Source organism: Scardinius erythrophthalmus (genome assembly GCF_964197995.2).
Source record: "Scardinius erythrophthalmus genome assembly, chromosome: 16".
In the NCBI taxonomy this organism is placed as follows: domain Eukaryota; kingdom Metazoa; phylum Chordata; class Actinopteri; order Cypriniformes; family Leuciscidae; genus Scardinius; species Scardinius erythrophthalmus.
The window spans coordinates 15,109,462-15,170,409 of record NC_138236.1 but is presented as its reverse complement, the minus strand read 5'-3'; the positions used below and the strand labels follow the sequence as shown (position 1 = coordinate 15,170,409).

Genomic DNA, 60,948 nt, shown 5'->3' with positions numbered 1-60,948 from the left:
TGATTAAAATATTTTGCCTATGGCATTTCATTGTTTGGCAGCAATTCCGTATCATGTATTAAAAAATAACCAGAGCATTTTGGCTAATTTGAAGTATGTCCCACATTTATCAGGCAGTGGTAAACAAACAGACTTTTAAAGGATCGATCAGTGAGCGACACAGTTCTGCAAAACTTAGAATCAGTCTCTTTCAGTGTAACTTGTATTGCTATTCTATACCTGGGTGAAAAAAAAAAGATTATGTTGAAGGCATTTTTGAAACATCTTGAGTTTTTTAAAACTGGTTCATGGCAAAATGAAAATGTTGCTTTCGTTTGTGTTTAATATGCAGCAGAAATATTTTAAAAATGTTATCTGGTTTCATCGAGATTTTGTGCAAATGAGTAAGCAAATGACATTGCCAATTAAAAATGAGCAAATTATTGACATATATGAGTTATGAAGTTCACAACATTTGACAAAGTGCACTAAACAGTTTTCAGAGTTCAAAAGTTCTCTTATTTAACATTCATAATTTGTTTTTTTTTAATGCTCAACACCATCGTCAAGCATAAATATCCACTTTGTCACATAAATAGAGAGATAAAATAGTGTTTATTTATTTTATTTTTTCAACTATTTATAGAAACATATTGCTGACCCTTGAATGCTAATGATCCATGAACACAACTTTAATAACAAGGAGAACAGCAATCACACCTTTTCACAAATGATTAATTTTTATCAGTTTCAGTGAATATATGTTTCAGGTTATGCCCGACATTAAATTATATCATTTGGTAAATGCTGCTTTTTGTGAGTGCAGATTTTATAACATTGTTTTTAAACTCTTTATCAAGTTGGCTAATAGCTAGCATACGTAATGGGAAAATTATCATGGCGAATCATTAGTGAAAATTTGTGGGAAAACTACATAACTATATATTTCATGAATATACTTTCCTGGTGTAATTTGACTAAGCCGTTTGACATCTGGTGTCACAAAGTTTATGAAAATGAACTTGAATAATCATTCCCTAACACGAGGGTACTTTAGTTCAGAGTCAGACGTCCTCACTCGACCTCTGTCTCCACCTGGTGGCCGTGCGATGAATCTCATCAGTTCTATTAGTTTGGTCTGGAAATAGATCTTTACATCGATTACTCTCTTAATGCCACATTAGACTAGTGAGTCTAACGTTTATTCTGTCATGCAGGCATGATCTGATAATAATTCGAAAACCTTCAATTTATTAACCTGATGATACATTAATATTTTGCTTTGCTCTACAGATTTGAGTCCTATCCTGAAATCTGGTCTCAATTTAACCCTGCTCAATTTGAACTTGTCATGTCATTCATTTTATTATAAATACGTATCTTATTGTCTTTACATATCTGATTGATAGTGAAATATATATTTAGGTGTCAGGATGAGTTTAGCTTTCAGCAGGGCTCCTCGAAAGACTGCGGGAAACCGCATGTCCAGACTGCTGGATGCAGAAGAGGAGGATGAGTTCTACAAGACCACCTATGGAGGATTTCACGACGTGAGTGATGAAACATCACCTGGTCGGCTTGTCGTGGGCTTGTGTTGACATTTTTACGCAACTGTAATACGTTTATACTTGTATGACTTGTTTTTGTGAGAATGTGCCCTGTCACCCTGATTTTTATTGTCTTGAGACTTGTCAGGAGATCATTATCCCATGACTCCCTCGAGTCATTGTGCTTTTATTTATTCCGCCTATGCTAAAAATACACAACAAGTTTAACTTATAACATACAGTATATAATACATATATGTATTTTTGTATATAATTTGGGCACATTTCGAATATTTCGCCTTAGTTATTTTTTGTCAATGTATTGTATTGAGATTTTCACAACATACTATAAAGCAGCTTTAAAAAATGTACAATAATTGGGCTGACATAACCCTCATTCGAGGTTGATCAGATGCTTTACATTGACGGTTAATTCATTTAATACAAATGTGTTAGTCTAATAAATTATATTGTATTGGATAAGTTATTCTAATTGAATGTAATCTATGCAGTAATATGTAGTCATTTGCACCTGTCTAGTCTAGAATATCATCTTTTAAAAACTTGATTTGTGCAGGAATCAGGTGATGAAGAGTATAAGGGTGACCTGTCTGAAACGGAAGATGAGGTGGACAGTGACTTTGACATTGATGAAGGGGATGAACCTGACAGCGAGCAGGAGGAGGACGGGCCACGTCGGAAGAGCAGAGTGGTGACCAAAGCCTATAAGGTATATGAGAGTTATTCAGATGACTGGGAATATAATGCACGACTAGTTTTATGCTATTTTGGCATATTTTTTAGAAGCTAGAAATTGTATGGAAAAGAGTGACCAGTACATTCTGTAGTACCTTAAGTAAATAATGACAAAATGTTCATTTTTACGCCCCTTTTAATCCCAGATCCTTGTGTTTGTGTAGGAGCCCGTTAAAGTGGTGCGGCCGAAACCAAAACAACGGAAACTGGCTGAACTGCCCAGGAGGACAGACAAGACAAAGATCGACAAATACAACCCCCCTGAACTACAGGAGGACATCAGCAAGAGTGAGAGTCTTTCACTTTGTTTACGCATGCGCAAGTGACATAACCGAACATACACAGCCAACCTTTTTAATGATCAGTGTAAGTATATTCTATAATGTTTTCATTTGTTCTTCCCTTTAACAGAAAGAACAAGTCACTTCAGTTCATTACTCAAAAAATGTGTGGAACTAAATCAGTTAATCGGATTGATACATTTTGTTGCATTGTGCGACCTGTTAAAGGTGGTTTTGAATGCTTGAAATTTGACAATTACAGTATTTGTTTTTTACACATTCACCCTCTCTCCTTCTTAAGAAGTGACTGCCATAAAAAAAGTTTCTGTAAAGAAAGTAAACATTATCACAACAACATTATTCAACAGGAAGTGAGTAAGATGTTAATGATAACAGATGTTTTCAAAAATAAAAATACATTTTATGATTGCATATTATCTCATAAAACACAAACAAAGTATCAATGTAGTCATTGTTTTGGTTCATGTGGATTAGTTGATTTACAATGCAATGAAATATGTTTGTTGGCTACTAAAGATAAAAAAATCCATCAATAAGTTGTCAATGATTCAATTTTACATCCCTTTCTGGAAAGCCAACAATTTAATCACGTGTCGACCACATCATAAACTGTTGGAGATAATAAACTGAGTGAATGTTAGTAAACATATCCAAATCAATTTCTGATGAATTGTTTTTGTCTTAGACAGGAAGTCTGTACGCCAGTCCACGACCGAACACACACGGCTGACGTACCTGAGGCTGCAGGAGAGGCAGGTTGCTCCACGTCGAAGGAAGGGTACTAGACATGAGCGACCTTTGACCCAGGCTGAACTTTTGGCAGAAGCCAAGGTCACAGCAGAGATTAACCTTCGATCACTGGGTGAGGAATTGATAACTGATACTTTTGCGAATTGTTCCGTCTGTAAAACTTGAATGCTAATAGCTGTTTGTGATTTTTTTTTGTAGAAAACTATGAGCGTTTGGAGGCAGACAAGAAACGACAGGTTCATATGAAGCGTCAGTGTGTGGGTTCTGTTATCCGATATCACTCGGTGCTCATGCCCCTGGTGTCGGACGTCACCCTTAAAGAGGAAAACGTGGATGTAGAGGGGTACTTTTACTGGTTCCTCATCTCTTTCTGAATGTCTTCATGCATACTTCTTTTGCTTTTGACTTTTTTTAAACTTCTCTTGCTTTTTAGACTTAGACTTTCATTATCTTGGGTGGGGCGTACATTTTATCTAAGATCTATCTAATCTTATATTGCCTGGCACTTAAAACTGGGAGTGCTCTTATATGTACAAATACTTTCATTCATTCATTTGACCTAAAAATAGGTCAAAACCTTTCTTTTTTTTTGGTATTTAGAGGTATACTCAGTATATATTTTTTTCTGTATCAACTATAATGTGTACATACATTTTAAATTTTATTTCCAAGGGAGACACTACAATTCATTTTCCTATACACATTCTGTTAAAGTTTTCATGAGAAAGAAAATGAGTGCACCTTTTTATCTTTATATCTCTTATGTCTTTAATTTTTTTATCGTTACCTCTCATTAACAGTTTGGACCAAGATGCCCTGCAGAATCCAGGCCCTCACCCTCCACAAGCTCTTTCCCAGTCAGTATCAACCCTTACTGCCCCACCTAGTGTCCTATCCACTAACACAGCTGTAAACCCTGCCAGATGCTCCCGCACCTACATCACATTCAGTGATGATGAATCTTTCCTGCGTTTCTTTCCCCAGTCCCCAGCTCCTCGAATTCCTGTCCAGGAGGTCTGCCCTGTTACCCATAAGCCTGCGCTTTACAGAGACCCCATCACGGACATTCCATACGCTAATGTACAAGCATTTAGGATAATCCGGGAGGCCTATAAAAAGTATGTGACTGCCCACGGCCTGCCCTGCACGGGCACAGTGACTCCAGCCGACACCACTGCAAAGAATCTGCGGCAGAAGATCATTATTAAACAAGGGATGTAGAAAAATACAGAAGATTGACAAGTAGGAGGAAAGAGAGAAGAGAGGATCCTCCATCCATCCATCCATCCATCCATCCATCCATCCATCTATCTATCTATCTATCTATCCATCTATCCATCCATCCATCCATCCATCCATCCATCCATCCATCCATCCATCCATCCATCCATCCATCCATCCATCCATCCATCCATCCATCCATCCATCCATCCAAGTGTCCTTTTGTGACATACAGCCAGAGTATAAGTGCAATAAGCTTCATTGTTGTATGGAATGTGTAGTTTTTCTTTGCATAAATGCACTTTTTAATGTAATTATGTGGTGATATGTATTTATAATGTATTCATATTAGTAAAAACAGCAGTAATGATTGCTGTCCTGTAGCCAATTGAATGTCATTGTTATTTTTTATAATAAAAAAAATTGGTCCATCTATAAAATTTGCTTATGTTGAAGAGAACCGACTTCTCATTACAGCCAATGTATAAACTTGGAAAAAATTGTCAACAGAGATAGCTGATCTTCAAATTGGGGTCTCTCTTTATTGCAATACCGCGTCTATACCCTAGAGGTCAGTCCTATCTACCAAAATAACACTTTTAATGAGTAAACCTGAGTTAATGAAACAGATGAACTCTCTCTCTCTCTCTCTCTCTCTCTCTCTCTCTCTCTCTCTCTCAGTCTCTAATCTCACAAAGCCAAAATAATGAAATGCTGACCTCATGAAGAGTAACCCGTATCCCTGTCTCGGCTCCACCCAGAGAGCAGGCGAGTTATCGGGGGACAGACAGCGAAGAAGGGAGGGCTTAAGGGGGGGAAATACTGCCGGGGAAGGAGGGGGAGAGCGAGGGGCTATTCTCTGATTTCAAACATACAGTGTCTGTACAGAAGATCTCAGCAGCTCTGAGTCCTAGTGAGGGTAGGTAATCTGTGTCTGTGTGTCTCTTCTAGCAACAGAACCACATATTTATAAGCTTCATAGGCTTTTATTTTTATGTCTGTTTCAGTGTGCAATAAACGCATTGTTGCATTTAGCTTCTAATTGCATGAATTATTATTTGAATTGAGTTGAAGAAATAAGTTAATGGATATACCCAGTGAGTGGTTCGTGGTGTATTATTATTAGAGTACTGTTATCAGAGTAGTTAGAGACTAGATCTAGTTAGATTAGTTGGGTTAATTTTTATTTTTAATGTTAGAGTAAGGCTTTGTGTTTTCCAGGGTCTCCCTGCATGCACCTGTTGATTTGAGGTTTTATCAAAACAATCTTTCTTTTATTGAAAATGTCAGTCTTGTTTAATGCTGCTGATTGTCATCCTTCTATGTAATATCATTTTCTTATATATATTTTTGTTTTTAAAACAGCCATTATTTTCCCAGCTGGCAGTGCTACTGCACACTGTAGCTTTGCAAGCGGAGAGGATTTATGCAGCTGGAAGTAGCTGACTTGTGAAGCTAAAATTAATCTGAGGTTGATTTGGAATTTTACACTTGGGTGGTTAGACTTGGTGAAGTCAACCTACAAATAGTGTGAAGTCTTATGAGCTGTGTGTCAGCTGGAAAACGCTCCCAATAAAAGAGTCTATGAATAAACTGTGAATCTGAATAAGAAGGTTGTTTGCTGCATGTCAGAAGAGTTCTGGACACTTTTTCTGGTGAATGATATGTATCTGATGTGTCAGTGCCCGATATTTGTTCTGCGTCCTTTTGAAGTACCAGAGGGGGAATTGGGTTTCTGAGACCGAACCAAAGTTTTTGCCATATGGACGATAATAACTTTGTGGCCTCTGGAAGGAGAGCAGTCAAAAGAGTCAGGTTGCTTTTGGAGATGCCTTCAGTCAGTTTGAAGGACAGATTTAAAGTTATTTGCCATGTTGTACAAGAAAAAAAATTAGAAACAAGAAAGGACTATAAATAAAGGTTCCGAAAGGCGGGTTTCACTACAGTTCCAGTTTGGAGTTTCCCAAAGATCCTTTCAGTGAACAGTTCTTAAAAGAACAATTTTTTAAATTTATTTCTTGGTGTGAAGATTTTAACCTTTTTTTTTAACCTTTTGTGCAATGGAAAGTTTCCATGGATGTTAAAGGTTCTCCATGAAACCATGGATGCTAATAAAGAATTTTATTTTCAAGACTTTGGAAGTTCTGCCTACATTCCTAAAAACAAAGGTTCCATGAAGAACCTTTAACATCCACAGAACTTTCCATTGCATAAAAGGTTCTTTAGATTTTTTACAATTTCCTTCACACTATAGGAAAAAATGGTCCGTTTAAGAACTGTTCACTGAAATCTTCTATGGCTTCGCTGCAAAAAAAGAAAAAAGAAAAACCTTTGGAACCTTTATTTTAAAGTGTAGTTCTGGCAATATTATTTTTCTGTCTGTCTTTCAGTCTGTCTTTTTGCATGAGTTTAATCACTTAAACAGTTCAGTAAACATGCCCTATCTGATTTTTTTTTTTGATTTGCCGTTTAATCATTATAATAGTTATAATTTGAACACTATATTACAACAATTTTAAAATGATATCTGTAACACACATATCAATTCAACAGAACAGTTACTTTACCAACTAAAATTAAATTGAATTAAAGAGATATTTTCTCCATTTTGAAATGTCATATATTAGCTGCTGCCTTGCAAAAGTGAAATAACAAGGATTCCATGTTGAAGGACTAATTTAAAAGACCCTCTTCACAACCAGCGAGCCTGAACAGGTGAAACTCAGCTAATATTATTTAGGCTTGAGTTGGTGTCACTTAAGAGTTGAGAGAACAGGTGTGCGGAACTGGCAGACAGCCGCTTATTTTTCTTGCACAACACAAAAAAGATGACACCTGGTCGACAGAAGGCATGCTTTTGGCCTGTATTTTTATTGTAAGACTGAAGAGACAATAGTTAATAGCTATTTATAATCCCTGAGCTGTCAATCCTGTAGACTGACAGGTTCCTGAAAGACTGGAGTCAGACGCATTGTCCATTTCTGAGGGCAAGGTCATTTAGAAGATAGTTAATGTCATTAACCTTTGTTTAAAACTGAGATTGTATTAAACTTAAGTTAGTTAGATATATTAATTCAGAGGAATAGGTACAAAATAATATGTTCAGTACTAGCACGGAGTCTTTACCATTAGTCCAGCTAAAGACAAATTAGTTAGTTATAACTAAATCTGAAAAACAATTCTGCTAATGATTACTAATTATTCTTAAAATGGGGTGAGGACTGAGTTTTGTGATGTAATGATTAGTAAACTTATACCACATGATTTAGTAAACTTGTATCACATGCATATGTGGTGGATTGATTGATGTCTACAATATTTTGTGTTTTTTTTTCTGTTTTTAGCTCTCTGATCCTGTGTTTGTGTCACTGGCTTTACAAATTAGAGCCATGCTACTCTGGTCTAACACCTCTGATAGACAGACAACCACAAATACACACCCAAAAAACAAACACAAAAACACATTTGTTTTTTTAGATTCTTCCCATAATGTAACATTAGCCGTCACTAACTAATCTGCTCATTACTTTACTATATTTATTTCATTATGTAGCAAGTATCAGGAGTGTATGTTCATGAAAGTGTGGAACATAACAGATCTGTGTGATTCATTGTGTGAAATTTAGCAGTAATGTTCATTAGCATATATTTAGATCATGACCTCGTTGGTCTCCAAATGGTTTTACTACATGATTGTAAACATTGATCGCCGATCTTAAAAAAAGTAATTTGATTAGAAATATTTACATATCAAAAGCATTTGAAAGATTACAATCAAACATTTTTGGAGAGCCTTAGCTTTTTTTAAGTTAAGACAAATAAATTGTATCTAGATACAGATGGGTGAGTTTAGGTCTGTTACACAGCATGTTAGTCTGTATTGTCTGTAGTTTGAGTTGCAGATCTAGTTTGGGTGTGGTGGTCTGAAACTGTTGACTAACCCATGACTCTATCAGCCTGTTTAACAGGCGGCCACCTTCACATGAGTGTGAGCCAGTGATAACTCCTCACAATTCTAACCTTCTCCTCCTTACTGTAACCCAAAACCCAAGCGTTACTGTTGAGGGACTAAAAATAGATAAGATTCTCTCTGTCTCTGTGCCTTGGAATCAAAAAGCAGTGAGTTCTTTCCTCATGTCCCATATGATCTTAGATGGTGTTGTCAGAAAGGCATATCTCTGTTCCCAAGTACACTGTACCCTCAGACCCCCAAAAGCTCTTCCTGTACACAAATGCTAGCCTTGTCCTTTTAATTCAGCTGGGCTTTGTGGCATTTAACAATGTAAGCGGTTCCCAATCGTGGACTTTCAGTGTCTGGCTCTTTTGGCCAGGCTGAAAGTGACTTGGACTGGAAATCAGGTTTTCCCATTCATTCTCAACTTCTACAGAAAGCTTTGAGGGACTGAATAAAGCAAGCAGCCATTCCTGTGCCTTATTTGCAAGCCAAATATATTAAAAGTAGTTGTTTTTTGTGCAAGTTTCTGGCTTAAACTTTTATTTCTCTCTCAGGGCCCGCTGTCTCTGGGCGAGCTGTGTGAATTGAGAGTACCAACAAGCATCAAGCATGTCTAAGAGCGATCCCCGAGACATTGACGAGGATGCCATCCTCAAGGGCCTCAGCGCAGAGGAGCTGGAGAAGCTGGATTATGAACTACAGGAGATGGACCCTGAGGTACTATGCCGTGCAACTCTTTAAATCATAGCTAGCTAGGTGTCGTTTGAGTATATTACAGACCTTTTGTATAAGCAATTAAAAGGTGTTGCCACATGCAACTGTTTGCAAGGTGACATCAGTTGTAGACGAGATGAGAAAATATATGACCAAAGAGAAAAACCCCACTGTTTTTCAACAACTCTTGCATTGCAAATACAGGTTTTTATTGGCATCGATGGTTCAATGAAGAACCTTAAACATCCATGGAATCTTTCGATTGCACAAAAGGTTCTTTATAGTGGAGAAAGGTTCTTTGGGGAACCAAAAATGGTCCTTATATGGCTTTGCTGCAAAAGAAATTGCATTTTTAAGTGGATTACATATTTGAGTTCAGCCCAAAAACTAATTTAAATCAATAAACAAAGGAATGAATGAATAAATTAACAAACAAAAAAGCAAGCGAGATCATTTTCGCAAAATAAGGTGAACCTCAAGACACAAGATTGCACCAGTTGCTTTGCATAAAACAAGATAAAAAAGAGCCCGCAGTATGATACGACAGACATGAAACTAGCACTGTTTCAGCGGAACAATGGTCTGATATAAAGCAATGCTATGTGCAACAGCGAATATTCATAAATATGTGACCGCTGAATGCAGTGTTTGATCAATCAGAGTCAAGTATTCCAGAGATCTGCAAAATAAAAAAGCATAATTGCTGCTGAATTTGACAATGATTTGTCATGCATTTTTGTTTCAACTAAAAAAGAGCAGCTTTGACATTTTGAAAATAACTTTTGTGTCCCATTGAAAAAAAAAAAGTCCTGCGATTTTGTAATGACATGGGGTGAGTAGATGATGACAGAATTTTCTGTTTAAAACAAATTTTTCTATGTTAATAGGTGATTTCTATGGAAGCTTGTTTCCGCCACAAAATAAAACATTTTAAAAGATAATTGCGACTTTTTATCTCATAATTGCGAGTTTACGACTTTATTTCACTCGATTCTGACTTTATAAAGTCAGAATTGCGAGATATAAAGTCAGAATTGCGTGAAATAAAGTCGCAATTGGGAGATATAAAGTCAGAATTGCATGATATAAAGTCGCAATTGCGTGTTATAAAGTCTGAATTGCGTGAAATAAAGTCGCAATTGCGTCTTATAAAGTCAGAATTCTGACTTTTTTTCTCGCAATTGCGAGTTTACATCTCGCAATTCTGACTTTATTTCTCAGAATTGTGAGAATCTCACAATTCTGACTTTATAACACGCAATTGCGACTTTATATCATGCAATTCTGACTTTATACCTCCCAATTGCGACTTTATTTCTCAGAATTGCGACTTTATTTCTCAGAATTGCGACTTTATATCTCGCAATTACGACTTTATTTCTCAGAATTGCAACTTTATATCTCACAATTCTGACTTCATTTCTCGCAATTCTGAGAAAAAATTTCACAATTCTGACTTGATATATCGCAATTGTGAGAAAAAAAGTCAGAATTGTGAGATAAAAAGTCGCAATTATTATTATTTATTTATTATTCAGTGGCGGAAACAAGCTTCCATAGATTTCTGGTTGCAGAAATCATTTTAAACTTTTTTTATATACACAAAGGGTTTCAGTTTAATTATTAAACATACTTTTTATTGAAGTTAAAATCCACTTTGCTCAAAATTCTACAGGAGCACACTTCATTTGTAAACAGCACACACATGCAGGGAAGTGTAGCAATGGTTTTAAAATTCACACACTTCTCTGGACCTTTCAGAATGCCATGCTCCCAGCCGGTTACCGCCAGCGTGACCAGACCAAGAAAAGTCCCACAGGCCCCTTTGATCGCTTCGCCCTGATGGATTACCTGGAGAAGGAGGCCATTGAACACAAGGACAGAGATGATCTGGTACCCTTTACAGGGGAGAAGAGAGGTACCACCACCATTGGATTGATAGTAACATAACAGTTAACATAACTTAGTAAACACACATGCTTTGAGATACTCAACTGACACATGCATAGAGAATAATGGCAGCTTCTTAATTATTAGAACTTTTATTCATTTTAAATTATTATTTATTATAAGTATGTATCATTTTCTAATGATAATTTCATTATTAGTTTGTTTGTTTACATTCATTCTTATTTTATCTGTAAATTAGTATAGTGAGCATTTCTCTTTCTCTCTGTTGTCTGTAGGTAAAGCCTTTGTCCCTAAACCAGGGTCAGGACAAATCCCTGTGGAGGAACAGATCACTCTGGAACCTGAGCTGGAGGAAGCATTGAGGAATGCAACAGATGCTGAAATGTGTGACATTGCAGGTGGGCATCACATTTCTGCTCTGTTCCTGTTGTTTCTATTCACATGACATAAACCAACTTATGATATCAGGTCCAGAGTGCTCTAAAGATATGCATTACAACTCTTCTAAAACGAATCACTCGCTTTATAACCTGTAATGTCCTGTAACGGCTCTGACTGTAATCCAAATTTGGATCCTTGACTAAGGACTAGTCTTCTATTTGCTGTTGTAAACAACTGATCATATACCCATTACATTTGTCAATCAAACACTTTCTAATTTCATCTGCTCTATTTGTACAATCAGTGTCTCGTATGACAATTTGTTTTTGAATATATATAAAAGAACCAGCCTAGCTGACTTGTATGTGGAACTATGAATGTAGTAGGTCATGCACAGAATTATACCACGCAGTATCTATTTTCCCAAGCTCAGCAGCTCACCAAAATAAAATGACCAATGACCAACTAGTCAACGTGCAGAGATGGAGTGAAAATGTTTAGCTGCAAGTCGTCTGTAGGCTAGAAACACTCTGTGACGGTGTGTTGGCAGTATTTAACCAAACATAAATATCAGATATTTTACCGTTCCTATTAAAAGTGCAACATAACATTTTTCTTGATGTAACATAGGCTACTAAAGTGATGGAAACCGGTCACTAGTCTAATGTCCTGGTGTTGGATGTGAGCACATAATAAAAAGCCTTTGCCCTTAAGGGCATTTAAAGCTGTGGACGTAGCACACATGAGTTTTGGAGCGTGTCACTGGGTGCAGATTATCCAGCAGAGCCCCTCATTCAGAACACCGTTTTAACTCTGGAACACGTCCAGTTCAGGATTAAACTGTCAATAGGGGTTTGCCTTTGGTGATTTTATGGATGAGTCTGCTTTTGCTGAGATGCAGCTAACTAGAGATTGTACAGACACAGATACTGTAGCTGTAATATTCCATTTTTTAAGGGGTCATGAATTGAGAAATACATTTTTCCTTGATCTTTTGACATATAAGAGGTCATTATACTGTAAAAATATCCTTGAAATATCAGAACTCAAAACTTCCTTGTTAGTCCAAAAACAGCTTTTACTAAAACCAAGCTCCCTAAACGACTTGTTTCGGATTTTGTCTCAGCATGGCGTAATAATGCGACGAAAGACCGCCTCTGCAGAAGAAAATCAACACCTACTTCTACATCATTGCCTCTTTAGCCCCGCCCACCGATTTGCACATGTCATGTAGTAGTAAATACGAGAGAGACACAAACATAGGATAACTCCAGCAGCAAAACCATAGAGATGACTTTGAGGATTACAAGACATTTTGCAGTGCTTGCATTTTGTGATCCTAAGCGTGGGTCACTTTTGCTTTGTCTGTTACAGATTGTATAATATGTTCTCTCTTTACTTTCATTTGACTGAAAATGATGAACGATGCATAAAAGAACAACAGTGTGATAAACTATGGCACATTCATTCATAATTAGTTTACACTAAACACCGCAATTTGTGGTAACTCCAAGTACTTAAACTTTATTTGGTAAAACTTTTAAAGCCTATGTAATACCCATAAATGTGTAATGCTATGTAATGAGATAAACACATTTCTGTAGCATATTCGTTGTAGGTTCGAATATGGTAAACATCGAAAGTTGAGGCACGACCCTTCAAAATGGAGTGTTTAAAAAGAGAGGGTAAAAAAAAGGATAGAAAATCGCCTATTACTTCTGAATTAGGATGTTTTCGATGTAAAAATCTTACTAATCTTATAGGCGGACCTCAAAGAACATTATATATATATATATATATATATATATATATATATATATATATATATATATATATAAACACACTTTTTGACCCCTTTAATTGTGCTAGTGGTTTTAATCTGGCTATTGTATCTGAAAATGGCATTCAGAGCTGTAGTACAAAGGTGAGGTCTGGTCTATCACCCTATCTCAATTTTTATCTGCTACTGTTTTTTTTTATTTTTATCCCACTGTTTTTGTTCAGTAGTCCAGCCAGTCTGCTAATTGAAACATGGAAAGGGAGTTTTTAATGGTGGGTTTACTGGTTAGTCAGCGCCACCTGCTGTTCAACACAGTTCTCTGCAGTGCAGTTTAAATGATTTGTGCCAGTTTTTCTCACAAGCTATTCCATGAAAATATGATCTATAATTATATTTAAAAAAAACATTAGTCATTTATTAAACATGTACTTATTATTATTATTATTATTATTATTATTAAATGATATTAATTTAAAGAATTATTTAAAATGAAATGATTAATTATGATATAATTTGAAATAATTAATTATAATTACTATTTATACATTTATCATTAAATCAAATATAAATGATTTATTAATTTTAATCTTCAATCATTATTATTATTATTATATTCTGTATTAAATGTATATTAATTATAAATATTAAATGTTGTATTTATTTTATATTAAATATTAATAATTCTTTTTATTTTATGTAATATTATTCATATAAATGTATATATATATATTGATTAGTATTATTATGTTTTTATTAAAACATATTTATATATTCACTGGCATCCTATTACAGTACTCTGAGAGTATTGTATATTTAAATCATCTACTAATAAGATGCTTATATCTTCACAGCCATCCTGGGGATGTACACGCTCATGAGCAACAAGCAATATTATGATGCCCTGAACACCACTGGCAAGATTGCAAACACAGAAGGAATCAACAGTATGTATACATACAACACATTTAACACTAAACTATTTAATGTCAAATGAAAGTTTTATATAGTGAGTTTTTTTTTTTATTCACTGAATGTCACTGATATATTCACAGTAGGAACTTCTGTATCATAAGCTGGTTGGTCAAATCTCTTTTAGGTGTGGTGAAACCAGATGTGTATAAGATCTATCCTGACGAGCCTCCAAATGACACAGATGTGGAGGACACTCTCCGACGCATCCAGAAAAACGACAGCAGCCTGGAGGAGGTCAACCTCAACAACATCCCGGTAAACATGCTAACAGTACTGACACCTCAATAAGCACAATTATAATCACATTACGGGCTAGACATAACATTAATATTATAAACAGATTGCTCACTTACACTTTAAGTATTTGTTTTCTTGAAAACTTCTGATTAATTACCTAAATGAATCTGCTTGAGCGGAATGCTGATATTAATGAGTGTTTATGTTGATTGTAGGACATTCCCATCCCAACCCTGAAAGAGATTTTTGAGGCGATGAAGCGCAACACGCATGTGCAAATCCTCAGCATCGCTGGGACACGCAGTAATGACCCTGTGGCCTTTGTAAGTCCTGAAGCCTGCAATTCTGATGTTGTTTCATTCACTCATTCCTTTGCTTCAATCTCATATTATTCTTCCACATGCAAGTCTGAAAATATATTTTAACTGTGTCTTGATCAAATAAAGTCTTTAATCCGTTTAAAGTTTTGTAGTTGCTGTAAATAAAAGTAAAAACTTTTTGTAACTAATCAGTTTAGTCATGTACAGTACCGTTCAGAAGGGTCAGATTTTTTTGAAAATGAATACTTTTATCAACAAGGATGCATTAAATTGATCAAAAGTGACAGTAAAGGCATTTATAATGTTACAAAAGATTTCTATTTCAAGTAAATGCTGTTTATTTGAACTTTCAAATCATCAGTTAATCCTCGAAACATGTATCCCTGTTCCACAAAAATATTAAGCAGCACAACTGTTTTTAACATTGATAATACTAAGAAATGTTTCTTGAGCAGCTAATCAGCATATTAGAATGAATTCTAAAGGATCATGTGACACTGAAGACTTGAGTAATGGTGCTGAAAATTCAGTGTTGACATCACAGGAATAACAATAAATGAAAATAGAATTTTTTTTAATAACCTTTCACATTATTAATGATTTTACTGTATTTTTTGATTCAAGCCTTGGTGAGCATAAGAACAAAAACTTTTAAACATCTTATCGACCTCAAACTTTTGTAGTGTATTTTTCTTGACTAGTTTTTTAAATATTCTTCATAAAACCATTGCTCAATTCTGTCTTCATCCGTATGTACTATGGAAATGATGGTCAGTCGACATCAGTTGTTTCTCTTGATCTGTTCTTGCGAGTCAGGCTGTAGCTGAGATGTTACAGTCCAACACCACCCTGCAGAGCCTCAACATCGAGTCCAACTTCATTACTGCACAAGGCATGATGGCCGTCGCCAAGGCACTGAGAGGGAACTCCACCCTGACTGAGATTAAGATTGACAACCAAGTAAGAGGCTAAAATACTCCTGCCAAAAACATCCGATGGCATGTTTGTTTAAATCGTAAAACTAAATTGTTCCTACAGAGACAGAAACTGGGCGACTCAGTTGAGATGGAGATTGCATCCATGTTGGAGAATAACCCCAGCATCATAAAGATTGGCTATCACTTCACTCAGCAGGGCCCGCGTGCAAGAGCCGCCATGGCCATCACCAGAAACAATGACATCCGTGAGTGTGTTCTCATATTATTTTCTGAAATATTGCAGTTTGTACTTGTCTGCAGCTGAAACAGGAACATTGTTTTATTCATTATTGTTTCTACATTGAACTTTTTTTGTATTCACCCCATATCCAGTTCGTCAGCAGAGAGTAAGATGAAAAGAAGATGGAGTTTAGTTCATCTAGGAGGTATCAAAGTTCTCCATGTGCACTCTTGGAGTCCTACAGACACTTCAGCAACAGCCATGACAACAGCGGCCATTGTGGATATCATTATCGCCAGCTTGATAAGACTTCATTGCTTTTTGTGGATTTCATCAAATCAAAATCTCTGATCTAATAAAATTGACCTGCTCTTTAATACCTCAGTTTGTAAACTTGAAAAGACACTAGTTACTAAGTTCATTTTCTGCTAATATGGTGCTCCCGGCAAAGTTTTTTTGTAAATATTTCAAATAAAATATTACAATCTATATTGTCTAATCAGACTTCAAAGTTTTATTAAATTACAAAAGCATAATTTAATTCAGGTTTGTTCTATCAAAGCACTGACATACACTAAGGTTCTAAAGTTTGGGGTCAATATGATTTTTTTTAAAGAAAATATATTCAGCAAGGATGCATTAAACTGTTCACAAGTGACAGTGAAGACATTTTTACGTTACAGACATTTTTTATTGCAAATAAATGCTGTTCTTTTGAACTTTCTAATCAAAGAATTCTAAAAAAAATAAATAAATCAACATGCATTAAATTGATCAAAAGTGACAGCAAAGGCATTTATAATGTTACAAAAGATTTCTATTTAAATGCTGTTTGTTTGAACTTTCTAATCATTAGTTAATCCTCAAAACATGTATCACTGTTTCCACAAAAATATTAAGCAGCACAACTGTTTTCAACGTTGATAATAATAAGAAATTGTTTGAGCACCAAATCAGCATATTAAAATGATTTCTGAAGGATCATGTGACACTGCGACTAAAGCAATCCTGTAAAAATTTAGCTTTGCCATCACAGGAATACATTGCATTTTAAAATATATTAAGATTTTTGAATTTGTAATATTTCTCAATTTTAGAATTTTTGATCAAAAAAAGGCAGCCTTGTTGAGATTTCTTTCAAAAAAAGTGGGAAGTGTAAACACGTGGTACATTCTGAAAGCAGATGCTCTCAACAGACTCACTGTACAAAACAGCTTCATTAACATTTGAAGATCTGGACTCTGTTACAATATAGATTAGATTTAGATTATGCATTATTAAATTAATAGAGGATTGAGATAAAATGATGCACGAGTCATTTCATAACATTTATTTGATTAACCTGTACAAATGATGACCCAAACCCAGAGGCACAAAACAAATGGAACTATTCAATATCCCACGGCCGAGCTTCCTGCCCCCCCTCCGCTAACCTATTTATACACGTAGAGCACCCAGTCATGAAACCCTGGCTGATGGCTTTGAGTTACAAAGCTCCAAATATATACCGCCTTCCTCGAGGAGATTTATGCTCCTTTGGAACAGCTGCTATCCTGCTATGAAGATTCCCAAGCGTCACCAATTGACAAGTACAGTTTTTCAAGAATTTATAAAAAGGTACAGCAGTCACAAAAGTGAATTTTCCCTTTCTGTGGGTGACTAAACTTCTCAGGTCTACTGTAGAATGTGGTCCCACTCTGCCAAGATCCCTCTGATGGCATTTGGCAAAGGAACCACAGTACGAAGCAGCCGTTTACATTCTGTTCTCGATTTGGAACAGATTTGGACTTATTCAATCACGCAACCAACATTCACACATGGAAAGTAAAATGATAATGATATTTGTAAAAAATACACCACATGAGATTGAACAGACTGAGGAGGTCATAACTTTATTTACTAGTGGGTCAGAATCAGAAAATTGTTTAAACCAGATGGCAAGTACACAGTACTAATACAATTTGCAAAATGCTAAATGCAACAGCACAAACTCTTTTCTAGAAAGAATGTCTTAAAGTTTCAACCTTATTGTATATAAAGTGGGTCACACTTAAAGATGTCACATGAGAGCTGACTATCGAGAACATTATCGTCATCTCACACACAGTTGTAGCCTGAAGCCTTTTAAGCAGTTGCTGAACTGTATGGAGCTGTTTCAGTAGAGTCTGCTATGAAGATTCACTGCAAGGAGGCAACAGAGCCGGTTCTTCTTCATCCGAGTCAAACTCCACATTCTCATCTTTCACCCATTTACCACTTCGGTCCTGCAGCCACCCTGAACTGGAATAGTGGAGTGAGAAGGGGGAAAAAAAGGAGAAAAAGAGAGCGGTCACCTAAATATTGATAAATGAGTAGCATACATTTATTGAATAATCTCACTGTGATCTTAAGATTTATTTTGAATACCTACTTGTATGCTAACATCAGTGTCCATCTGCATTAAATGCTTGGACTAGTCTTACAAGTTAGTCATCATTTTATTTTCTTCAAACTTAACGAAGTTACATTTAAGTGAATTGGGACACATATTAACACTTTGGCTGTTTATGCCACTGGCCCCACTTCTATAGTCAGTAGTAATGTGAGCCATTGTGTGGAGTGTTGCCATACCTCTTTAATTTGAGGTAGTGGTCCAGTTCTCTACGCCTCTGCTCTGTTAGAGGTTCACAATCAGTGGAGGTCACAATGCTGGACCCCTTCTTTCTCTTCTTTGTCTCTCCTTTCCCTTCAGTCTGGCCCTGATGCACTACAGATGACAATTAACACAATGCATATGGAAAATGAAAAGGAATTATAAGCACAAAATGTATATTGCCTTAACATAAACAGACTTTTGCTGTACCTGTTGTGCTAGCTATTGACACGGAGTCAATGCTTCCTGTGCTCATGGACGTGTGAGTGTTGATATTGTTGACTTGATCATTTCCATCCTCTTGGCCGCATCCTGACGATTCCGTTCGTTCACTTCATGAATAAAATAAGTGCAAAATGAAGATAAATTTTTTAAGTCACTTTCATTTATATAGTGCTTTATACAATACAGATTGTTTTAAAGCAGCTTCACCGTAATAAACAGGAACATTATGATTTCATTAAAAATTAGACAAATTCTGCTGTAAAGCACCTCTACAGAACACAATAGTGTCTTTATCAGCTCAAGTCAATTCAATGTTGATTCAGTTCAGTTCAATAACTTTGTAAAGTTCATCAATTAGGAAATAAGTTCAATTCAGCTATAAGAAGCTCTACAAAAGACAATAGTATTGTTATTAAGCTCAAGTCAGTTTATTGTTGTCGATGTTGCAAAATTCATCAGATATGAAGTGTGGTTGAGGTCAAAGAGACTAGAAAGACACAAACAGCCTAGAGAAGTCTATAAAAATTCTGACATATGACAGCAGAAGGTTCATAAAGATGGTTCAGCTCACAGACATTACCTGGCCTTTCTGTGGCAGCTACTGTACGGAGCAGTTCTGAGTAAGGCATGATGGGTGATTTTGCGTGTTTGACTCAGTAGAGGAGCTGAACTGGAGGGTTCCTGAGGGCAAGCAATAATGTACTGAGTACATAACCTTATTACATCTTCATATGTACTGTACGGTCTGAAAGTCTGGGACTACACTGAAAATCTGCGAATTTAAAAAATGAAACCTGGAAATAAAAATTAACTAAATTAAATCATTCTGCGCACTATTTTTAGGTCACTAATCACTGACAAAGGTGTATTATATCGGCAAAATAAAAGACAGAGGGATAGAATTTTGGATACCACTGCATAAACTGATTGAAGAAAATGCATTCAGACACCTGTCGATCATCTTCTGCTTTGACATAGTCTTGATGCCGCCTTTTATCAATTTCACGTTGCAGTTTATTCTTTTTGCCGTAGAACCATTTCATTCCTATAAATGAATAGACAAAGAGGACTTAAATCCTGAATGCCAGTTTATAAAGAGGCTGAGTAAATGTGTAGAATTTCACCTTCAAGATGTCGCTTTCCCTTCCTGTGCACCATGAGCATATCAACAGTGTCAAATACAGGACGGTGAGAACACACAAGGCAGCTGTATCTACAATGAGGAAAAACATTACTTAGTGAATGGGATAAATTCAGTCAGACTTCTTGGTGCACTTCAAACAACCAGCAATACAATAATCACCTCCCGTTTTTCATCAGAACAGCTTCATCATCTGAGATGAAGTTTGACAGAAGATCTGCAACGCGTCGTTTCTTGTAAGAGAAAGATAGACAGAGAAAGACAGTGAGAAAAAGAAAAGGGGTTGGTGCAAATTTCACATCTTTGTCTGTTTGCTGTTTTTGTTATACCTTCAGTATATTTAGCTGACTTTGATCATCACCCTCCCGTTTGAAAGACATGTTTGGTTATACTTTATTATACTTCTAGGAATTATAAGTAATTTCTTTTTCTTATTTCTGTACAACCACCGATAGGCAGTCTTACTAAAAACATCCCTTCCTTCCTGTTTTCGTCTGTGGAATTGTGGGTAGTGATGTCCGATGCATGAACGAATCGTTCCTTTGAGTCAGTTCTTAAAGGGATAGTTCACCCAAAAAGGAATAATTCTGTCTGTCATCGTTTATTCACCCCAAAGTTGTTCCAAACATATATGAATTCCTTATGTGGAACATAAAAGAAGATATTCTGTAGAATGTTTGTAACCAAACAGTTGTGGGGCACCATTGACTTCCATAGTATTTTTTCCCCTCCATAATATGGATGTCAATGGTGCTCCACAACTGTTTGGTTACCCATATTATTCTTCAAAATATCTTCCTTTGTGTTCAGCAGAAGAAAGAAATTCATAGGCTACATGTTTGTAACGACTTGAAGAATATACATGAGTCATTTACATGGTTGAGCAAATGATGACAGAATTTTCATTTTTGGGTGAACTAACGTTAACCATTAAGGCTTTAACAGACGGGTAAATTCAGACTGATCCGATCAGACTGGTTCAGTTTTTGTCATGTCCGAAATTAGAACTGATGAATCGGTTCGCCGAAATGAGAGCAACAAGGGCGGATCTTACATTTAGCCGACGCCATGGCAACAGAAGCTAAGCTAATCTGCTAAGGGCTTGTAATAAATACGTTTTACGAGTGTCTGAACCTAGAATGTAAAGGCACCCGTATATGGCTCCTTAGGTTATATGGTTTATGTATTACTTAATGTTTGAATTTATAAATTTGAGGGCACCGCTGTTATTTAATCGAAACACGTCAAAACTGTTCAAACTTATCTGGGACTACGCAGGACTGAATAATTATTTCTCACGGTGTAACGTTAATGTATCAACTGGTTAAATGGCGTTAAATGCTTTATATCGCTTCGTAATGTCGCTCGTTGTCAAGTTTAATCCAAGTGCGTGACAAGTAACTGTTAAGTCAGGGATTGTTTATGTGAACTGCTGCAGACTTTATTTCTCCGCTATAATTTGCCTAAAAACAGAAGCTGTTATGAGTCCTGCCGTCTTGCGTTCAGCAGCCGCCGCAGATGGTCAGCTGAAGTTCATCTTAAGTAATATTAGCTAAACTCTTGATCCCGCTGGAGCTCTGGTCATGTCCGCGGATCATTCAGCGACACAGACCGGGACACACGGCCTCCTCCGCGGCCAGCGCACCCGGTCCTACGGCAGCCTGGTGTCCTCTTCGTTATCACCCGTGAGACAAAGACGAATTGAGCACAAAGTTCAGCCCGGGGAAACTTTGCAAGGACTATCACTGAAGTATGGCGTGTCTGTAAGTAGGCTAATCAGAAAGCAGGTATTTGAGGAATAAGGTCTTTACTTTTTAAACGTTTAGTTTTTTGCTAAACATAATTTTCAATATAACATTTTATTGCTTTACAGATGGAGCAAATAAAAAGGGCAAACAGACTGTACACAAATGATTCAATATTCCTGAAGGAGTCCCTCTTCATCCCTGTGCTGCTGACAGAGTCTGTGTCTTTCACTAATGGAGTGGAATTGACCGAGGAGGAGACAAGTCCTGCACAAACACACACAGAGATTTCTAATGAGACCCCCCAAAGCCAAACAGACTCCAGCAGATGTGAAGCGAATGCTGATCTGTCACCGGTGGAGTACCTGAAAAAAATAGACAGCTTGATCAGTCAGTCAAAACAAGCAGCTGTGAAGACCTGCCAGGAAGGAGAGAAACAGTAAGTTGTCAAATGAAATTATGACTGCTGACATTATTGTTGGGGTATTACAGAGTTCAGTTATTGCAATCGTTTTGTTTGGTATCGTTTTGTTTGCTGTCAAACGAGTCATTCAGCAAGTTTCAATTCAATGGAAAAAACCATGAGTCATCTGACTCAGGAGGGGTTACAATGATCATCAGTTGATTCATTAAACTGGTTACACCTATATAGAAAGCCATTATCCACCATTAAGGAATCAGTTCCGATTTTTTTCATACATAAAGCATAACTTTTCCAGTAATGAAATCACCGAAAAATGTAACTTTTGCATTTTAAAGGATTTCTACTATGGAGCAACTCCGTCACAGCAATCGGCAGTCCAACACTGTATCCTCCCAGCAGGCCACATTGGGAGCTGTTCCCATTACCATCACCAGACGGACCAGGAATTTGAGGGATAGGGAGGATGAATTCTTCCAGCTCTGATGTAGGCTTTTATTCTGGTGTAGGACTTTTTTTTTTTTTTTTTTTTTTATAAATGGAATGTTTTAGAGGGCTCCCTCTTCTGGTTTCATACCTTTAAAATGTGAAGGAGATTGCTGGAGTGATATGCAATAGTCCTGTTTTTAAAAGGCTACCAGCTTTAGACATGCACACATATTAGCACTGTAAAAGCACAAGCCTGATGCTTTAGACATGCACACATATTATCACTGTAAAAGCACAAGCCTGATGCCTAAAAGTAATAATGTAAATTATAATTCTGCTGTAACCAAAGTAATGGTGGACAGTTTTAGGTGTGATGTGGACTACTGCGTTTGAGGAAAAGAAATCAGGAATGTTGCTTAAAAAATAGTTCTAATTTACTTACTGATATTTAATAGGCTACTACCTCACAAATAATTGATAGAAGTACTAGTTTTAGGAATATTGAATAAGTATTTGGGAATGTGCCATTGGACATCTGCATCTTTCAATGCATAGTTTTGCACTGCAGTGCTTCATTTTCTGTGTTTTTTTTTCTTCACCTTTGTTCTTTTCCTGGACCAGTTCATGATTTGCATTAGTGATTTGTGAACGCAACGCCCCACAGGAAATCAATGTAATATGAAACAGATTAAATGCCATAAATGCCATAAACACAAACTGATCTTGGTCTTTTAACCTGTTCTTTGAAATCTTGAGTGGTAATCAGTGTACGTAAAGATGATCTAATGGTACGTTTACATGACAACAATGTACTAAAAATGGAAACGTTTTTTCATTTGCGTATCTTTTTCAAAATCTTACATTTTAAAACTGTTTTTTTTAAAGTTTGCTTTTTCAGACCCCCAAAATGCTGTTGTTGTGTAAATAAATGGCCAAACCGCATAAAAAATTCCAGTTTTTAGTTGAAAACGTGAAACGTGTCGTGAAAACGGCCCATAATTTGTAACTGAACTAAAGCATACATTATGTTTATTCAGTTAATGTAACAACTGAATTGCAGCATTCCATCAATCATGTGCGTTTCTAACCCAAAACACTTTTAGACGTTGATTTCATGTTCATATTAGGGTGGGAATTATGACTTTGAATGTTTTCCAAACAACAAAATGTAGTCATACATTTACAAATACATTCACAATACAAATACATTATAGTAGCTTACAGTTAAAATTGTGTAAATTATTACAATTTAAAATAACATTTTTATTTTTTTTATATATTTTAAAATGTAATGCATTCCTGTGATGGTAAAGCTGTATTTTCAGCAGCCAGTGATCAGACTTCAGTGTCACATGATCATTCTGTAATCATTCTATTGTTCTGACTTGGTGCTCAACTAGTCCAGTGATACATTTTCCAGGATTCTTTGATGAACATAAAGTTAAACAAAGAACTGCATTTATTTAAAATAGAAATATTTTGTAGCATTATAAATGACTTAACTGTCATTTTGAACAATTTGATGCATCCTTGCTGAAAGAATTTTCTTAAAAAAAAAAAAACAAGTACTGACCACAAACTTTTGAATGGTAGTGTATTGCAACACTGAATGCAAATTACATAATAAGCAATGAGTGAGGGCTGTAAGTAAGTATTTATTTAGTGGTTGTTCCATTTTAGAACACAGCAGATCCCCCTCAGAGATGTTCATGTAAAAATATAGTTGATGACTGTGTAGTGCCAAGCTTAGATTTGTATATCATAGCCATAACCACAGTTTAACACTAGGTGGCAGTGTGAAGAGACTAAAACATGTTTGTGAGTTCTGGTTTTTGTTATTTTGTTGACCTAGGAAGAAAATATTCAGCTCATAAAATGTTAACAGTATTGAACATTACAATGTGCTCTAATTTACAGTAGAGTGGCAGAACCCCAGTGGTGTATACATCATTATTAAAAAATAAGTAGTCTAGAAAACCTCCATCCAACGCAGCTGGAATCTCAGAGCTTAAAAAAAAATTGTTCATACATTTTTACATTTGATCTGAGCTCGCTCAGGCAGTGGTTGCGGCTGTGTCAACACTATCAGGCCACTCAATGATCTAATATTCATTAAAGGCACAGCAACACTGTTTCAAAGGTTGAACTGAAGTTCGATGTCATCAGTCAGTTAGTTTTTGGTTGCATTGTATGCAGTTTGAGATCACGGGTGGCCCTCCATGCCAATCCTGTAAAAGTCTGTCAGTGCATCACCGTCCTCATAACGTCCCGTTCTCCAGCAGTTTGTTAAGCCCGTTGCAGATTTTGGTGAGGTGGGGTTTGAGGGGCCCGGCTGGGTTGTAAAGCTGGGTGAGGAGCTCAGGGTCAGCATAATGGTTGAAGACGTGATTGATGCGTCCGTGGGATTTTTGTGTGAGGTGAGTATTAACAAGCTTCAGAAGCATGTCCCTACTTTCTTTCAGGATCCCTGACATAACCGCCTTGTCAAATGTGAAATCTACCTGAAAAGGGAAAGTAGAGACTTTAGTGAGCATAAAGTACAAAACTGGTTACTAGCTTTGTTTAGAACTGCACCACTTGATTTGTTAAAAAAGTTGGAAGCAATTCTTTGCCACTTAATGATCAATTGACAAATAATTAACAAATCAATCAATTGATTCTTTAATTTCTGTAAAAGAAAAAATATTATCTTATGTCATACAGTATCACATCATATCAATCTTATCCTATCCTCAGTACGCTAGAAGGTGGCTCCCAAAACGTAATCATATAATTTCCCAGATCTTAAATGAGTTGTCAATGGTCAAAATGGTAAACATTTTTGTCAATGTTTTAAATACTGTGATTAGAAATGGCTTGTTTGTTCTATTCTATTCTATTCTATTCACTGTTCCAGGTGGCACCCAAAAAGTAATGATATAATTTCCCAGATGTTAGTTGTCAGTGGTCAAAGTATGTTAAATTTCTGGAGAGTCTAAACTTTAGATTGTAAATTTAATTGTTTTACCACCTTATTCAGTGCCAATATACAGGGGTTGGACAATGAAACTTAAACACCTGGTTTTAGACCACATCATTTATTAGTATGGTGTAAGGCCTACTTTTGCGGCCAGTACAGCACCACTTTGTCTTGGGAATGACAGATATAAGTCCTGCACAGTGGCCAGAGGGATTTTGAGCCATTCCTCTTCCAGAACAGAGGCCAGGTCAGTCACTATGTGATGCTGCTGGAGGAAAACGTTTTCTGCCTGGCTCCTCCAAAACACCTCAAAGTGGCTCAAAAATATTTAGATGTGGTGACTGTGCAGGCCATGGGAGATGTTCAACTTCACTTACATGTTCATCAAACCATTCTGTCACAAGTCTTGCTGTGTGTATTGGTGCCTTATCATGCTAATGCACGGCACACCCTTTAGGGTACAATGTCTGAACCATTAGGTGCACATGGTCCTCCAGAATGGTTCGGTTAGGGTTAGCGCATCAAGCACAGTATACTATAGGAAATGCCATGATATTGCGGCTCAAACCATCACTGATCCACCCATGCTTCACTCTGGGCAGCAACTGTCCGGGCATTAAGCCACTTTGGGGCTTCTCCACACTGTAACTACGGATGTGGAAAAGACAGTGAAGGTGGACTCATCAGAGAACATACATATCTCACATTGTCCACAGCCCAAGATTTGCACTGTTGGCACTAATGAAACCGACATTTGACATTGGCTTGAGTGACCAAAGGTTTGGCTATAGCAGCCCGACCATGAATATTGACTCTCGACGAACAGCTTTTGTGGAAACAGGAAAGTCGAGGTGCACATTTAATCCTTCAGTGAGTTGGGCAGCTGTGGTTTTTTGTTTTTTTGGATAGAATCCTGGTTAGTAACTGGACATCCTTTTCAGACATTTTCCTCTTGCGTCGACAGTTACTACCTTGGATACCGTAGCTCTCGATACACCACAAAGACTTGTTGTCCTGGTCACAGATGAGCCAGCGAGACGCACACAAACAATTTGTCCTCTTTTGAACTCTGATATGTCTCCCATTATGTTGTGAAGATTGCAATATTTTATGTACAGCTGTGCTATTGCTCTGCTAATTCAAATTTCACACTCTGCTCTTACTGATGGAATGTAAAATCAGTGAAGATTGGCACATATAGAGGTGTGAAACCTCCAACACTATATCGACCAGTCTTTCAGTATATATACAGGGTTTGTTCAATGAAACTGAAACACTGGCCAGTATAGTGTTGGAGGCTTCATGCCTATTAGCTACCGTTGAATTAATTTCATGGAACATAAATTCAGAAAATACTGCTCAAAGATGTTAGATGTTTTGTACCTCGTGGAAACTGATGGCTGTCATGGCTCCTTGGTGCAATTTCTTTTGGAAATTCTGGGCAAGCTTTAGCTCCTCATCATTGAATCGATTGTGCCTGAAAAGTACCGCTATCTTAACCACCACCTTTATGAGGTCTTTCACCACTTTCTGGGCCTCTGAGCGGTTCCCACTGTACTCTTTTGACACACGGTAAAGCTCATCTAGAATCTCACTGCTGGTGTCGTCGATGAACATCTGTACCACAGACTTGTTGGCCATTTGGCTCAGGATCTTTTTCTGGGCCTTGAGAGCCATGTCCTTTGAGTTGAATGACTCCATATCTTAAAAAGGAAAAGGAGAGATTAATAGTAAAGCAAGAGACTAGCATGATAACAATGTCATGTAAAATGGCATATGCAAATGACTGATATTTCTGAAATATTCTATATGATTAATTGTGAATTTTCCATAGAATTTTATTTCTGTTTGTGTATTGGTAAGAGTGTCAGCCCTGGGAGAACTCCCACCATGGGGAAGTCCCCTTACAGTCTAACTTTAACACTTTCTTTTCTTCAGGGGAAAGTTCATGCCATATAGGACCTCATCATTGCCCACACATCTCATAAACAACACTAATTGTTCTCAAGACTCTCATGTTGTGTCATCATATCCAGCACTAGACTCTCGATGCTGCTCAATGCCATCCAACATCTGTGATCAATGTGACTATAGCATTCAGTGTTTAAATTTACATGATGTTGTTGTGCAGTATAATGAAATGCAATAATAGCTGAACTTTATGCGTTTTGGCTGATGTAGAACACAGCATAGCTTAGGATTGCTTCACAGATCAGGAGAACGTGCAAAGACATGTATGGAAAAAAAACCCTCATTGCTTAGTACTAACAAGTTCCTACACGAGTCTTCAGATTGTATCAAAATACAAGCATGTGCTTAAATATGCATTCATGCAATTTTGAGGTCTTACATATTTGCCACGCTATAGAGCTCTTGTTATTGTTGATTATCTTTTTGTACAGCATTTATTAAAAATTCTTTGCTAAATAGATTACAGATATACAAATGCAATAACTGCAAAGTATATTAACATGCAAAGGACAAGCACCGTGGTCTTTTAAATGAATCAAGACATGCCAAAAGAGATGTCATATTTCAAAGCCGCATTAGCTCTGTTTTGCTTTTTAAATCCAATTCTGTTTATGGCGAACCAACCTGATTAAATTTTAATGCAGTTAGAGTTTCATTTCCTAATGAACTCTATTCAATTAGAGTGCATTAGAGCAGCCATTACGTTCTGTGACATGGAACATCAAAACAACTACATAAATACTGATTTGAACAAATCAACATGTTGTACACTTCAGATGAAATGTGAAAGCAGCATAATTCTAGGGTTAACACTCACTACTTCTCATTTACTCTAATTAGAGCTAAACTGATCTGATGTCTAGCTATGTCTATTTTTTTTTTTTTCATTTTTTTTTTTAAGAAAATAGATATAAAATATAAAGTTGGTTCTGCTCTGGACTTCAAACTGTTCCTAAACATTTGATCAGATCAGGCTTATACTGGGCTTGATTTCCTTATTTGAAGGTTTTATTTCCATTTACAGTACATTACCTCACTACATAGTACATACTGAAATATAGTATGAAATATATACTATTTAAAACATAATTTTAAATAAGAAACCACAGTGTGTGTGTGAATAGTCAATCATGTGCGTCAGGCAAGAGTTAATATAATTTGCTATAAAATAAAAAGTATGAAATAAAATTAATTGTAACAATTCTTCATATTTGTAAAATGTTTTTTAATCTTGCTATTATTTGATAAAATACTTAATTTAATAAAATAACATTTATTCATGAGTAATAATTAGTTAATAATTGAATATTAATATTATTTGATCAAATTTATTATTTAATACAATTTATTAAATAATATTATTCAGTAAATACTGTATATTTATTAAATCATTTTAAGATTTTTTTAGGGCCCACATGAGCTCATTCGTACCTGACAAGATGAGATATAAGCAACTTTACCTTAATTTGATTACGATTGACTTTTAATCCAAGACTCTTAGCTAAAAAACATCTAAGGCAATCTAAGATCAAGCAAATTCATTCATTTTATACCTGTTCAGTTACAATCAGCTGAAATTACCATCTGTGTCCACTCTCCTGATTTAAAGGTTTGTTACAGACAAGGTAAATATTTAACATTCCTCAGATGACTTCAGCACATTGCCTGAAGCTCTCTCTCTCTCTCTCTCTTTGTGTGTGTGTGTTCACATGTGTGTAAAGCCCAGGGGATTTACAGGATGTGAGGAATCATGTTGTTCTTCCAACCTAAAGACCACAGTAGTCACCCTGTCATTACAAAGCAGCGAGTCACAGCACAAGCGCAGTGACAGCACAGAAGAGACAGGTCAAAACCTGCGTCTGAGATCCGCAGCCTACTCTTTGGGTTTTTTTTTTATTCAGAGGGGTCAAATGTGACATTTACAATAAATGTATAAAAATGATAGTGTGGAAAGTCCTGTTTTAAGTGTGTGAGTGGGAGCACTTTGTTTCTGAATGGCTCTAGGCTAATTTAAAATGATTTAAAGACAGCCCTGCTGAAAAAGACTCCTGCTTAACCCAGCCTAAGATGGTGTGCTGATCTTAAATTTAAACAATTTTTAGATAGGATAAGCTGGTCTTCAGATGACCTCCCTTTAAAACCAGCCAACAGATCAGCCTGGGCAATCAGGTATTTCCAGTAAAGGCTGATGGTAATTTTATTAGAGAGAACCCTACCTAAATGATCCTAAACCAACATGGATTTAAACTGGTTTATAATGATGTTCTTCATTAACAAAAAGATAATCTACATGGTCTTTCTGATTCAGCTTGACTGAGGTACCCCAGCTGGTTTAGCTAGTTAAGTGGCCTGGTCAGCATGCCAGAAACCCATGGGCCAGCATCCAAAACACAACATATGTGGGTCTTTTCAATCTGGTATTCTCGAATAACAGGCTTAGACTCATTATTCTGAGGAAATCATTAAAGAATCAGGCCTTAATGTGTATGCCCATGTTTTAAATAGTTTCTATATACCCATCTACACTGACATACATGTAAAACGGGGAGTTTGTTGCTTGTTCTTGTGCCATGTTTTCCCCCCTCAGTATTTCCCCACAGCACACGAACAGTGAGATTTGAGTATGTGATTATGTCACATATTGTGATTTTTTTTCCCTTATTACCCAATACAGCCCACATTTTTTTTTATTAGCATTTTTATTCTAAGCATGGGGTAAAGGTCCAGTGTTGTTTTTCTTTGTAAAGTTAGCACTCATATGCATGTGTGTGACTCTCACTCAGCCTGAGAAGTTGTTTTTTAATATGATCAAACAATGTACAAACCTGATCACAAGGGAAGTGAAACTCTGGGCTGTTTGGCACAACTTTCCCCCCAGATATTTTCAGTTAAACCCACAACAGCTTATTTCTCCTGACACACGCTGCTACAAAAAAAAAAAAAAAAACTCACAATCTATCCATAGCCTGAGTTCACCAAGGTTAGGACACTGCTGACCCTGAATATGAGGCTTCATCACACTCTTTATTTCAGTACGAGGTGTGTTTTCTTTAGATTATAACAGAGACTGGACGTTGTTTTGTTTATAAAAGGTCCAGCGGATGGAACATCAACTATCACTGTGTTTTAGTTGTTTAACATGGGAGTGGTTGAACAGAAAAAAAACAAGTTTCAACTTGACATTATTGCCTACAAACCTCCATATGTTTAAAGCAGACACTTTTAACCAAAGCAACTCTGTAAAATTAAAGACTCTGACATCTTTTTATCTTAACAACTTCTGGAAGAGTGGACCATGCCTTTAATCCATTGAAGTAAACAACATCTCGTGTACATAATCACAGAGCTCTCTAAGATGATGGAGGAGAGGGCAGAGGTCAAGAACAAGACAAACTCACCTTTTCTCTCGTTCACTCTCCCTCTTCTGTTTGAACTCTCTTTCCTCCCTGCGCGCTCAGATCAGGTGTTTGAAATCCAGCATGTGAGTGATGAAATAATCTCCTCAGACAGGTGAAATCAAAGAAAACTCCTCAACAAACTCTTTTGTGCTGTAACAAGCCCACTGTAACAAGATAATTTGACTTGTACTTCCTTGAGGAACTACATGTATAAGACACACCCATGAGTGTGATTCTCTCTCTCTCTCTCTCTCTCTCTCTCTCTCTCTCTCTCTCTCTCTCTCTCTCTCCACCCTGTCAGTGTGTTAGCTGCTGACATGCTGTGTCTGCTTGCCCTAACAAGTGCAACCCTTGTAAAGAATTCAGCAGTAATCCTGGATGCGGCCCAGAGAAAGGAGAGGTTTTAGTCTCTTTGTGATCAGTAGAACTGGTATGCAGCCACAGTCATCACAAACACTGCTATGTTTCTCAATAAAATGTCCATTAACATTATTATTGGATTCAAATTGTGATATTTAATTTATTACGTTCTATATTAAGTTATATTTTCTGTTCTAGAATGTCGCTAGCAAACAATGAGAGTGATACAAACAAGGACAATTGCCAGTAATCTTGGAAATGTGGCCAATCAGATTTGAGGACTGGACATTAAATGAATAAATAAATAATAACTTATTTATATATCATTTTTCAAGAGAACTGGGGTGTGTTTTCCATCAGAGAGTGTTGTTTGCTTATTGATCAGTGTCTCGATCTTTTACGCCTACAAAACCATGACATTATTTTGCTCTGAATGACACTCTCACTTTGCATGACCAGGACAGGTATTTGCTTACACACTAAAAAAGAACAGAAATTTCATTGATTTTATGCAAATTGCATGAGGCTCAGCTCATAGATTTTTTCTTTTTACGTTTATGTGCCAGCAAGGTTCAGCTTTATTTCTTTAGATTATGAAATTACTAACTTTTTTCAGTACCATCATAATTTTTTTTGCTACTTCATGTAAAAAAAAAACAAAAAAACATTATGTATAGTTTTAATTCTTTGACGTTAAATCTTAATCAGAAAATGCATCATAAAAATATTAAAATATTAAAAAACAAAACATTAAATAAAAACATTAAATGTTTTTTTCTCCTAATAAAGTTTTTTTTTTGCATACTTAAAAATCTAAGAATTATCCAGTGACGCATGTATATACTCACATAATATTAGTAGGCAAATAAAAAGTAAAAAAAAAAAAATATATATATATATATATATAAAAAAGGAAGAACACAATATATATATACATACTATATATATATATATATATATATATATATATATATATATATATATATATATATCCACAAGGTTAAAAATACTCACAACACAGGATACATCCTCATACACAAACATCCCTTCATAACTGAACATATTATGTTCTAAAGCAGCTGATTATTTTATATACTCCATTTCATTTTAGAGGCCGAACAACCACTTATTACAGACACAGAGACTGGTGGGAGAGCTGGGTGATGACATGACTTTATTTGCCCTTTTCTTATGCAAACTTCATTGTTTATTCACAAACATTAGAAATTGCTGTACAATTAATTGATCCTGTGTCATAGAAAGACACCCTCAGGGCTAATGTCTGTGCATTGGTAATGTCCTTACTAAAAATGGCTGCTTATCTGCCTGCTATCTGAATGGAAACCCATCTGGACTTAAGCCCTAATGCATATATAATAATGGACTAAAAAAGGAATCGATGCATCTGACTCGACTCTTAAAATAAAAGTGTTGTTTACAATCTGTAGTATAGGTTAGGTCTATCAGCTGAATTCTCAAGTTACAACAGCTTTCTCTTTCAGTTGTGAGATTGAGGCTGAAAACATGACATCTGTGTTTTTCTGCAAAGCTAAGAGCGTTCGGGCAAAGTAAGAATTAAGTTCGTCTCCAAGGCAACAGACAGGAAGTGTCGCTTAAGTGGTTTCCTGATGGCTTCCTCTTTATCGCTGAATGATATCTGACATGTTGTGTGTGTGCGAATGTGTAATGTGTTTCAGAGATAAAGCAAAGAGTATCTAGAACAGTTTGATGAATTTAACTTACTTTGTGATATTTGCGATAATGTAAATGTCATGACGGCCTTAATCTGATAAAAAAAAAACAAAAAAAAAACACTCGTTTGATCAGGATCAACACATTTTCAGATTTCTGTTACATTTTCTTATATCATTTGTGTTCTTCCTCTTTTGAGTCTAAGCAGACTTACTTGACAGTAACAATGAACTTATAGCAATGGAAATACGTCACGGTCTAAGTATGATGCTAGTGTTTGTTTCCTGGTTTATCTGGTATCTCTTTTTGTTTACATGTGTGAGTGTGTGTGTGTGTAGGCCTGTCTGAACGTACAGTAGGTGTATGTCTTCGGGTGAATGTGTTCACATGCTTTTTTTAGGTCACTTGAGATTATCTGATATGTTTGCTCTCTAAGCAAAGTATGTGTTTCATGGCAATTTTACAGTGCTCATCAAACAATGAATTCAAACGTAATCTGTAAACAATTACATTAAACATTTTAGATATAAAACAAACTCACTGTTGTTACAGTAACCGAATGAATACAGAGATTCGGCACATCTACTGTATCATAGTGAACCTCTCTAAAGATAAACATAAATGTTCTAACTGTACATGCAAATGCTGTAATACACTCAATAGATCAATTTTAATATATCACATCTGTTACTTTAAATAAAACATTCAAATACAGTTATTCAAACTTTTTAAAGAGGAAGTAGCAGCCGAACTGCACATTGGACATCCTCTCTTATTTTCGATTTACTGTCAAATTGTGATCCAAATGCATCATGGAATTTAGTTACCAGTATTTTTTTTTTTTTATCTTATCTTGACATTAAGAAGAAGTCTGCATGAAAAATAAGTCAGCATTATTCACCAGATTTATTCCCAAAATTTGCTTTTAAAATTCAAGCTGGAAAGATTCACTAATATAATAAGTACTATTTTATAAATCTCCCCCTGGATATTTACAGCAAATTGCAGGCTGTGCTTCGCATGCGCAGGTTCGCTGGTAATCGTGAGTACTGGCTTCTGAAACTGTGCTTTTTGTTGTTAAGCTCTGTAGCTGCATTCTCCTGGCCGCCAGCAGGCGGAGTGCTTTCCTGAACATTACCCGCATTTTCTACCTTCCCTTCTTTGTTATTCTTTGTCTTTTTAACCTTTTCTTTGTCCTGCTGGGACTCATTGGTGAATGTGTTTGGGTCTGGAGCGCCCTCTAGTGCTGGTAGGGCGTCAGGGGGCAGGTCAGTGGGAGTGGGCTTGCCCTCAGCCTGCTCCTCATTGGGGGTGTTCCGGTTTGATGGGGAATGTTTGCTGTTGGTGCAAGTGGACCTGAACGAAATTACATTTAAGATGGAAGACAGAAACACAACTGTTAAGCATTCTGTCGGGATATTTTTCTGGAAGATTGAAAAACATGATGAATTGAAAGGTATGGCCTATGGCAGGTAAGTCATATCATCATCTTTAAGGCATCAAAATGATTTATTATAAACGACAGAGAATATGATGCGAAAGATATTCGCTATTTCGCTTACCAGCTAAACCAGCTACCTGCATTATGTTTTGTTTTTGCTGGTATGCTAGTGTCTCCTCTAGTGCTTTTTGACTAGCAAAACATCCTTGGTCAGCCATGCTGCTTTTCAACCAGTTTCATATAAGTTTTGTAAACCTACTAGAATTCTGGTCTTTTTTTCATCAGGGTAGATCAAATAGTTGTTGTGCTTTGACTTGTGTTTTTCCAAACTCACCCATTTGAGCTTCTCTCCTCTGAGTCCTTCTGCTCATTGCAGTATCTGAGCTCTGCTGGAGTCTTAAATGACAGATCTTGCTTTCCCTTCAGCCAGTATGTCTTCATATAACCTTTACCCTGAATCAAGAGGGATTACAGTTGATTTCACACCACATTATTTGCTGCAGTACGAGTAATATAAAGTCATACTAGAAAAAAAAAAAACTTTATTTGAAAAGTTTTACACAAAGTTGTGAATGGTACTTTTAGACAACACTTCAGTAACCTCTCCGGTTCTACTCACACCGCTCTAAGGGGGATTTAAACTGGCATTCCCGGCATGGGAGCCTCTAGTGCACCTCTTGAGGCCAGGGAAGTGAGGTTTACTCGCACAGCTCTTTACTAACTAGCCTACTCTTACTACTCTTTCCGTTCCGAGAGAGATTTGAACCGGCATCTCCAGCAAGGAAGGCGGGTACTCTAACAAGGATGCTAAAGAACACAGCCTCTAGTGTCATGGGGTTTTTCCGGCATAGCGCTCACTAGCTGGCCTCAGTTAGACTCACCCCCCTAAATCCCATTCCCATCCGGGTCACGGCAGCAATGTAACCCTTCCAATTCTACTCATAACACGCCAAGCCGGATTCGAACCAGTGTCTCCAGCATGGTAGGGGGGTGTGCTAACAAGGACGCTTAAGACCGCAGCCTCTAGCGTCCATCGCTAGTGCGCCTCTTGAGGCCAGGGAAGTGAGGTTTACTCGCACAGCTCTTTACTCGCACAGGCCTCCCTTACACTTACTGTCATGTACACTTACATGATATGAAGCCATTTAAATTGGCTAATAAATGTTTTACTACACATGGATCGGGTTGAGCATTTATATTGCTGAATGCAACTGTTTTTGGGCAAGACTTTGGTCCATGGATGTCTTGGATTAAACTGTGGCTCTGAAAGAAATTTTTAGTAATTTTTAAAGTAATTTTTGTTTAAAAGTATTGAATTCTTTTATTCGGAAAGGAATGCTTTAAACTGATCAAAAGTGACAGCAAAAATTTTATTAAAAATTTTTTGCTTTTGAAGGTTCTTTTAATCAAAGAATCTTGGGAAAAAAATCACGATTTCTAAAAAACGTTAAGCAGCCTGTTTTCAACATTCATAATAATTAGTAATGTTACTTGAGCACCAAATTAGCATATTAGAATGATTTCTGAAGGATCATGTGACACCGAAGACAGAAAGCTGAAAATTCAGCTTTGCCATCAAATGAATAAATTACATTTTAAAAATATATTAAAATAGAAAACAGTTAGTTAAAATTATTATAATATTTCACAATAATTCTATTTTACTGTATTTCTGCTGAAATAAATGCAGTCTTGGTGGCAATAAAAGACTTCTTAAAAAAACAATGTTTCATTGGTGTACATAGTTTTGGAAGTTTTAATGTGCATAACATTGTTGATAATGACAATGAAGATGTTGGGGATGATAATTATGTACTGTAGTACCTTAACAAAAATCTTTCCACGTTCCTCAATGATGTACGGCTCATGCTCCAGATGGTCTTTGGTGGTTTGACTGATGTGGATTTGCATGCCCTAGCCGCACAGAAAGAGAGAGAGTAAAATTAGCTGTTTAATTAACTGTATTCCCTGTAAAATATAATTCAAAATCACTCATTATTTATTTCATGATAAGACAGTTTTGTATAGTTATTTGAGGCTGTTCATTTCTAGTCTCAGTACAGCATAAGAAAGTGGCCCACCACGCCATTTGACTCCATCCGAGAAGCCGTGTTCACAGTGTCTCCAAACATACAATACCTGGGCATTTTCAGACCCACCACCCCTGCCACCACCATTCCAGAGTGAATGCCTGTGTGAAGACCAAAACAAAAGCCTTAAGCTGGAGCATGAAGAGTTTAAAATGTGTAAATCATGTTCTTACATTGTGTGGCACGCATACAAATTATGAATACATCACATGAAAGAGTTGTTGTTTTGTTAAGCATACAAGGATACTGTGTGAGTCCGGGTGCACCTACCAACACGGATCTGGATGTTGTCCCCGGTGGAGGGGTCTTTTAGGTGATCAATGGAGCTCAACATATCTAGAGCCATGTCACAGATGTGGTGGGCATGAAATGTGGTTTTATTGGGCACACCTGCCACCACCATGTAGGCATCCCTAATGGTCTCCACCTGAGTGAGCAAGAGCATTAGTTGGAAGTTTCATTACGCACTCAATTTGAAGGGCTTTAAAAATGACAATAAAGATGAAAGGTACTGTACTTAAGTAGAAATTAGAACGTTTTATTAAAAAATAAGGATGCATAGATATAAAAATTCTGGCAGATACCACCAAGCTGATATTTTCTGGTATTTATCAATATTTACATCTAAAATTATTTTTAGGCAATAGTCGATATTAAAGAGATATATAATGTACAGTATAATAAATGGTTATTCATTTTGAGATTTGCCAAATATTACAAATACTTCTGTTTAAAAGTTTGGGATCAGTACAATAAAAAAAAAAAAAGGAAATCAATTTTTTTATTCAGCAAGGATGTATTAAATTGATACATATAATGATGCAAAAGATTTCTTTTTAAAAGAAATGCTGTTCTTTTGGAATTTTGAAAAATTGTATCATGGTTTCCACATGAAGCAGCACAACTGTTTTCAACATTGATTTTAGAAGGAATGTTTCTTGAGCAAATCAGTAGAATGATTTCTAATGCATCGTGTGACACTGAAGACTTCCATTTTTACATTTCCATTTTAAAATATATTAAAATAGAAATAGCTATTGCCAATATTAGATTATTGCCGATATGGTAGTGATATACATCGTGCCTACCTTGCGAAAAAAATGAAAGAACATGTTGTGTCAGTGGAAAGTTCCTTATGTTACCTTATAAACATTGTGCTTCTCGCTGAGTGTGTCAAAAACGATGTAGATCTCGTTTAGCATGTCCACCACCTGCATGGGGCTGATGTGGATACAGATCTCATTAAACTTCACCACATCGCTGAACAGGATGGTCACGTCTGGGAACACCTGGAGGGAGATAACAGATCAAGAACAGTGCTTAATAACAGCAGGACAGCACTAGAGGAAAAAATAAAGTGCTTTTCATTGTATGTCATTAACCCTCTTGAGATTTTGATCTCATTGGTCAGTCTATACTAAGTGAATTTCATTTAAATAATGTGTGTTTTATTGTGTTTAGAAGTGTGTTTAATGGGTGGGTTTGTGTGTACCTGACATGTCTCCAGGGCTGTGATTCCCTTGCGCAGTCTGTCCGCCACTGCTTTGGGTATCATGGCATACAGCAGGGAGTCTCCTCTCTTCTTCTCCTCATCCAGTTTTTTAATGATCTCCTGCAGCTGTGCATATTTCTGCTGCTCCTGTAGGAGGCAAAGTCAGAGATCGGCCTGTCATTTCTAGATGCAATAACAACAGACTCAGCTTAACAGACTTGAGTCGGTCCATACTGGAAATTCTGCTGCATAACTCCTGCATTTTAAATAAAATGTGTCTCTTTAAGGATGGGATTTTGGGCTCGGTGGCATCAGTGTGACATGTGTACCTGGTCAAGTGCCAGTTGCAGCTCTGCTGATTGCTGTGTTCCAGCCAGGATGAGCTCTCTGCTCGAGTCGTGCAGGTTTAAATCATTGACGTAAACACCCATTTTTATCATATCCTCCACTGTCTCAATACTGTACAAAGGAGAATATGTTTTAATAAAAACTGTAATCTTTTTATAAAAACAGTTTTTTTTCTGCAGTTAAGTTTCTACAGACAGATCTGACAATTGTAGACTTATTACTACACATTTTAAAGGGCTCATATGGAAAACAGGATTTAAGTTATATAGATTAGTACTACTCAACTGGCAGGTCTGTTCTGATCGGGACATGGACAGTAGGGGGAAAGAACCTATATACTTGTGCATAGTCAAGATAGTAAAATAAATGGGCTTAGTAACTTAGTAACTTTTTATTAACAACATGCTTGTTTTTAAGGAAATATTTGTTGCTTTTGTATGCTTAACATTTTTGCTGCAGTGTTGGATGATGTCCAGTTCTGTCAGAGAGAGAATGGAAAATGGTCATTTCAAACTGAATAATGACTAAAAAGGCTGCGAGAATATAAGATATGGTCCCTTTGAAATGACTTGGCAGAGAAATATTGATTGTCAGTTTTATGTGGCAATAACTAAATTAATGTTTTCCATTAGCTCAGACTACAATGTTGTAAATGTGTGAGATTATGAAAGCTTACATGGGAGTTCCTAGAAAGATGAGGGAGTCCCACTGAGGGACGTACTTCATCTGGCCCTTGAGGTGGAGAGGCTTTTTAGGAGGCTCCCGCATGTCTTCAAATATGGTTTCACTGCACTTTCCTGAACAAGAGAGAAGTTTAATTTTTCATTGCATAGACAGAAGATTTGGATTCCTTTGGATGATCAAGACTAGAGGCACTTTCTGAGGTCCCCAAAACACTTTAAATAATGATTTTAATCTCATTGACTATAGAATTTCTCAATGTTGTCTTGAATCAGAGTTATGCCACAGAAGTGTTCTTTTCTTGAATGTTTTCCAAAAGCTTAAAACAATGTCTAGAAAGATGCCAGTGGAACTCATTCAGAGCATCACTTTTCTGTAATGTGTCTAACCGGTGACAGTCTGAAAAGCCAGCAGCTCGATGTCCTCTCCTCCAGAATTAGGCGAGCTGTTGTACTGAGTCAGAGTGCCGCTGTATTCCTGATCTGTCCCCTTCATTTCCTCCATCACTTTAATATCTGAGAGAACAGCAGAGGCACAGTCACAGAATCAGAATGAGATGTTTTAGGACATTATCTGCTTTAATCTGTGTAGATCTGTGTAGGCTAGATGGTTAGATGTAGGGCTGTCACTTTTGTGAAAAAATCCTGTTCGATTTTTGAGACGTGTGTTCATTGAATCGATAGTAAAATCGATTTTCCATGTCTAAAGACGTTTCCATTTTAAACGGCAAATATGGGCAAATCCACGGACAATTAACAGGCATTAGGACGAACGTAAAGAGGGCGCTTGAGTCAGCAATATAAGTCAGCAATATTCCTGTTGATTTATTGGCGTGAAGTTTCGTGCACAATGACAAACAGGAGTGCAATATTCTCGAAAAGCAATAAGCAGAGTGGACTGCCATAACATCAATGAAAAACATTACTGCAGTCTTCAACATGCCTGTGTTTACGGTTAGAAAAGTCAAACAAATGTTGCCTACGTAGGCGATTGTTGACCGTAGCCTGAATCTGTATCTGTATGCATGAGACTGTCTGAATACCGGCAGAATTCACATTTTTGTAGTAAAAATAGAAACATTATGCAGAAGTATAATGTGTGTTTGTCATGGTGCGTTCACACCGGACGCGAATAGCGCGTCAGGAGCGAGTGATTTCAATGTTAAGTCAATGCAAAGACGCGTACGCTCGTAAAAAAATTCCTGCACCGCGAATGAGGCGTCAGAGTTGCTGTGTGATGCGCGTTCGCTGCGGGCGTATTGTGACGAGCTGGACGCGTTCCGAGAAAAGACCGTTAAAATCGATTCCCTATTTTTGTTTTCGAAACTTGTGTTGGTTGGTCCGATCGATTGTGCAATCAATTTTCGAACGTAAAGTGACAGCCCTAGTTAGATGCATTACATCCACCAGCTGGAGTGCCCTTGATTTCCACTCCTCCCGTCTTCTTGGCTTTCCCATCATGAACAACACTTCCCATAACCCATTGCCTGGACACATTTTTGTTTGATCACTTCTACCTGTGTGTCATTACCCTTGTTTACTTTGTCTATATAAGCCCTGTTTATTCAGTCATTCATTGCAAAGTCTTGTATCTTGTCACACTGCATTCTGTGTGTTATTTTCTGGTTTTCTGTTTCATGGTTTTGATCTTCAGCTTGTCTCCCTGGATTTGCCTGTGTCTTGGACTCTGTTATTATCTGGATTGTTTACCCTGTGGTTTTGACCCTCGCCTGTTATATAGATTTTGATTCTGGATTGCCCAAATAAAGCTGCATTTAGATCCTCAACCCCTTGTGTCTCAGAGCAGTTTGTGAAAGGATGTAAATGCTTACATGCTATTAATGTATCTGACTTCTGATGTCAACACCGCTGCGGTTCTTGTTCTGACTGGTCAGTGTGGCTTTGGCTATTATTAGGCATGGAATATGTGAGCGAATAATTCTCTGTGTATGTGTATACAGTATATGAGTGTGTGTGTGTGTGTGTGTGTGTGTGTGTGTGTGTGTGTGTGTGTGTGTGTGTGTGTTGAAGGACAAATCTAAATAAAGTTTAATCTAGTTTAAAACGCCAAGTGTCCTCTTTGTGCTCATGTTGGTTTCATATGATTTAGAAAATCCTTTATACCATTTTCAAGAAAAGTTTAAATTTAATGGTTCTAAAAAAGTGAGTGATAATTATCTTCATTTCTTATTATTTGAAATGTTGAAAATAGTTGAACTGATTAAAAATTTGGCAAGAGCCATAATACATTTCTTCAGATTTAAAATAGAATAGAAAAAAATAAAATAAATGTTTTCGTAACAATGTAAATCTTTACTGTGACTTTTGATCAATTTAATCGAATGAAGAATAAAGCATTAATTTCTTTAAAATATCTATTTCTTGCTGACCTTTGCTTGAGTGAATCATGTCACTGACTCCTATTATTTTTATTTAACGTGATCATTTTTGTTACACATTTGACCCTAATATAATCTATTCTGCAGAACTCCACAGATTTTACTTCACAATGAGTGTACAAATGGTTTAACCAATACAGAATAAGCACTGTACCTCGCTCTTCTTTTTTAGGTTTTTCACTCTCCTCTTTCTCCTCTGGTTCTTCTTTGTTGAGTTTAGGGATGTTGACCTTCTGTTTGCTCTCCACCACAGCCTTAGACAGCAGTTCAAACACATTGTTGAGGTGGGTGTAGATCTGAAAGAGCACACACCAACAAAGCACCTTTTCAGGACACAAATGCCAAGAGCATGAAAAGAAAGCATGAACATTTTTTTTTTTTAAATGCCTCATCTTTAAGTTGTTGGTTGTTACTTTTATGCTGCTTTGGATCTATTCTCCAACCCTCCAGTTCACTCACATTATCCCAGCTGAATTCCAACATAGGTCGCACCAGGGTAAACTCCTCATTGACCTTTTTACCCTGCAGATCAGAAAACACCTCTTTCAAGCCATCTCCTATCCAATACATGGTCATGTCCCTACGGAATATTACGCTGAAGGGGAACATGTCAAAAAAGATTCCTCTCTTCATGGGCAGTTTCTCATAGCCTGGAGCTGTTTTCTGCTGGGGCATACGGTGCTTAAACGCAGCATTGTCAAAATTCATCTTGTACACCTTCAGAGAGAGAGTGAGAAGATCAGAAATGTGAGAAATAAAGAATAACAGAGCTGGGTTTATGTATACAGAGGAAGGTAAATGTCTCGTCTGTTTGGACTCTTACCACATATGTCATTTTCTCTGTTTCCTCTTTGGACAGAATCTCCACCTCAATATCTGTGTTGTAAAACTGTCGACCCACCTGAGAGAGCTGCCCTACAGAGGATCCACAACAGACTTTAAAAAAAAAAAGTTAAACAGCCTAAGGCTACAAACACTTGGGCTGACCAGCTTTTATTGTGTAAGATCTAGTCAAACGTTATTTTACCACATCTCAATTATCTAAACTTCACTTTGAGATCATTATTTAATAATGTTGCACATCTCTCAAGAATTTTAATATGCAGTTTCAGAAAGCACACATGCAGAGGTCACCGTTATGCTCATCCAGTTAATATGGTAACTGTTCATTCAGTAAATGATGTATAAAGCAGATTTATTAAGCAAATGTAAGGAGGCTCGGTAGGAAAGAATCTGTCTCAGATGTACAGTTTTTGGATGTAAATTATATTAGTTGTAACTTGGTGTAATCAGGTGGAAATCTTAATACTTGGCCTGTACTTTTTATTATTGTTAAAAGTTCATTCTGGGCCTTGACTTTGCATTACTGGTGACTCTTTCTTCAGGTTACATTGTTACGCCAGTAGGTGGCAACAGGCTACTGTTTGAATGACTCAAGTGACTCATTGAATCATTCATTAAACCAATTTGTTCTGATTAATTTAGGAATGAAACAAGCAACTTAGGCTGCGTTTACACTTGGCATTAACATGCGATCACCGTGATCCGATCTAGCAGATCAGGACATGACGCGTTTACATTAAGTAGCCTCTGTATCTGGATAAGGTTTAAATAAGTTTAGTTTCTTGTCTAAACTGCGTCTGGCCATTATTTTCTGACAGCCTCGTGGGGAGACTGGGCGGGGATTTATATGACGTCGCCCTCTGAATGTAGATACGATGGCTGGATTGCGTTTACATTACATTGAGATCTGATCACAATGCATTCTCGACTACCAGGACACGCTGATCGGATAACATTCCGATCAGAAACTTTTCAATGTGTATGTGGACAACATCCGGATACAGGTCGCATGTTAATGCCAAGTGTAAACGCAGCCTTAAATGTGAATCATATGATATAATCATTCATCCACTCGATTCGTTCAGGAGCGAAACATCACTTTCTGTTGCTCTGAGATGCCCAATATTTAATTCTACTTTGCCTTTTTTTAATGAAGTAACTGTCAATACTGTCTGAATGTATGTTATTGATTTGTTGTTTATTGAACTGTTGTCTAAAATCAATGTCACACTTGCAGTCGTGCTGCTGGTCTGAATACAATATACTCTCTACACTTACAGTAGCACTATTACCTTTGACAAACTGTGTGAATCCTTTCCTTGTTGAACGGTAGTGCAGGGTAAGACTTGTCTCACATTCTTCCTCAACACAGAAACTGGGAGGCTGGACTTTTGGGAAAGAGAAACGGAAGTACTCATGCAGGTTATCCAGCTCATTGATGAAATCTCGTACATTGCGCCCCAGTACCTGAGACAAAGACATTAAAAGAGACTAAAAAGCTATGTAAAATGTGTACAATTATACAATTGTCCATTGAGAGAAGCCCAATAAAGAAAAATAGAAGAAAAATGTCATACACTACCTGTAAGTTTGAGGTTGGTAAGATGTTTTCATTTTTTTAATGATATAGCAATAAATCATAATTCTTTTTAAATATAGGCTAAGACAGTTTATTAAAAAAACAAAACAATTAAAGAGTAGCCTATATTTAAAATAGTTTTATTATACTATTAAAACCTCTTATGCTCATCAAAGCTGCATTTATTTAATAAAAAAATACAGTAAAAACTGTAATATTGTGAAATATTATTAAAATTTGAAACGACTATTTTCTATTTTAATATATTGTAAAATGTAATTTATTCTTGTGATGTTAAAGCCGAATTTTCAACATTACTCAATATTGAAACAGTTGTGCTGCTTAATATTTTTGTGGAAACTATGATACATTTTTTTTCCAGGATTCTTTGAAGAATAGAAAGTTCAAAAGAACAACATTTGATTTAAAAAAAATATATATATATAAATGTAAAAGTCTTTACTTTCACAATTGACCAATAAAAAAAAAAAAAAAAAAATGGTAAGACTTTATTTTGATGGTCCCTTTAGAACATTCTGTTGACTATAAGTAACTTTGCAACTACATGTCAACTAACTCTCATTCAGTATTAGTTGACTGTCTGCTTAATATCGGCTAACTCTTTATTGTGATGGTCCTTCAACAGACGTTCCACTGACTATAAGTAACTTTGCAACTACATGTCAACTTATTTTAACCCTAACCCTACCACGTGTTAAAGGGACCATCAAAATAAAATGAAACCAAAAAATCTTACCGACCCAAAACCTTTGAATGATTATCTAAATGAGTACCTGTCACATACAGAGTCTACCTTGCTTGAAAATCACCTTTAAGATCCTCTCATATCCATAGTTTCCTATCCGCTTGACCATGTAGACCCCGAAAGCGTACATCAGCTCGTCGTGAGTTTTTCCTAAAACCTCACCAGCTGCCTTTGCCAATCTCAGGATCAGATTATCGCTGGAATAATAAACACAAGTATTGTTAAATTAGCTAGATGCAATCTATGACACTTAATTAATCAGATATGTGACTCTGCACTTTCAGGACTTACTTGTACATCTGGTGGCGAACAAATTTGAGGTGCGGGATCTCCGCTCTGGCCTCGATTAGCCTCCATACGTCCTCTCCATATGATTCATTAATGTAGTCATTCACCGCTTCCAAATACAGGCCATACATCTTCAGGGGGTTTGGAACCTCCAGTATGCTGCCCCAGAAATATGATCAGTCTGAAGAGAGCTCAACCTGGATCAGAGATGCTTCATGGACATCAAGAGGCTTTTAGTCCAGCTTTTAGTTAGGCTTTTATATGGCAAAAATCAATGAGATGCATAAACAAGTAAGAGTAAATGTATGTGGCTTACCTGCAGACCTCAGTCCTGTGTAATGTGTAGATGAGTCTGAATTTGGCTAAAGCAACCCCCCCCCCTCTCTCTCTCTTTGCAACTACATGTCAACTAACTCTCTCTCTCTCACACACTATCTTTATCTTTAAACACCTGTTTTTGGCACCTGAAGCACTTCTTACTCATTTCTGTCAGTACAATGGACACATGGACTAAAACAAGAGAGCAGGGGTATGTTCGTGGCAGGTGCTAAACAACATGCCATAAATGAACCCTAACCCTAAAGTTTTGCCATTTTTATGTGTGAAATTAGATTTTTTAGTCTCTTAATAAACCGGCTTTCAGAACAAATCACACACACACACACACACACACACACACACACACACACACACACACACACACACACACACACACACACACACACACACTTGTTTTTATATTATGAATGACTTGCTATTGACTTCTATTGTTTGTACTAAGCTAATCATCAGCTAACCATTTTAAAAACCTATAGAGTTTCCTTAAGACACGATTTATCTGGCTTATTTAGTTGCTATTTAGCAGTTTGTTTGTTTAATAGTGCTTTAAAATAAAAACTGTTATTATCCTTGTATAACTAGCCTATATTATAGTTATGGTGGATAAATTAAGTGAATATATTGTTTCATTGTACATTCGCGGATTTTAAATAACTTTAAAGTAAATAAAAGATTTCATTAAAAACTTGCAAATAATTAACCCTTCTCGTCAAAATACGACTGTCTCTTTGTGCATTACTCTCAGTATCCGCTAGGGGCCACTGTTGACACAGCGTCGTTAAGCTATTGACTCAACGCTGAAAGCAGCAAAATGACTGACTAGGCTGTTGCCCTTTACTAACGACTTATTGTCAATGTTTTCCAACAAAAATAAATGGCTTACATCATATGTATCCTATATATGTCACACGCACATGTATACACACACACACACACACACACACATACACACACACACACACACACACACACACACACACACACACAATTTTCCTGGTTAAATAAACATTAAATAAAAAAGACCAAATACAATTCTATTTTGTATTTTTACACTAGCTAGCTAGCCTATATGTATATTTATTCAAGTTAGTAGTTTTACATTTATTCCAAAATAACTAAAGGCAGTAACAATTTAAACAATTTAGATAATTGTTAAATTATTACTGTAGTGTTACCTTTAATTTCCCCAAGCTGATTGATCACTAAAACCCCCCACAGTCATTATGTTTTCAGGCCATTTCAAATTTGACTTTGACGTTGACATACAGCGGTGATATCTAAATGGATTAGTTGTTTACTTACTTTTTAATTAATGCTCTCATTAACGCCTTCATTGTCTTCATTCAGGCCAACTCATGTGCACGAAAACAAGAGGCGCGATTTATCGTAGCCACGAACCAATCATATTTAGTCATAACTGATCATATCCAATCATAGCGCGTATATCATATAGATAGATAGATAGATAGATAGATAGATAGATAGATAGATAGATAGATAGATAGATAGATAGATAGATAGATAGATAGAGAAACTGAGCGCTTGACAGTGCAATTAGTGGTGTGTGGGGAATGGACCTGTCACCTGAGAAGCGTGAATTGTGTTCCTGTAGTTTCATCACAAGCCAATAATTAGCATGTCTTTGTTTCCAGTCACCCAAGAAAAAACTCTCAGCTCACATCAGCCTCTATCTCTCACTTATTCTATCTGTAGTCTATTTAAAAAGGGGTCATATCCATAAAGTCCACAAGTAAGGTTTCTCATTCTTGTTTATTTACTGTAGCCTACTTCTTTCTCTCTATGCATGAGTGTACAGTTACGGTAGGACACAATGTCTGTGATAAACATGACTGAGATCAGGGGTATCAAGGGCTAGCTATCACGGTGACTACTAGATGTAGTTTTTAAACACCTTGTTCAAAACTCTTATTTAAGAATATTTTCATTGTATCAAGCTATTTTTTGCTGTGGCCCTAGCTGTTGAGTGCACAAGAGAACACAATAAAACTTCAATGACAAACATTTGTATCCATTGTGACAGCTTGCCCCGATGTAAATATTCAATTATTTGATGAATTCTATCTTTTTCTGTGTAATATTTTTTTTTTTTTTTTTTTTTTACCAAGCAAATTGTGCAAACAAGAGTACTTGTTATATAGAGAAAGTTCCATTTGAAATTTTGAGTATAATAACCAGCAATTATTATAATAGAAGTGGTTAGTTACGACTAGCCACAACTTTTAGGGATGTCTATACTGAAATTAAAATTCAAACATAAACCTACCCTGCAAAATTTTAAGTAAAATCTGTGATAACCAGCCCTGACCTCCCATATGCACAGTTATATTAAAATGAATACTTTAGAGAGATCGTCTGCAGAACCTTCCCTCTTTTTCATCTGAGTTACTTTTATTCTTGCCTCTGAGGATTGTGCATACAAATACCTCGATCATTTGTTTGCATTAGCATTTCAGCTTCATGCTGAAATCTTTCGAAAATCCCATGTCAGTCTATCTGTGAGGCAAATCAGGAGCTCTCAGAGGAGCTATGATGCTGTGTGTGTGTGTGTGCTGAATGCAGCATATGTGAATGCGTGTGCATGGATGTGTGGGAGGACGACATGCTTATGTGGTTCCAAAGCCAATGCTCTGAAAACCTCTGCAGAATGGCTGTTTTATTCTTATGGCAGGTTAAAGAATTACATAAGATGTTTTATTGATTTGTTGTTTCGTAAGTAATAAAATAAGAAAGATGGAATAATTTAAAGATGCACAACTCCTTAAAACATCTCCAGCATACAGCTGGTACTGTGAACTTGTGTGCTTGCAATGACATGCTTTTATGTTTGTCGGCCTGCGATGCGTGCTGCTGCTCCACTGCTGAATGATGGATGAATCGTGTTTACAATACAGTCAAAAATATTACTAATGCATGTACATGGCAGCACATCCTGTGGTCTGACACTGATGGATTTTATGCATAATAAGGCCAGATACTTTCAGGACCGGTCTGTGGAGAAGAATGCAAATACCATCATCATATCTAAAATGTATTCACTCATAAATGTTAATTCAATGAGCGTGCGTATTTACCACCAGATTAGGATGAGTTCACGGAAATATTGCCACATTTTCAAATATGAACTCACTATTTGGCAAATCATTTGTGTGGTCCCTGTAGATAGGATTGAGTCTGCAGCTTATTTAATAGGAACGTGACCATACAAAGGCAATGTGGATAATTCACACGTTGTGGATATGGAAATTTCTTGGCAGACAAGCCCGAAGCCATTATGCCCCATAGCTGAATTCTGAATACCCGTCTGCGTCTGTTTCCTATTTCTCCTTTCTCTTTCCCCCCTCTCAATCCACAATTCTCACAGAGACCTTAATGTTCTTGTCTATCAATAGCATAATTTTATTCGGCCACGAGGGTTCATGTCTAACCACACAAGCAGTTAAAATGTCTATGATCACTTCGCTTTTAGCTCTGAAGCCAAATGCCTGGATTGATCTTCCAGTAATGTTGAGCTGTAGGAGCGCACTATTTTACCATTTAGGGATGCGACTGCAAAGCCCCAGTGAAGCACAGACGATTCATCTTGTGCTTTTAATGAAATTATTGCTATTGATTCAGAGAGGTTGGTGTGACCTTGGCATTTGCTTTGCAGGCTTTTAGAAGGATGTAAAACAGACATGGTTTTGATTTATATCACCATAATATATCAAGTCAGTTGATGGATATCAGATTGATGACATGGACATGTAGCACAGACAGCTTCTACTAAAATCACTTTACTAATATATGCCACATGGTCTGTGCTTTCAATTGCACTTTCAATTATAGGAGAGATAACTTCTATATTAGTTGAAGATTGATATATAAAGATCAACTTTGTTAATTTTTTATTATTGGTTTCAAATTTTAGTAAAAGGTTCATAGGTATTTTAGACCTGTTTACAATTTTAAAGTTCAGATTCTGCAATGACTTATTCGATTAAGTTTTGTTTATACCCGTAAGATCAGAGGATATTAATGTAGATATTTTAGAAGCAAACGATTGAATTACATCTTTCATTACCTCAAAGATTGATAAATAATTTGGAAAACCTATTACAGTTGCACTGGAACACCAAGCTCTATATTTTATTATTGTTAGGCCCCTCAAAACTGAATGAATGTACAAAAAGCTCTAACTTCAGGCTCTCATTTAATTATTTAGGGCTTACTGGTATTTCTCAAACTAAAAATCAAAGCTCATCATTTACTTTAAAAACACGTTGTTTGGGTAACCTAACTCTTTGTGAAATCAAATTTGATGTAATAAGTGTTGACAAATCGAATATTAGATCTAATTAGTTTCAGGAACACTATCACTTTTGCTAAAGGCAGCTCTTGATTTTTGTTGCTACGGAGGTGGGTATGTTGATGCCAGGGTTCATTCCCTGCTCTGGGGCAGGTTATGTTCTAAATCACAGATCTCAAACAAACATGAGCCAAATCAGCAGTGAGCAGAGTGATGAATCTTATGCACTGAAGTTATTCGCCCTGTATCTCTCCCTCCAACCTAAAATGCACTTCACAGGGAAAGGCTTTCGTAAATCCACATAATCAGCTTACCATAATAATTATTTGAGAAATATAGATTTTCAGGGGAGAGAGTCTCATACCTTTGTCAGCATTTTGAGCTGCACATTAAAAATGTACCGGTTTGTATCTCTTTGCAAGTGTCATATGTTAGGTGATGCTGCATGAGAGCCTCAGAAAAAGACTTTTTTTGTAGTTCTGATTGTAAGGTGTGGATTAGGTGGCGATTTTTTTCTTCCGGTGACTCTTGGTTGCACGCCAGTAGGTGGCAACAAGTGACTGAATCATTAAATGATTAATTTAACCGATTCATAAAAAAGTGTTTGAATTAATGACTCATTAAGATCGAGACATTGAATTACCTATGTTTAATCAATTCAAGAAGTAAACTTTACTACTGAGTGTTGCTCGGATAGGCTATAGCCTACCCACAGAAATATATCAACACAATCTCATGAAAGTGAGTAGGCTATCTATAGCACGAATGATAATTCTCGTATAATTTATACGCCAAAACGAGTTTTAGCGTTCAAATGATACGCACTGCAAACCCCTTGGGTAGGATTAGGGGTGAGGAGGGCGTGCATATTACACGCCATAAAGTGCGTATCATATGCACGCGAAAACTGCGTACCATATTTACGCTAAAACTCGTTTTGGCGTATAAATGATACGAGATATTATCATTCGTGCTATAGATACGCACTTTCATGAGTCCTTTGGTGGAGCAAAAATAGTGAGTAACTGGGAATATTAAAAGTTACTAGCATTTTGTTTATTGAATTGTTAGTAATATCACATTCTCAGTCATTCTGATCATTTGAAAATTAGCAAGGATGTGGTTAGGTCTCGTGTGTGCCTGGTCGAATCACAACCACGCTGATATTCGGAAGAACGCCACTCTAGCTCGTGTTTTGTAAATAGGCTATAGTGTAAGTCAGTAAAATACTATGATAGTGCAATATAATACTGTCATTAATGTTTAATAATAAAATAAAATAAGCTTAATCACTCAAACTATATAGGCATAAATATTACAATGCAATAGATTACTGCAGTATAATGATGGATTTTTGTCAGCCGACCTGGAAGTTACGGCAGCATCACCCTGGCTCCCAAAACCTTATTTTCTGCAATAATCCAAAAACCAATGGAAAATTCTTCATTGGTTTTTGGATTATTGCAGAAAATAAGATCTGTGACCAACAAAAGTTCATGAATCTTACACTGTTCATCAAGAATAGTCTTCACAAATGAATACAACTTTTATGAAATTTGAAGCCTAAATACAATTGCCAGAAGTAAAAAAAAAAGAGGCTATTAACAAAATGCACGTCAGCCTTTATTTAAAAACATTTTACCTGAAAGTTTGAGTTAGAATAGTTTGCAAGAGTGCGATTATAAACACAATGTAAAAGCGGACTAAGTAGATGAGTTTACATATTTGGTGTGATGATGTTAGTAACCACCTTTAGTACCAAATATAAACCACCTTTAGATGATGTTAGTAACCACCACGTAAAAGCTTTCAAATATTACAAGTGGTTATTACCGATGTATTTTATATCATGAATGTAAAAATATTTTAAGCTTACATCCCAGATCTTATTTAATTTTTCCTAAAAAAAACATTGACTTCAAAGAAACTGGAACTGCTAAAATGCTTATTAATTTCCGGGTTTTGGCCTACAAAAATACGTCATCCCTGCAGCACTCTATTGATTCATTGACTCAGAAGTGACACATTTCACCTTGAAAGAACTAAAAGTATTTAGAGTAGCAGTTTTACTCTCTGTGAGAGTCAGATGACACATTATCAATACACTGGAAGACATTTCAGGTCGTTGGAAATGAGCAACATTAATATTCGCATTTGAATTTATTTGTTTGGAAGTGATTTGTAAAACCTGGATTTTCCAGCAGGGAGACAGCTGAGAATACATGATGCTTGCAAAGCTAGGCCTTAAACGCCAAGGAGAAACTCATAAGTCCTCAGCCTAACCAAAAGCCATTACTACAGTGTTGGCTAGCACTTCCCTTTGGGCCTGCTATACAGCAGATCTCACAGCTCTGAGCCATAGGCAGGAACACAATAAGATTACAGTGTCTGAATGACAGCTAGCACAATGCAGGAAGGATAAGAAGTGAAAAGAAAGAAATACAGACAAAGACAGACAGAAGGAGAGAGAGAGAGAGAGAGAGAGAGAGAGAGAGAGAGAGAGAGAGAGAGAGAGAGAGAGAGAGAGAGAGAGAGAGAGAGGGGAAGCAATCAGTGCATGAATATTCCATTTACTGCACTGGAGCACCATAGCAGTGCCTTTATACCTTCAGCCACCTGATCTGGAAATGAAATTACTACAGCCGATGCTCTTTTCTTCAATTTCTCACTCTTCCCTTTACTGTCCTTCGTCTTATCAAGGCTGACACTAATCCAATTTCAGCCCTGCTGGGGCCACAGCTTGCTCAGTTATGTATACTGATGCCTCCGCCGGTGTACACACACACACACACACACACACACACATGCACGCACGCACGCACGCACGCGCACGCACGCACGCACGCACACACACACACACACACACACACACTTGCTCATATGCACCTTTGTGTTATCTGGATGCAACAGCTGCTCTGTAATTGCATTAGTGAAGTTCATTTGGCCGCAGCTGTTGTGGACAGGATGAGCAAGGTGGGCTTTATACACATACCGATTCAAGCACATCTGCCTTTAAAATGCATGTGGACACACAATCGCATACTCAACCCCCAAACACATGCAATCAGCCTCTCATTTTTAATGGACATTTTTAATTACTTTAAATCTGAAGCAAACTGCCATGTGAAAACACAACCCCCCCCCCCCCCCCATAATCACCTGTGGCAGTGCTGGCAGGAGGGATTAATCAATCATAAGAGCCTGTTTTTTCTGTTGTGCAAGCATTATGGTCTCATTTTTCTGCAGTTTCACTGCACTAGTATTCACTGCATACTCGCTGAGCAAAGGATGAAGTACACTTCATTTGACAGATTTAGGTTATTTAGAATGTCCTGAAATGTCATCACACACCATTTGAGTAAATGTAATTGTAATATTACTTTCATATGTATTCATTTCATAATATCTAATATATATATATATATATATATATATATATATATATATATATATATATATATATATATATACAGTGTTGTGTGTAACTCATTACAAGTAACCTGAGTTATGTAATCAGATTACTTTTTCAAATAAGTACTTTGTTTTCACATTTATTGACTGACAGCTCTCTTGTCCCCATGCTGAGACAAATCATAAGTGCAGAGGCGTTGTGTGTGTGTAAACATGATGGTTATTGTTGTTCTAGACTAAATGTGAGCGTGCTCATCTCACTTGCGCAAAAAAAAAGATTCAATATTCCTCAAAATGAATAAAATCAGTGAAATGCAGAATCAGACTATGCAAACCTCCAATATGAATATGTTAAATAAAACATCTCACTTTATTGACCAATGTAGCCTACTTGCTTCTGACCTTCGATGATTCAGTTAAACCATAAGCAAAAAAAAAAAAAAAAAAATTATATATATATTTTTTTACTGGTAAAGTTAGTGTTAAACTTTTTTCTCCTGCATGTCCGTTATCCAGAACAGCAGCAGCTGAAAGGTTTGTTTGAGCCTCTACAGGACATGCGTGAATCTGTATTTCCTTCAGACTGAGGCTTATTTCACTTTTGGTGTTAAAGGGTCTTTACATTTGCCCAAAAATATAACTTTTTTGTTATAAAAAAAACAAGGCCAGCCCAGGTGGAAAAAAAGTAACGCAATTAGTTACTTTTTAAGGTAGTAACGCAATATTGTAATGCATACTTTTCAAAGTAACTTTCTCCAACACTGTATATATTTGTGTGTGTGTATGTATCAGTTTCTACAAACATATTAAGCAGCACAACTGTTTTAAACATTGCTATTAATAAGAAATGTTTATTGAGCACCAAATCAGCATATTAGAATGATGATGGATCATGTGACACTGAAGACTGGAGTAATGATGCTGGAAATTCAGCTTTGAGAAATACACAAAATTTATAAAAATAAATTTAATAAATTATTTAATAGTTATTTTGTTAAAAGAACTTATTTACTTTTTATAATCTATATTAAAATATAAAACAATTATTTGTAATTGTAATAATATTTATAGTATCTGTCAACTGATGAAGAAGGCAGATTCAAAATATACAAAAAAGACGTAACAGTGTGTCCAACAGAAACACATATAGCTTGATTCGAAAAATATAACAAAGCTTTAATGTACACAGGCAGGTGAACAGGATGCAACAGCGTGTATCACATAGACAAGAACAATAACCGACAAGGGACTGAACTGAATGGGGAGAATATATACACAGGGTAAACGAAGGAACTAACTATGACACAGGTGGATGAAGGTTAAGACTAACAAGAACAGGTGCAGACAAGACAGAACATAATTGTGACAATGATATATACAGACATATATTTGATCATAACTGTATGTAACAGGCTTAGGATTACATTGTAAATAGTTGAAAGATTGGTGGAAATAAAATTTTAAGGTAAGGCACAAAGGTACAACTCATATCTACTTGAATGGGTAATGTACAAGTGGCCCGTCTCCTCCTATCGTCTCTGAAATGACTGACTGCACTGTCAGAATTCCTCTGTCAGTTCATCAGGTAAAGCTGTTGAATATGTTTGCAATGTATAAACTGTAACATCGGAAATGCCCTTGACCAGACTTGGTAAATGGAAGGAGGTGAAATCCCCCCCCCCCCCCCCAAAAAAAACAGCTCTTTAAATCCATTGCTCTGTGGAGCAATCATTGCACCCCTATTATTCCTCCTGCTGTCACCAACAACAGATAGTGTGTCTGAGTGTGTATGTGTGTGTGAGTGCTGAGTAATGGTAGGTGTAGGAAGGTCAGCCAGTCCTTGCAGAGCGACTCCAGGGAGTATGAACAGGGATTTTAGATTATCCACACATGCAAATCACAGGCTAAAACAAAGATCAACCCGCAGATTCCAATCACAGCAGCAACAGGCTCACAGTAGAGCTGTTGTGAATGTGTTTGGGTGTTTCTCTATTAAAACGCACCCTATAAGGAATAGTCTGGGTTGAGTACAAGTTAAAGGTAGAGTAGGCAAAAATTGTTTCGCAATTTCTGAGCGGCTAGCAATAGCAAGCTAGCTTTGAAAGCAATAGATGCCATACTCCTTCAAAACACATGAACACGCAGCCGGAGCAGGTTCAACAAAGCGGCATAAGTGATGTGATGTCTGTGTGAGCAGGGTTCACGGAGGTATGGGGCGAATGGCTCTTTTTAAATCAAATTTTAAATCTAGATAGGGTGGGAGAGTTGGAGTTAACACATAAAGAGAATAATTTATGCTTCGTTTTTAATGCCTAACTCAAGAGCAGATAGGGAACACACAATTTACTTTATTATAAATGTACATTTATGTGTATCATATTAACATCAATAAAAAGATATTCCTGTTGGTGCTGCCTAGCTTTGTCTTGGTAACATTCCATGGTCTTTCATTGCTCCCTTCGCCAAGTGCGTTCCAAACGGCTTCATTTTGGCACACATGTGCCGCCCTCCTTCCTCTGCCCTTCCGAGTGAGTAGGGCATAAGGATGCTCACTTCCAATTGGAATTTGCCCATGGAAATACATACGCTAACAGGCAGGTAGGACATTGCATCATTGCATTCGGTTTGAATGCATTCAGTTTTGGACAAACATTTTTTTTGGTCCTGAGACTTCCACAGAAGATATACAGTAGTCAACATTTGAAGTGGATCAAAAAGGTTCATCAAAGTTGTCCTAAGACAAGAACGGGTATTGTTCAAATTTCATTCATAACTTATGTATAAGGTTTTGATCCACTTCAAATGTTGACTACTGTATGTAAATGTTTTAAACATTTAGACCACTTCCATCATTGATTGCTATCAGGATGTGAAGAGTTTCAACCAGAATAACAAAAAATGGCCCTACCTTTAAGCTCAGTCAACAGCATTTGTGGCATAATGTTGTTTACCACACAAATTCATTTCCACTTGTCCCTCCTAACATAAATCTGGGAGATACTTTTGAAAGGAATGGGGCCTATTCATTAATGTTGAAATACAAGCCTGATCTGTCACAGTGTCTGGTCTGTTTCCCCGGGTGTCCACTAGAGGTCTCCTTCCCTTCCTGTCACTATACACTCTGGAACCGCATTCCCCATAATCCTTTGTCTGTTCTCATCACTCGTGATTCCACTCAGCTGTTCCCTATCACATTGTTAGTGTCTGTGTATAAATACCCTGTCTGTTTCAGTTCATGTCACGGAGTCATTGTTAACCGTCACTACACTTCTGGTCTGCGTTCTTGCCTGTTTCTTGTTTTGTTTATTTGTATTTGTATTTTGGATTGCTAACATGGACTTTGAACCTTGCCTGGATGACTATGAGATGGATTACACTTTAATAAACACCTACTGCCATACTGCATTTGGATCTACCTATTTTCCTGTGTGTCCCCGTGACAGAATGACTCCGTCACCATATAGATCCAGCGGTATGAGTTTTCGTGATTTTTCCTCAATCACGAAGAAGGAGAGGAAACAGCGGAATGGGAATCATCAAGCTGAAGAGGAGGAGCCACGCATGACGTTAGATGAGTGTTATGCCTTGTGTGCTCATATCAGGGAGGAGAGTGCTGCGCTCCCGGTTAATTCCAGGGAGAGAACAGCACCCAGTCGCTCGCGGACAAGGAGGAAGAAGAAGACTTCTCGTCTCCCTAATGTCCCGGAGGTCGTCTCCGTGCAGCCCGCTGTGGTTCCGGAGGTAGTCCCTGTGCAGCCCGTGGTGGTTCCGGAGATCGTCTCCGTGCAGCCCGCTGTGGTTCCGGAGGTAGTCCCTGTGCAGCCCGTGGTGGTTCCGGAGGTCGTCCCCGTGCAGCCCGCTGTTGTTCCGGAGGTATTCCCCGTACAGCCCGCTGTCGTCCCGGAGGCCGTCCCCAAGCTGCTTGCCCTGACGGCAACTCCCCAGTGCCTCGCCCTTCCGGCGCCGCCCCAGAGTCTCGCCCTGCCGGCGCCGCTCCAGCAGCTTGCCCTGCCACCACCTCTCCAGCGCCTCGCCCTGCCGGCGCCACCCCAGCGTCTCGCCCTGCCAGCGCCGCTCCATTGTCTCGCCCTGCCAGCACCGCCCCAGCGCCTCGCTCTGCCAGCGCCATCCCAGTGCTTTACCCTACCGGTTCCACCGATGCAATCTACCGATCCAGAGACTGTTCAGGTCACGTCTGCCGAGCCAGTGTCTCGGGACAAGATGGCCGCCGCCGAGCCTGTTCACGTCACGCCTGCCGAGCCTGTTCACGTCACGCCTGCCGAGCCTGTGTCTTCGGACAAGATGGCCGCCGCCGAGCCTGTTCACGTCACGCCTGCCGAGCCTGTGTCTTCGGACAAGATGGCCGCCGTCGAGCCTGTGTCTGAGCCGGTGGTGTCTGTTCCTGAGCCTGAGCCGGTGGTGTCTGTTCCTGAGCCTGAGCCCTCAGTGACCGCGACACTGGCCATTATGGCCACAGCCATGTGGTGTGTGTGGGCTACGCACACACTTGAGCCGGTGGTGTCTGTTCCTGGGCCGGTGGTGTCTGTTCCTGGGCCGGTGGTGTCTGTTTCTGAGCCGGTGATATCTGTTCCTGTTCCTGAGCCGGTGGTGTCTGTTCCTGAGCCAGTGATTCCTGTTCCTGGGCCGGTGGTGTCTGTTCCTGAGCCATTGGTGCCAGTTCCTGAGCCGGAGCCGGTGGTGCCAGTTCCTGAGCCGGTGGTGCCAGTGTCTGTTCCTGAGCCGGTGGTGCCAGTGTCTGTTCCTGAGCCGGTGGTGCCAGTGTCTGTTCCTGAGCCGGTGGTGCCAGTGTCTGTTCCTGAGCCGGAGCCAGTGTCTGTTCCTGAGCCGCAGCCAGTGTCTGTTCCTGAGCCGGAGCCAGTGTCTGTTCCTGAGCCTGAGCCAGTGTCTGTTCCTGAGCCTGAGCCAGTGTCTGTTCCTGAGCCGGAGCCAGTGTCTGTTCCTGAGCCGGAGCCAGTGTCTGTTCCTGAGCCGGAGCCAGTGTCTGTTCCTGAGCCGGAGCCTGTGTCTGTTCCTGTCCCTGAGCCGGTGGGGTCAGTTCCAGTCCCTGAGCCGGTGGAGTCTGTTCCAGTCCCTGAGCCGGTGGAGTCTGTTCCAGTCCCTGAGCCGGTGGAGTCTGTTCCAGTCCCTGAGCCGGTGGAGTCTGTTCCAGTCCCTGAGCCGGTGGAGTCTGTTCCAGTCCCTGAGCCGGTGGAGTCTGTTCCAGTCCCTGAGCCGGTGGAGTCTGTTCCAGTCCCTGAGCCGGTGGAGTCTGTTCCAGTCCCTGAGCCGGTGGAGTCTGTTCCAGTCCCTGAGCCGGTGGAGTCTGTTCCAGTTCCTGAGCCGGTGGAGTCTCCGCCGTGGCCGCCCGAGGGGTCGTCTCCGCCGTGGCCGCCCGAGGGGTCGTCTCCGCCGTGGCCGCCCGAGGGGTCGTCTCCGCCGTGGCCGCCCGAGGGGTCTCCTCCCTGGCCGCCTGATGGACTGTCTACTCCGCCCTGGCCGCCTGAGGGGAGGTCTCCGCCGTGGCCGCCCGATGGACTATCTGCTCCGCCCTGGCCGCCCGATGAATGGTCTGCTCCGCCCTGGCCGCCTGAAGGGTCGTCTCCACCCTGGCCACCAGATGAATTGTCTACTCCGCCCTGGCCGCCTGATGGGTCGTCTGCTTCGCCCTGGCCATCCGACGGACTACCTGCTTCGCCCTGGCCGCTGGCTAAACCGTCACCCCCTGTTTACGTTCCCTTCCATGGTCCTGGCCCTCCATTCCTCCCCCTGATCCTCCACCGTTCCACCTCCCTCCTGGACTCTTGTTGATTTTTGGTTTTTGGTTTTTGTTTCTTGTCGTGGAGCGTCTGGTAGCCGCTCCGTAGAGGGGGGGTTATGTCACAGTGTCTGGTCTGTTTCCCCGGGTGTCCACTAGAGGTCTCCTTCCCTTCCTGTCACTATACACTCTGGAACCGCATTCCCCATAATCCTTTGTCTGTTCTCATCACTCGTGATTCCACTCAGCTGTTCCCTATCACATTGTTAGTGTCTGTGTATAAATACCCTGTCTGTTTCAGTTCATGTCACGGAGTCATTGTTAACCGTCACTACACTTCTGGTCTGCGTTCTTGCCTGTTTCTTGTTTTGTTTATTTGTATTTGTATTTTGGATTGCTAACATGGACTTTGAACCTTGCCTGGATGACTATGAGATGGATTACACTTTAATAAACACCTACTGCCATACTGCATTTGGATCTACCTATTTTCCTGTGTGTCCCCGTGACATGATCTCGCATTTAAAAATCACATTTAAACATTTCTTTAAACATCATGATTTTTAAACCGTATGTCAAATATAGTGGACCCATAAAACACTTATAAGCCCTTTTGTTCTACTTGTTACAGAATGGTCACTCTCACTCCCGTCAACAGCTAACCAGCCGATGTTAAAGCTTTTGAGCTTTTAGTGCTCTCAGAGTGTTAGCTGCTCTTTTGAACTTAAAGAAACAAAAACTATGCATTCATATTTACCTCCTGTAAATCCCTATTGGGTAGAGCACCGTATGCTTCTTTATATAAATGTATAAATTTAGCACTGCGATAAAAAGCTGAGTTTGACACCGAACTCCTGAGATGAAGGGCTCACTTGTGTCTTTGTGTGTCAGTGTGCAAGAGTGTGGGATTGCTTACTTCGGAAATGAAGGGCTCCCAAGAGTGTTTGCTTAGGTAGACTTTTATAGTATAACGGGGAAAAATGGGCTGCGCTGTCATCTTTTACCCCGCAGGCACAGACAGAGAGAGAGGGAGAAGGAATTGTCCCCCTGCTAAGCTGCAACTGCTTCGGCAATACAAATGTAAACTGAAACTGTGAGTGAGAGAAATTTTCACTTTCAACACTTTTATAGCATACATCAAAGACTCCGCTGTAGTTATTCAGACTAGTTTATTATTCAGTGTACCAGGAGTTTGTAACTGCATTTAATCGGCGGAATGGCCATCAGTGAAATACAAAATTAATTACTATGCACTGTCTGGCAGAATAGTTTGCAGGGTGTAACGCTCATGAATGTGTGAATTCATTTACATATATTCTACCCTGTGTCATCATGATCACGTCTGTCCTAATTTGGCAAAAGAGCTCTGATTGGGTCACTCCGGGACTTTTGGTGTGTCTTTTGTTATTAAAGTTACACTGTGTAGGATTTTCTCCCATCTAGCGGTGAAATTGTTTATGACTGCCAACTGCGTTTTAACTCCTACGGTGGCCGTATTAATTCAAATCTGCCGGCAGTCGCAATCTCCCCCTCGCATTCGTCACGGTGTCACTGAGTGTAAAAACGCGAAAGGCTAAGCTTGAATTTCCACACAGCAAAATCAGCAGTGCTAATTCAACACCTATAGAGTTAAATTCAACACTTTAAAAGTGTCTATATTGGTCCACACTAGATCGAGTTAAAACTACACTTTTCAAAGTGTTAAATATTTAACACTATGACAGAGTTGCAGCAACTCTCTAAATAGTTAACATTTAACACTAGTCAACACTGGTTAGTGTTGAATTTACCCAACACCAGTGCGTAGTGTCAAAATTTAACACCAAATGTGTGTTTTTCTTTCAACACTACCGAGTTGTTGCCATATTAACACTACATAAGATGTAAAGTTTAACATAAAATGCAACTCTAGTAGAATTGATCTGTATTGATTTGTAATACTATTAGGAATCAATTTATACATTTCAGGAGTGTTAAATTTGACTCAAATTGAGTTTGTATATATGAGATGTGCTTTTTGACAAAAGGAATCTTTTCAGAAATAAAAGAAAAGCATTTAACCTAACATTGAATGCACATCAAAACAATCCAGAAAGTTAAAATGTAACCTTAGTCTGGGATCATAGTAGAATTCTGTTCATTGTAAAGTTAAAAATAAAGGCAAAATGCAAACAGTTGTTTTAACAAACTAGTTTTATTAACGAACAAGTCCCTTTACATCATAGGTTAACTTTTAAAATAAATGAAGGCAAAAT

The 60,948-nt window shown here is 37.9% G+C and overlaps 6 protein-coding genes across 8 annotated transcripts; 3 read left to right on the top strand and 3 right to left on the bottom strand.

The window, feature by feature from the left end:
* Positions 1 to 1,412: 1,412 nt before the first annotated feature.
* vps72b (vacuolar protein sorting 72 homolog b) lies at positions 1,413 to 4,800 on the top strand (the record flags this gene model as incomplete). The annotated part of the gene is made up of 6 exons (XM_081389412.1): positions 1,413 to 1,529; positions 2,104 to 2,256; positions 2,447 to 2,570; positions 3,270 to 3,446; positions 3,533 to 3,677; positions 4,135 to 4,800. 6 exons carry the CDS (start codon positions 1,413 to 1,415, stop codon positions 4,553 to 4,555), a joined length of 1,137 nt encoding a protein of 378 aa, XP_081245538.1. The 3' UTR covers positions 4,556 to 4,800.
* Positions 4,801 to 5,123: 323 nt separating this feature from the next.
* tmod4 (tropomodulin 4 (muscle)) lies at positions 5,124 to 16,472 on the top strand. Its single transcript, XM_081389229.1, has 10 exons — positions 5,124 to 5,474; positions 9,065 to 9,227; positions 10,986 to 11,142; positions 11,411 to 11,533; positions 14,148 to 14,240; positions 14,393 to 14,523; positions 14,721 to 14,828; positions 15,642 to 15,785; positions 15,864 to 16,008; positions 16,136 to 16,472. Exons 2-10 carry the CDS (start codon positions 9,120 to 9,122, stop codon positions 16,156 to 16,158), a joined length of 1,032 nt encoding a protein of 343 aa, XP_081245355.1. The 5' UTR covers positions 5,124 to 5,474; positions 9,065 to 9,119; the 3' UTR covers positions 16,159 to 16,472.
* Positions 16,473 to 17,856: 1,384 nt separating this feature from the next.
* On the bottom strand, positions 17,857 to 21,673 carry scnm1 (sodium channel modifier 1). Its single transcript, XM_081389226.1, has 8 exons — positions 20,311 to 21,673; positions 20,144 to 20,214; positions 19,965 to 20,053; positions 19,791 to 19,885; positions 19,421 to 19,521; positions 18,826 to 18,947; positions 18,594 to 18,729; positions 17,857 to 18,263 (listed from the first exon to the last, which is right to left on the bottom strand). Exons 1-8 carry the CDS (start codon positions 20,359 to 20,361, stop codon positions 18,152 to 18,154), a joined length of 777 nt encoding a protein of 258 aa, XP_081245352.1. The 5' UTR covers positions 20,362 to 21,673; the 3' UTR covers positions 17,857 to 18,151.
* lysmd1 (LysM, putative peptidoglycan-binding, domain containing 1) lies at positions 20,916 to 23,517 on the top strand. Of its 2 annotated transcripts, none has more exons than XM_081389228.1 (3): positions 20,916 to 21,744; positions 21,855 to 22,165; positions 22,486 to 23,517. In XM_081389228.1, the coding sequence occupies exons 1-3, from the start codon at positions 21,565 to 21,567 to the stop codon at positions 22,631 to 22,633; spliced, it is 639 nt and encodes a 212-aa protein (XP_081245354.1). In that variant the 5' UTR covers positions 20,916 to 21,564; the 3' UTR covers positions 22,634 to 23,517. The 2 variants fall into 2 exon arrangements, with proteins under 2 accessions (XP_081245354.1, XP_081245353.1); XM_081389227.1 differs by having other exon boundaries at positions 20,982 to 21,768.
* A 468-nt stretch (positions 23,518 to 23,985) lies between these two features.
* On the bottom strand, positions 23,986 to 31,116 carry tnfaip8l2b (tumor necrosis factor, alpha-induced protein 8-like 2b). Of its 2 annotated transcripts, XM_081389028.1 has the most exons (4): positions 30,905 to 31,116; positions 30,332 to 30,432; positions 26,919 to 27,238; positions 23,987 to 25,077 (listed from the first exon to the last, which is right to left on the bottom strand). In XM_081389028.1, the coding sequence occupies exons 3-4, from the start codon at positions 27,234 to 27,236 to the stop codon at positions 24,835 to 24,837; spliced, it is 561 nt and encodes a 186-aa protein (XP_081245154.1). In that variant the 5' UTR covers positions 27,237 to 27,238; positions 30,332 to 30,432; positions 30,905 to 31,116; the 3' UTR covers positions 23,987 to 24,834. The 2 variants fall into 2 exon arrangements, with proteins under 2 accessions (XP_081245153.1, XP_081245154.1); XM_081389027.1 differs by lacking the exon at positions 30,332 to 30,432 and having other exon boundaries at positions 23,986 to 25,077.
* A 2,832-nt stretch (positions 31,117 to 33,948) lies between these two features.
* On the bottom strand, positions 33,949 to 45,013 carry LOC308704330 (soluble guanylate cyclase 88E-like; the record flags this gene model as incomplete). The annotated part of the gene is made up of 16 exons (XM_081388537.1): positions 33,949 to 34,312; positions 34,732 to 34,850; positions 36,222 to 36,311; positions 36,479 to 36,588; positions 36,758 to 36,914; positions 37,630 to 37,776; positions 37,980 to 38,126; positions 38,309 to 38,438; positions 39,004 to 39,124; positions 39,398 to 39,523; positions 41,561 to 41,702; positions 41,866 to 42,123; positions 42,230 to 42,321; positions 43,542 to 43,716; positions 44,659 to 44,791; positions 44,886 to 45,013. The coding sequence occupies 16 exons, from the start codon at positions 45,011 to 45,013 to the stop codon at positions 33,949 to 33,951; spliced, it is 2,439 nt and encodes an 812-aa protein (XP_081244663.1).
* Positions 45,014 to 60,948: the final 15,935 nt, after the last annotated feature.

Excerpts from the sequence above, each read along its gene's own strand:
- tmod4 (XM_081389229.1), top strand. The coding sequence starts at position 9,120 with ATGTCTAAGAGCGATCCCCGAGACATTGACGAGGATGCCATCCTCAAG. Across the intron at positions 14,241-14,392 it reads AAACACAGAAGGAATCAACA|GTGTGGTGAAACCAGATGTG; the intron begins GTATGTATACAT and ends AATCTCTTTTAG. Across the intron at positions 16,009-16,135 it reads CACCAGAAACAATGACATCC|TTCGTCAGCAGAGAGTAAGA; the intron begins GTGAGTGTGTTC and ends CCCCATATCCAG.
- scnm1 (XM_081389226.1), bottom strand. The coding sequence starts at position 20,361 with ATGTCTTTCAAACGGGAGGGTGATGATCAAAGTCAGCTAAATATACTG. Across the intron at positions 18,730-18,825 it reads GTCAATAGCTAGCACAACAG|TGCATCAGGGCCAGACTGAA; the intron begins GTACAGCAAAAG and ends TGTCATCTGTAG. Across the intron at positions 18,264-18,593 it reads CACTACCTCAAATTAAAGAG|TTCAGGGTGGCTGCAGGACC; the intron begins GTATGGCAACAC and ends CCACTATTCCAG.
- lysmd1 (XM_081389227.1), top strand. The coding sequence starts at position 21,565 with ATGTCCGCGGATCATTCAGCGACACAGACCGGGACACACGGCCTCCTC. Across the intron at positions 21,769-21,854 it reads GTAGGCTAATCAGAAAGCAG|ATGGAGCAAATAAAAAGGGC; the intron begins GTATTTGAGGAA and ends ATTGCTTTACAG. Across the intron at positions 22,166-22,485 it reads TGCCAGGAAGGAGAGAAACA|GATTTCTACTATGGAGCAAC; the intron begins GTAAGTTGTCAA and ends TGCATTTTAAAG.
- tnfaip8l2b (XM_081389027.1), bottom strand. The coding sequence starts at position 27,236 with ATGGAGTCATTCAACTCAAAGGACATGGCTCTCAAGGCCCAGAAAAAG. Across the intron at positions 25,078-26,918 it reads CAGCCATCAGTTTCCACGAG|GTAGATTTCACATTTGACAA; the intron begins GTACAAAACATC and ends TTCCCTTTTCAG.